The 72,089-nt window shown below is 44.5% G+C and overlaps 3 protein-coding genes across 4 annotated transcripts in view; 2 read left to right on the top strand and 1 right to left on the bottom strand.

Annotated features, from left to right (window-relative positions):
• KLHL23 (kelch like family member 23) overlaps positions 1-9,450 on the top strand; it is a 15,049-nt gene extending 5,599 nt beyond the window's left edge. Inside the window, exons 3-4 of the mRNA XM_066575891.1 lie at positions 1,193-1,345; positions 5,770-9,450. Of these exons, the coding sequence (XP_066431988.1) occupies positions 1,193-1,345; positions 5,770-6,080 (464 nt within the window). The 3' untranslated portion in view covers positions 6,081-9,450. The remainder of the gene's footprint in view (positions 1-1,192; positions 1,346-5,769) is intronic.
• A 21,115-nt stretch (positions 9,451-30,565) lies between these two features.
• On the top strand, positions 30,566-49,304 carry SSB (small RNA binding exonuclease protection factor La). The gene is made up of 12 exons (XM_066575888.1): positions 30,566-30,675; positions 36,131-36,204; positions 36,964-37,067; positions 37,157-37,331; positions 42,756-42,863; positions 42,952-43,052; positions 45,269-45,340; positions 45,678-45,720; positions 46,594-46,734; positions 46,866-47,052; positions 47,662-47,781; positions 48,845-49,304. The coding sequence occupies exons 2-12, from the start codon at positions 36,139-36,141 to the stop codon at positions 48,982-48,984; spliced, it is 1,257 nt and encodes a 418-aa protein (XP_066431985.1). The 5' UTR covers positions 30,566-30,675; positions 36,131-36,138; the 3' UTR covers positions 48,985-49,304.
• Positions 47,801-60,839, bottom strand: METTL5 (methyltransferase 5, N6-adenosine). Of its 2 annotated transcripts, none has more exons than XM_066575890.1 (7): positions 60,599-60,839; positions 57,627-57,741; positions 52,946-53,130; positions 51,301-51,383; positions 51,165-51,216; positions 50,915-51,018; positions 47,801-49,149 (listed from the first exon to the last, which is right to left on the bottom strand). In XM_066575890.1, exons 1-6 carry the CDS (start codon positions 60,696-60,698, stop codon positions 50,942-50,944), a joined length of 612 nt encoding a protein of 203 aa, XP_066431987.1. In that variant the 5' UTR covers positions 60,699-60,839; the 3' UTR covers positions 47,801-49,149; positions 50,915-50,941. The 2 variants fall into 2 exon arrangements, with proteins under 2 accessions (XP_066431987.1, XP_066431986.1); XM_066575889.1 differs by having other exon boundaries at positions 50,969-51,018.
• Positions 60,840-72,089: the final 11,250 nt, after the last annotated feature.

Below are 72,089 nucleotides of genomic sequence, written 5' to 3'. Positions count from 1 at the left end.
TACTGCAGGCAGTGCATGCTTGGTGTGTCAGGAAGTGTTCCCAGCATATGCTTATACTTATATGGACCTCGCATATGCAAAAAATGTGTCTGCTTGGCATTCATTCACCTGGTATGTGTCAGCTTCCTATTTTGGCATACATTTGCCTATATCGGATGTATATGTTGGGCAATTTTCCAAGTGTGCATACCTGAAGTAGAGCACAAACCTAATGTTAACGCATACCTGATATTCCTCAATGTAGCAGATTGCAGAAAGCACAAAAAAGTGAAATATACAAAAAAGCAAATCAAAAGTGTGTGTTAAATTACTACTTCCTTTTTTTTATAGCGTTCGCACTTCAGGTGTGACCCAACAACCCCTCTCACTCAATTTTTGCCGCTTTGACCCTGCACAGCTGCTAGTGTGTGAGAAAGGAAAACAAAAATCACATGTCACCATTAGAGATGAGCGAGCACGCTCAGTAAAGGCAGTTACTCGAGTCAGCACCGCTCTTCTCGAGCAACTGCATACTTGTCCGAGCAAATGCGGGAGGGCAGCGGGGGGGGGGGGGGGGGGGGGGTGGGGGGGGAGGTATAGATCTCTCTCTACTCCTTCCCCGCCCCCCCCACCCGCATTTGCTTAGACGAGTATCGAGTATGCAGTTACTCGAGAAGAGTGATGCTCGCTCGAGTAACTGCCTTTACCAAGCGTGCTCGCTCATCTCTAGTCACCATCTTTCTAAACCAAAATACCAAAATAGCGGAGTGGAATACTGGGTATGTTTGATATTACCTTTGAATTTTGTATGTTTTTAGCAGTTTTCTACTTTACCTGCTGTTGAGCATGTTGGTGTTTGCAGTTCAACAAAAGCTGGAGTTGTTCCCCCCCCCCCCCCCCCCACTCTAGTGGCGGAGGCCTCTGATTGCAACAGTGGGTTGTGCCAAAAAGTGTTCCCCCATCCTTAAGTGTTCTCCAAAGTTTCCTGCTTGTATCTCCTTCTGGGTGGCTCTGACTTTTGAGTCACCTTATATAATTTGTTATCTACTTGCAATTGTGTAAGTTGCAGATTTCTACATTTTGACAATCTATCACTGTATAATTTTGTTATCCTCACTTTTCACTTTAAGCACATTTTCATAATTCTCTCATAATGTGTATTTGTCAGCAGGATTTACATATTTGTTTATGTTTCATGTAATTCTTATGATAGGTGTTGGAAACGCAACGGCCTGCGTGCTGCGCGATGTCATCTATATCAGCGGAGGTCACTACGGGTACAGAGGGAGTTGCACGTACGATAAAATTCAGAGCTTTCACTCTGATTTAAATGAATGGAGCATCTTATCAGTGTGTCCACATCCAGGTATGGGGCTGCTAGGGTTATATCAGTTACACTAAGAAGCTATGGATACAATCCTCTTTCAAAATACGAATAAGAAATATATATAGGTGTGATTTACAAGGTAGAAAAAGTGGTAAATGTGCAAATTTCACAGTCCTGAAATATTTTCCATTCATTTCCACTGAAAAGAACCACAATGGGTTCTTCTGGACTGCAGCAGCTTCCCTTGTGGTATCCTTACAAGGACACCATCCTTGTCCAGTGATTTTCTAATAGTGGACACATGAACTGAGGTTTTGGCAGTTTGTAGACTCTTCAGTGGGTCTGCTGCTCTTACTCTTTAGTTCCTTCCCACCTCCTTCGAGATTGTCCATTGTGATCTTGACGTGATCTTAATAGAACACCCACTCCTAGGGAGAGAAGCAGCAGTTTTCTTCATTTGTAGATAATTTGTCTAACAGTGGACTGATGTACACACAGGTCTTAAGCAATTTTTTCCAGCTTCATATGTTTCAATAATTCTTCTGCTGATGGCCTTGAGGCATGGTTCCTACTAAGAAAATTTTCTTAAGAAGGACAAATTTATCAGTAACCAGTTTGTATGTGCCTTTATTTGATGGGCAAAGCACCTGTAAAACACACGCTTCCAATCTCAGCTCCTTAAATGGGTTTTCCAGAATTAAACTATTGATGACCTATTCTCAGGATAGGTCATCAATAGTTGATTGGTAGTGGTCCACCGCTTGAGATCCCAGCCAATCAGCTGACTAAAGTGAAAGCAGGCTCCAGTGAGCGCTGATGTCACTTCAGTCTATATCAGGCAAAGTACCGTACAAACCAAGCACTGCGGCCACTTCAATCAGCTGATAGGCAGAAATCCTGAGTGGTGGCTCCCCCACCAATCAACTGTTGATGACCTATCCTAAGGATATATCATCAATAGTTTAGTACCGGAAAACCCTTTTAATTGAAACATCGTTTGCCAATAAGGTTTAGGAAAAATCAATAATACTGAGGTTTACTTACTTCTTAGAGAGGAAAAAGTTCTTCCAGCACACAAAAAAAAAATAAAAACTTGACTTTTATCCTATGCTATTTAAAAAAACATGCTGTAGCAGAAAATAAAGGAAAAAAGAAAGAACGCTTTTACATGTTTCAAGCCAATTAGAACTGGCTCTTAGGGCTCATTCACACAAATGTAATTTCACCCCATATTACACAGTGAATGGAGTCAGTCAAAGTACATTGATTTTCATTGATCTATTCACATTAGCGCATATTCGTTGTGCATAATACGCTCATAGAAAAGAACACAGCATGTCCTTTTTTACTACATATTACACACGGAAGGCCCTATTGCACTGAGTATTAAATGATGTACATACACTATACACTGCATACACGCAGAATTTTTTAAAAAAAAGAAACTAATCACACTGCGGATGACAGCGTGCGTGACATCTGCTGTCATATGCAGTGTACAATCGCAGCCACACGCAGTGATAACCGGCTCACACGGCAGTAGAACGCAGCGTTTTACGCATACGGCCGTGTGAATGAGAATTATTACTCATAATGCAGTTCCCAAGTTGCTGCTCCAAAGCTAAAAGCAACAACTGGCCCTTTGGGCTCTTTCACACGAGCGTATATCGGCCGCCGTTTTCATGGCTGGCCGATATACACTACGATCTGATGCATTGGATTCCAATGCATCAGATCACATGGCCGTATTCCCACAGCATAAAAGCGCCTGGCCGAGCCAATATAGCGCCAGGCCGCAAAGATAGTCCTGGAACTGGCAGCCACTGCATAGACTCCTATGGAAGCCAATGACAGCGGCCAGAGAAGGGAGGTGGGAGGGAGTTCAGCAGTGTGACTGCTAAACTCCCTCCCTCTTCTCTCCTCCCCTCCGGCTGTTTACAATGGGAGGGGCGGGATGGGGTGGAGCTAGCCCCATCCTCACTCCCATTGCAAACAGCCGTATGGAAGGAGAGAGGAGGTGAGCCCGTGAGGAGGAAGAAAGGGGAGGCAATGGTATTGCGGCCTCAGCGTATATGCGCCGGGCCCGTGGCATCTGAATGGGCGCACAAACCATAGATTTGTGCGCCCGTTCAAGGGTTTTTACAGCGCCGGCGGGCCACCTTAAAGCACCTATGGCCATGTGAAAGTGGCCTTACACACATGTTCCATAATTAATTCATTATTAGCTAATTATTTTGCTTCACATATCAAAGTACATCAATTCCTGCAAAAAAAAAATCAATAAATATACATAAAATCTGTATCATAATTTAGTCATTGAGCGGCGAGTATCAAACATAATCCAAAAAGCTTCCCTATTACATAGCACAACTTCCCAATCCATGTACACAAAACGTCTAAACTGCCCGAATGCACTAAAGCAAAGTGTTGAGACACTGCTGAGTCCTAAAATGGTATGAATCTTGTACATGTTCGATAATGCATTTCCACAAAGGTCTAATTGTGAAGCCAACATACTGTAACCTGCAAGAAGATCAAGTAATAATATATACCACATAAGTGGTTGAACAAGTCATAAAAGAAGCTATAAGATGTATTTTATGTGTAGCACAAAGAAGGACAAAGCTTGGAGTTGGACATATATTTACAGCAGCCACATAATAACGTTACATGTATATGACCAACAGTAGAAAGTCACATGTTGGAAGAATTAGCTTTTTTTAAGAATAATGGAAGGGGAAAGAACATTGCCTATTGTATGAACCCTTCTGGCAGAGAAATTGTATCCTCTTTCCAAAAAGTGAGTCTGAATTGGCTGTCTGTTTACAGAAAGGATAAATAAAAATAATCTTGTTATTTGTATAGCGCCAACTTATTCCACAGCGCTTTCAAGTAATTTATTAATTACCCCTCAGCAAGCTGGGAATTCATTTTACTGACCTCGGAATGATGGAAGGTCGAGTTGACCTTGAGTCGGCTACCTGGACCACGCGGGGATTGAACTCGCAACCATCAGGATAAATATTTTTTCACAATAGACATGACTTTTTTATAGTCACTAGATAATTATGCAGTGAAAAAGGTACATCTTGTTTTATATCTATTCCCTATTCTTGAAGATCGCAGAATGTCCACTCAACTTATATTTGATGCAATTCGATATCCTTCTTGGATTAGAGATTGATAATTACTCCTGTTCTGTAACTATCCAGAAATATATGGACATTCCTTAACCTAATCCGTATCTTCACTACATAAACGAAGTGCCGGCAAAAATTCTCCACTGTCAGATTCCTGACACCATGTGCTGGATGACAACTACTATCATGAAGAAGGGAATTGCAAGTCCTAGAGTTGCGATACAACATAGTGAATATCTTTCCACACTGTTCATTACCTATTAATAAAAGGTCCACTTGAGACATATTAAATGAGAACGGCAAATTCATCTTATTGTTTCAATCGGAAACAAAATCCGGCACAGCAGACGGACGACCTCTCCAAACACAGAGGAGGTCGTCTATATATCTGCCATAAGAGTAGATGTCTCCTACAAACACCATCCTCAGAATTAAAGACTCTTCCCATACCGCCACATATAAATTGGCAAAAGACGGTGAAAAGGAGGAGCCCATAAGACATCCACGTTTGTATAAAAAATTTGTCATGAAGCTTTAGATATTTTTTTGCTACAAAATAATTTTTTTAATTGACACATTAGAGAAACTAATATACAGGGGGTGGAAAAAAATATGGAAACACCATAGGAAATGTGTGGGATTTTAATCATTAGCACTGAGCTGCCCTTTTGACCCCTGCTTGGCTGAGAACTTTCCCAACAAATTTGTGTTTACTTCACCTCTTGCCCTGCTCTGGGTGGTTTTGGTGAGCCAGGTGGTCACAGCAGCTGATTGGCTCAAACCTCACACCCGAAACTATGTGTCTTAATGGATGGGGGTATTGAGATTTGTGTTAATTAAGTAATGCATGAAAAATTGATGGTGAAGGATATTGTACCAACAAAAAGTTATTTAGTGTCTTAGGACAAGTTCCATCTATATTTGCTATGGTATCAATCAAGACGTCTTTCTGGCATGAAATTCAACCCTTTTTTCTGTACTGCCACTTGATGTTCTGATAAAATACATGCAGATCAGTTGACAAATTACTGACTTCTTCTCCCCACACTGCGGAGGATTACTCAGTGTGCGCAATAAAAGACACAAGCGGTATAACAGTTTTTGTGTTATTACTTTAGTTAGATTTTGGCCATCTATAATTGAGACTTGGATAACAATCAGAGCGAATGTTATTACTAATCAATGCAGAAAGCTGGGTCATTTTAAAGGGTTCATTCACTTTTTATAGCAACTATATAGCCAAATGAGCACGTTGTTACTTTGTGGTTGATATGTCATCTATGAAAATATCTCAGTTTAATGATTGTCTTTCGCTTTCCTCAGAGTATGGGCTGTGCTCTGTTGCACTACAGAATAAACTTTACTTGGTCGGAGGACAGACTACAATTACTGACTGCTACGATCTTGACAGCAATCAGTGGATCGAGCTGGCGCCAACTATGGAGCGGAGGATGGAATGTGGCGCAATTGTCATGAATGGCTTTATATACATCACTGGAGGCTACTCCTGGTCTAAAGGCACCTACCTGCAGAGCATAGAGAAGTACAATCCTGAATCTGACAAATGGGAGCTGGTGGGAAATCTTCCCAGCCCTATGCGTTCCCATGGATGTGTCTGTGTATATAATGTATAGGTCTGGGGGGACAGTAATGTACAGGAACGTGCAATGTTTTAGCTGTAGTTAAATTATTCAATGTGAAGTCTATGGAACTATTCACATCTTATTGGGTAATGTCTAGAGGTATATCTCGAGAGTATTCGGCAATGTATACCTACAACAGAAGTTTTTGATGTAGGCCGGAATATAGTGGCATATGTTGGTCATGGACTTCCATTGTCAAAAAATGTATACCACATGGTACACTTTTTTTTTAAACTGTGTTCCACTGTATAGAAAAGCGCAGTATACCATGCCTTCCAATGCAGTGGAAAAAAAGGTATGCCGATGCATACTGGCCCACTGTATGCCAAAAGAACACTCATAGCCTGGGTAGGGAGTGGGGGGAGCTATGGACATGTCAGGGAATGCTCCCAACATATACCTCTGATGTGGCCTAAAATGAGATGCAAACGGAGTCCGATATGTCAGCTCAGGTACATGGGATTAAACTGGTCCCAAGTTATTAGTCAACTGGCACTGGTCGAATGCACTAACTGGCCTTATGTGATCTAGCTGCCGCTCATCCAACCTGACAGGCTGCTAAGCTGAACCCATATCCACTTACTGAATATTTTGATCTCTATTGTGTATGACCTTGCTTAAAGAGGTTGTGCCAAGTTATAAAGTTATCTCCTATCCACAAGATAGGAGATATATTTATGAGTTATGGGGTTTGACCACTGGGACCCCCACTGATCTCGAGGACGGGGGTCTGCTCAGTCCCCAAGTAAATAGCGTGGAGGTCATAAAGGTGCGCCACTGCTCCGTTTACTTTAATGATAGGGCTGGAGATTACCAAGTGCAATCTCTGACTTGGAAACTAACCGGACCTCCATTCTCTGGATCGATGAGAGTCCCAGCAGTTGGACCCCACCTGTGGATAGAGGATAACTTTATAACTTGGTACAACCACTTTAAAAGAGTTCTGCATCTTCGTGTAGTCTGTTTCAGTTCCTTATCATTTTCAAGATATCTGCCTTCCATTACTTAATGGATTTGTTTGTATCCAGAGGCTATAATTCCTTGACAGACACTCATGTGCGTCTAATTACAAAAAACACTCTGATACAGCCATGCCCTTGTGTGTGCAGGACTAATTTTCAAACAGCAAGCAGAGATCTTAAAAATGGCAAAGAAATGAAACACCACCTGCATTACAAATCTTTAAAGGGGTTGTCCCACTTCTATCTGTTTTGCTCAAGAAAGCAAACAACTCCATACATTGTGCAGTGGCCCGTGTTGGTACTACAGGCTGAATGTCATTCACGTCAATAGAACCCCGCCTGCAGTACCAACCTGGACCACTGTGCAATATACAGAGCTATCTGCTTCCTGCAGCAAAAAATCTAGAAATGGGACAACATTTTTAATCATATAAAGGATTAGCCATATTCACATAAGACACGCAATTTTTGTGCAAACCAGTGATTGACTAAAGCAGTCCGATGACTTGCGTTGTTTCATTAGCCTGCATAGAGGATAGAAACACACAGAAGTTGGATTCATAGCAGCCCTCTCCCAATGTCATTTGTCAGCATGGACAATAATAAGCTGCTGCCACCATGCACCAAATCTTTAGACTACTCAGGCAACAAATGCCTGGATATGGGCGTTCAGGAAGATAAGGCAACAGGTAATATCAGGTTGATTCATTACTGCTTTTATACACACCTATGCTAGAACTTTGGGAAATGTTTGTTTTAACAGGATATGGACTAATAAAGATGAGCCGCCCCAAACAGCTCTGCGATTTATGCATATGGCGCTATCACTGGACTTTTCGAGTATCTGCCTGCTCGTCTGCAAAGATGCGGGGGGCAGCCGGGAAGAGCGGGGGTAACGGGGGAAGATCTCTCTCCCCACCCCCCAGCTCCCCCCTACTCACTCCCGCAACCCACCGCTCACCCCCGCTGGAAGCCGAATCTTTGCAGACGAGCAGGCAGATACTCGAAAAGGACGATACTCGCTCGAGTATTTGCCCTTAACGAGTATGCTCGCTAATCTCTAGTCTTCTTAATATTTTTATGCTTTTATCAAAAAATACAGATACCAACTGTTATTATTCTCCTATGATATCCCAATGACTCCCAGATGTCTTCTTTAAAAGTCCTATGATCCCTGAAAAAAAAGCTGCCCATGGACCAGTGCCCATTGGTTTTGCCAGTTGCTGCAATCATCTGACTACCTAATGCACACTGGTTATTGGTAGCGTATTAAACTGCCAGTGCGCTACATCTGCTGTGTGATTAGCCAGCGCTGCTCATGTGATCAGTGCTGATTAATCCTTCAGCTGCTTGAAGTATCTCGGACTACCAAAAATAGTGTGCATGAGGCCGGTTTCACATCTGCGTTGGAACCGTAGGCTTCGCCACACTGCATGCAGCGCTCTTTCTTCTGTCCGAAAGCCGGCGGAAAGCGAAGTGACCCATTATAGTCAATTGGCTCGTGGCCGATACTGTTTGGTTCCGTCTAGTTATAACCGTTCGACCGCGGTGATTCCCCTTTCCTGCTCTCTGAACAGAGCAAGAAGCGGAATCCCTGCCATAGATGTGAAACCACCTTTAGGTAGTTAGAAGATTGTGATGGCCTCATTCTCAGGATCAGTGGGAGTACCAGCAGTCAAACCCCCAGCAATCAGCAAGTTATCCCCTAGCATACCCACTGGCATACCGACTTAAAAAAAAACTTTTGACATGTCAGAGTAACATGTTAAAAGTTTTGATCAAGGGGGGTTCGGGTGCTGAGACCCCTCACTGATTGCTGAAACAAAAGGTGCTGCCCTGTTGACCCAGGCTCTGTGCCCCTCCAGCTGTCCTCATTAATGTCACTAGTTCTGCTGGTCCAGCGGTAAAAGAAGGGTTCCATATTTTATCATTTAACTGTTTTTAGGTAAAAGAGCACATTTTTCCCAACAAAAAAAAACCTGCTACAGCCAGTTATTCTCTCATGGTGTATAGGGCGTTATGAAATGCACTGTAAACAATACGTTTTTTGTGGCATCTATCTTCTTTATATGTGAAATTTTTAATATTTGGTGATTTTTGTATTTCCATTCCGGTTTGTTTTTGAATCTTCAATGGCCCCAGAATACAATGCCATAAAATGTAAGAATTTCCTCTCAAGCTAACCTGATCAGCTTAGGAAATGAGCGCTTGTTAAAAATGGGATTTTATAATGTTTAATAGTAAAAGAAATAATTGCTGTAACTGAAAGCACAAATGTTTTGGCCATAAAGTGACCATTTTTCTCTGTACAGACCGGATTTCTATGTATATACGGTACACATTTTTTATGTTGATCTTTGTCGCTATAAATGAGGATGGAATAAAGAACAAATGAGTATGTGGCCAATATGGCGGAACTAAAGTACTGTATTATTTGTGAGTGCACACTACTAAGAGTGTTTTAGGGTACGGTTCCACAGTGCATTACTCCTAGTGTGGCCAATGCCCGGCCCACCGGAGCCACTGAAGGCCACAGATTTTGCCAGCAATGCTGCCCTTTTATGCTGCCCAGTGCATCGGCCGCAGCGGGTGGACCGAGCTTCAGCCACATTGTGATTCCCGCACTGTAGGAGCCTGATATACCCGAAGTGGGTTCTACACATGGCTTAGAGGCTGAAAATCACATCACTTAGATCGGTTTCATATGAGCTTAAGCCTAGTTGCGTGCGCCTGAGCACTGCGTTTTTGAAGAATTAACTAAGCTTTTTTGCGTGCGCATTGGCATATTTTACTACTCCTTTTCTGCCCGCAAGGCATGTTAGTTTGCACACGGCAAACAAAGATGCACCGATTGAAATGGCTAATTACTGTATATACTCAACTATTAGCCGACCCGAGTATAAGCCGAGTCAATAAGTTTTACCACAAAAAAATGGTAAAACTTATTGACTCGAGTGTAAGCCTAGCTATACTCGAGTATATACTAGGTAAAGAAAAAACCCCCGCAATGCTCACCTTCCAGCCGGCGTCTGTGTTCCCGGCGTGATGCTCTCCCCAGCGGTACGGCAAGCTGCTTCAGAATTCTCCCCGCTGTCATCTCCCTGGCTCGTTTTTGAATACCCCCGCCGTCAGCGCTGTGTGAGGAAGCACTGTGATTGGATTGAGCGCCAGCCAACCACAGCCGGCGCTTGATAAAACAATCACAGCCATTCAGTGCTGTAATTCACTGAATGGCTGTGAATGATCGAGCGCCGGTTGTGATTGGCTGGCGCTCAATCCAATCACAACACTTTCTCAACACAGCGCTGACAGCAGAGAAATTCAAAACCGAGCCAGGGAGATGACAGCGGGAAGAAGGCTGAAGCAGCTTGCCGCACCACATGCTGGGAAGAGCACCGCGCCGGGGACACAGGTGCCTGTTGGGAGGTGAGAATTGCGGGTTTTTTTTAATCTCACTTGAGTATAAGCCAAGAGGGTCTTTTTCAGTACAAAAAAATGTGCTAAAAACTCGGCTTATACTCGAGTTTATACAGTAGCTTCAAATGTGTTCTTTTTTCAGTGTAAGTATTGCGCGCCAATTTGTGCACCCCCACTGACTTCTCTAGGGGCATTTGGTGCGCAAATATGCAGAAAACACAGCATGTGCGTGTGCAAAATACACAAATATGAATAAACACGTTGAAATCAATGGGTTCCATCCTCTGCGTATTGCGTGCACAAATACGCCCGTGTGAAGCCGGCCTTAGTGAGGGAGAGTTACAAACCAATGCTGAGTCAGGGAGCGTTTACACAGCGCTATTATACACGCTGTACGACTACGCCCAGGGACTCCGCGACGGCAGCTGAAAGCAGCCCTGTGACAGAATCCGCAAATGGAAACAAGAACCATTCACTTCTATAGTGAATCGGACGCTTATTCGGTCTCCGTATTACAAGGTTTCCGCTTTATTTGGAGTATAGAAACCTTGTAAAACGGAAACCACAGAGCCGTCCAATTCACAATAGAAGGAAACGTTTCCTTTTGTTTCCGTTCGGGGATTCCGTCACAGCGCTGCTTTCACGGGACCGTTGAGCGGCGTCACACGTGTATAAGATTTCTTAGGCTCTGTTCACACGCTGTTATCTGGACGCTCTTTGGGCATCCTCCAGGTTCACAGAAGTCTATGGATACATTTGGCATTTTCTGTTGAATACAGTGTATATAGCTCTACACGCTCCATTAAAGGGGATGTCCCACACAATTAACTTATTACATATCCACAGAATAGGAGATAAGGATCTGATTGGCGCGGGTCCATTTGAGTAATGGAAGCCAATGATTTCATCCAGGGTTTAGTCTAGATATACTTTTCAGTGATCCAGACAGCAACTTTGGATGGAAGCCAGAGACGAAGACCTGAGCGTGATATGAGCGGGCCTTTATGTTCACTGGAGCTTTAGGCCTCCTGCACACAGGTGGATATTTGCTGCGGAATCCGTGGCGGGTGATCACACCGTAGATCCGCAGCTAATACGGCCCATGGCATGCTATGGGAAATCGATTCTTCCTGCACAGTTGCAGAAACCAATTGTGGTTTCCACAAGCAGAGGAAAAATTCCCCCGCTTCAGAGTGGGAGTGCGTACTATACGCAGAGAAATAGAGCATGCTGCAATTTATTTCTCTTCCGTATGGATACACAGCGCCCACACGCCGGTGTGCATGGAAGAATGAAAGTCCATTGGCTTTCATTGCCTGTATTCACCACATATCAGGCGTTCGTGCAACATACGCAGAATACGCGGTGAAAAAACACCCGTAGACATGAATCCTAAGTCTGGTGACAGAAGTGTGAATTTTGGTCACATTTATATGTCCGTAATACGGACGAGTGTCTCGGCCTGACTCCGAGTATGGTGATGTGAATTAAGGGCATCATCTATGATACTTGTAGTTCGGGTCAGGTTACCCGTTGTTATTATGGATACATAGATGTGGCCAGAATACGTACCTCCGCCCTTACCTGAAGATTCAGACGTACAGGACCGTAACGCTGGAGCCACCTGCTGGTGAAAGTATCTGACAGCTAACTCCAAATACAACAATTTGCATAATCTCTAAGGCCTCATGTCCACGGGGAAAATCGGGCCCGCTATGGATTCTACATGTAGAATCTGCAGCGGGTCCCTCCTGCCCCGCGGACATGAGCGCTGAAAATAACAATAAATAAGAATAAACTCACCTCCCATCCGCTCCGTTTCTTCTCTTCGCTGCGGCGTCATCTTCTCTCGTCGCGGCCGGATCTTCTTTCTTCGGCTCGGCGGATGTGCATGATGACGTCGGTGACGTGCCCCGCGCATGCACCGGGCCGAAGCAAAATGATCCGGCCGCGACTGAGAGAAGATGGCGCGGCGCCGAAGAGAAGAACCGGAGCGTGTAAGTAAAATATGATTTTTGTGTCCCGCGGATCCGGACGGCTTCCATAGGCTTCAATAGAAGCCCGCGGGAGCCGTCCCCGCGGGAGACCCGCATAAAAATGGAGCATGGTCCAGATTTTTTCATGCTCCATTTTTTTTTAAATCACTTTTATTGACGATCCGCGGGTATTTATCTACCCGCGGGTGGTCAATGCATCCCTATGGGATGCGGATCCGCGGGCAGGAGAAGAGTTAAAATCCGCTGCAGATTTTAATTCTTCTTTTGCCCGTGGACATGAGCCCTAAGTGTCTGCACCCAAAGCAGAAACATTTCTGGGGCCTTCATGGTGGGATGCTACACTCCAAAATTGGTTCATAATCCTTGTTGACATCTTACCAAAATAAGACGAAATCTATGGGGGAGCGCATGCCGGACTCTCAAAAGAGTCAGATTTTCATGCTGCGCGCCTACTTCACGGGTGGCAGCGCTGGATGGCGGGAGTATAAAACATACATCCCCGGCTCCCTGTCACTGTAATGTATCAGTCATTGATCTGTACTTGCATTCATTGGTATTATTTTTTATTGGGCAAATAGAATACTGATGAGATAATAATACAATGCGGATGTAGTGTCATCGTTAAACACCTATACTAGGCTTCCGACACACAGCCGAGTGCGATTCCAGGCTGTGAAGATCACCCCAATATCGTGCATCTAAGAGGTTGACAAAGGGGGGAGGGGAACCAGGAGGCTTATAAATGGCCTCCTGATCTGCCATCGACAGTGGCCTATGAAGCCCTGCCAGAGGCTGCGTCTCATAGGCCAATATAATATGCACTGTAATACTGAAGTATTGCGGTGTATTATAGAAACGATCAGTGCTAATAAAATTCAAGTCCCCTACTAAGACAAAAGTTTTAAAAAAAAGGTGGAATAATGGAATAAAAAGTGATCGAATGTTATAGGTTTCCAAAAATTGGACCAATCAAGACTAGAGGTCATCCTGCAAAAAACAAGTCCTGGAAAAAAAATGCATTTGTTATGACTCTTGGTTTTTAAAATTAATCACTGAGACAGTAGGTCCCAACTATCACTGAAAAATTCACTGTCTGGAACCCAATAGATTTGTAAATATTTTTTGCTTAAAACATAGCTTTTAATAAGATTACATTAAATCTAAAATTTGTACAAATAGCACTATTCCAAAATAATTAACATACACACACTTAAGTATAACCAAATTCCCTTGACCTCTCTGTACTCCTATAGGGCTGTAGATATAGATTAGTCTGGATTCACTACCAGATACCTGGTTCTTTTTAACCATACATGGTATCCATGGTTTATGACTTTTAATAATGGTCTACTAGCCCCAGTAGTTCTCTTTAAAATAATCGGTCAAGGGATAATTTTTCGGACTAGATTAGTCAGATAGATCACCTTTTATCTTTAGAATTGCAAGTGACTAATACAAAGGTCCCCATATGTTCGCTACTAGAGGACAGAAGATCATTTTTGGGTTTTTATTTTATTAACCCTATTATCCTGGATCTTGAAAAACAATAGGATCTGGATCTTGAAAAACAATAGGATCGACGCGTTTCTTTAGTCTGATGTTATTGTTGGACTAATTCATCAGGATCCACCAATTTTTTTCAATTTTTTATATTATGTACAATTGATCAAAGAGATGAGATGTTTTTCAACACTTGCCAATATTTCAATACAAGGATTCTATAGGTCTATTGACCTCAATGGTAAATGAACCCTGTGTCTATAGGATTGAGGTAATGGTTAATGATAATTACCCCAATTAGATATGCTATCACATATAGCTGCTTTTAAACAGACTATCATGTGTAGCAACTAATTCGTGTGATATATACGATCATTAGTATCCCCTCTATGTATACTGACCACGCATACACTTTTTATATAAAGTAGCAGCGCCAGAGCATCTAACTCCTGGTGGGGTTATGCTTAACAACATATAACAGCATACCCCTATTTAGTACCTCAGTCTTACGGCGTGACTGGTAGTTTTTACTGCCCCTGTACTGATAACACAGCAAGCCTACAGCTATATAGCCCAGTCTCATCCAGCCACCCCACTGTGTATTTTTGTTAGTGCTCAATAGCGCTGCATAATACGTCTGTATGCGCGCTCCGACAGTCCTGGTATGACACCTCAGGACTGCCGTTTAAGAGGCGAAGACCCCGCCCCTCCCTGTCAGTATCGGCCAATCGGCTGTCTCCCAGCCTGACGAGCCCTCTGCACTCCGGTCTCGTGATACTTCGATTCAGCGCTACGTCATTGCGCATGCGCAGTGTTCCGGTTTCGGAACTCAGTTCCCAAGACTGAGTTTCCATTGCCATGTCATTGCATAGCTTCCCAAATCTTCACGCTTGCTCAGTATTACAACTATGGCACTTAGTCTCTATTTTGTCCCTATTCAGCTCCAAGAATCTTTACCATAATCCGCGCCTGCGCATCACCCCGTTGGGGGGACTTAGACGCCGTAATTCATGAATTTGCAGGTATTTATATCTCGCAATGTGCTGCTCAGGGAGCACGATTGTGTCAATATGGCAGCTGATCTTCGCATGATATTATCCTGGATTGTATTGTATATAGAAAACATCATTTTATTCATTATGCTGTTTTTTAATAAAAGTCATATCTTGCCACCTTCCAATTTACATGTCAAAGGAGTACTGGAGCTAATACGTTACCTATATATTCATATAGTAAGGAGACCATCAATTTCTTGTTTTTAATTCTTTTTTATTATTATCCATAGTGTTGTTGATGTAATTAGTACATTATAGTATCTGGACTTGGGATTGGTGACCGTTTCACCTGTACTACAACCAGAGTGCATTCTTAACGGAATTTTAGAGGGGATACATTTTTTGATGAATCAGACCAATCTGTGAATGTATCTCACTATAAATAAAGTATGTATGTCCAATTCTATTCCTCTCAAGGCAGGATAATGATGTTTGACTCAACTATTCTATAGAAATATGAATAGTGATATTATTAATATTGATACATATGTAAGCAGACCTAGGTTCATATATCTTTCTCAATTTGGATCAAATAAATGGTGCGAAGGATAAGGATTCATTTAACCCCTCAGGGGCACACGTTCTTAACCGGTCTATCCAGGCCGTCTCTTTTTGCATTAATTTTTTATCCAAATTGCCTCTTCTTCCTGTTGGTCTTATAATCTCAATCCCTTTAAATTTAAGGACATTTGAGTTTCCTTGATGAAATTCATGGATGTGGTTCGCAACGCTGGTCTTCTCATTCCTGTTAACATTTCCTACGTGGGCAAGAACTCTTCTACGCAATTGTTGCTTCGTTTTGCCCACGTAGTTGAGTGGGCAAGGACATGTTGCCAAATACACCACCCCGGAAGAACGACAGTTTATAAAATCTCTAATGTCATATTCTTTTCCTGTGGTGGTACTTCGGAATTTCTTAGTTTTTTCCATGTAAGGACACGCTTTACAACCTGGACAAGGGTAAGACCCTTTTGGTGGGTCAGTTCTTAACCATGTGGTGTCCTCTGGTATTTGCGTGAAATGGCTGTGGACTAATCTGTCACGTAGATTTCGGCCTCTACGATAGGTGATGTTTGGTCCATCATGAAGGCTGCCCACTAAGTCCGTGTCCCTCTTCAGAAGGTCCCAATATTTCGAAATTATCCTTCTTGTTTCACAATGTTGCTCATCATAGGTACTAATAAGTCTTATTTTATTATCCTCCATCCTGCTGGAATCGGGTTTTTTCACCAGGAGTTCTTCTCTTGATTTTTCAGATACCGCTCGTCGTGCTTCAGATATAATCTGTGTAGGGTATCCCCTCTGTTCAAATCTTCTGGCCATATCCTCAGATCTTCTTTCAAATTCCGATGTGTTGGAACAGTTCCTCTTAGTTCTTAGGAACTGTCCTTTCGGAATTCCTTTTTTCAGTGACCATGGATGGTAACTTTCAAAATGCAACAGTGTGTTAGTTGCCGTCGGTTTTGTGAACAGAGTGCTTTCCAGGAGTCCTGTTGAGGTCCTGGAGATTCTGATGTCTAGAAATGTGATGTTGTCTTGGTGAATCTCACTGGTGAAGTAAAGACCTAGATCATTGTGATTTAGCCTTTGGACAAAGTCCCCAAATTCGGTTCTATTACCCGACCATAGAATTAAAATGTCGTCTATAAATCGGAGCCAGAGCTCAATCTTAGATGTCCATTCCCGATTCTCTTCAGAAAAGACGGTCCTTTCCTCCCACCAGCCCAGGTAGAGATTCGCATAACTGGGGGCACAAGGGCTCCCCATAGCGGTCCCCCTGAGCTGGTGGGAGTACTTGCCGTCAAAAAGGAAGTAATTGTGTGTAAGGATGAAGTCCATTAATTTCAGGATCAAAGAGTTGTGTTGATGGTAATTAGCCCCCCTCTGTTGTAGAAAATGGTTGATCGCTCTTAAGCCACCATCATGTGGAATCGATGTGTAGAGTGCTTCTACATCTAAACTTGCCAATAATATGTGATCAGAAACATGGATGCCATCCAGCTGTCTAAGGACATCTGTAGTGTCTTGAACATGGGAGGGCAAAGCTTCAACAAATGGACGCAATATTTTATCCAAATATTGGCTAATGTTTTGGGTGATGCTCTCGATCCCCGAGACTATAGGACGTCCCTTTAGGGGCGAAATCCCCTTATGGATTTTCGGTATTGCATAAAATGTGGCTATCTGTGGAAATTTAGGGAGGAGATAACCATATTCCTGAGTACTAATCAGGCGATCTTTTAGCGCTTGTTCCAAGATGTTATTTAGTTCTTGTAGATATTTATCCGTCGGGTCCTTCTCTAAACGTCCGTAGCTTTTCTCATCATTTAGGAGTGTTAGACACATTTTCTTGTAGTCCCCGGTATCCATCACCACAATATTACCCCCTTTATCGGCAGGTTTTATTGTTATGCCCTTATCATTTTCCATGATTTTTAGAGCTCTCTTTTCTCCTCTAGAAAGGTTTTGATGGTGATATTCTTTTTTGCGAGATAGAGTTGTTAGTTCTTCAATTACAAGGGATTCAAAGATGTCAATGTACGGGCTATCGCAACTAGGTGGAGTACTTGTACTTTTTGCTTTCAATAGTGTAAAGGGTCCCTCTCCCAGGGGGCGCTGTGCCTCATTTTCTAGCTCCTCTAAGTTGTTCAGAGCCTCCATATCCTCCACATTTAGGCCGCATTCATCCGCTTTTTTGCGTTTCTGTATTTCATAAAACTTCCTCCATCTCAATTTCCTCAGAAATAGTGCTAAATCCTTTTTCCACGTAAATAAGTCAAAACGATTTGTGGGGACAAATGATAATCCTTTACTCAACAGACTTGTTTCTTCCTCCGATAATTTCCTATTGGAGAGATTAATTACTTGTGGTCTCTTATCCATGCTTTCATCTCCATTTCTCATTTTATTTCTGGTCATGTCTTGTGGTGCTGGGTTCTCACAGTTTTTCTCCATATTTTCTGTTATTTCATTCCCTAGAATGGGGGGCCCCTGCGATCCCTTAGCAGGTAATGTGAGATAGGGGGTCCTAAAAAATGTTCTCCCCCTGTTGGGTGCCCCCTGCCTCTTCCCCGTGGCTTGTTTTTATTTTTATTTTTAGATGGAAATTTTGTCCTTCCTCTTCCAATTCGCAAACTGCTTTCCGATAGTTCTGAAGCAGAATGTTCGCTCTCCGAAGTACTTGTTTCAGACTCAATATAATTTGTATTGTCATAAGCCCGATTTTCCGTAAAATCTCGTAAATCACGAGTAAATTGGTAATGTTTACGGTCCTTTAAATAGTTTGTATATTTGTCTATTGAGAGCTTCAATGTTGTCTCTCGTTTTTCATAGTCGGCTTCTGTAGAGAATTTTTGTGTCTCTTTGATAGCTAGCTCTAAGAGTTTGCTATTTTTTTCCAAAAGAGTCTTTTCCTCTTCTAAGAGGAGGCGCATTAGTCTTAACGAACTGTCAGTGGCCTCTTGATGCCATTTTTGAAGAAAGCCTGATGTTTGTAATTTTGGTGAGGGGAGGATTTTAATGCGGAGGCCACGCGGAATGATTCGATTTTCCACGTAACGTGTGAGGCCCTGTACCTCCCACCATGACCTGGTGAAGTCTTTATAGGTGGTTGTGAGATGTTTAAATGCATTATTTATAGAATTGGTCTGCTTACTTGTTTCCAAATTTTCATTGGAAAAAACATTATTGGCATCTGCTAACCATGGGGCCGTGTCAATGCCCGCTGCCAAAAAGCCTGTCATATTGAATCCAAAATTAATCACTGAGACAGTAGGTCCCAACTATCACTGAAAAATTCACTGTCTGGAACCCAATAGATTTGTAAATATTTTTTGCTTAAAACATAGCTTTTAATAAGATTACATTAAATCTAAAATTTGTACAAATAGCACTATTCCAAAATAATTAACATACACACACTTAAGTATAACCAAATTCCCTTGACCTCTCTGTACTCCTATAGGGCTGTAGATATAGATTAGTCTGGATTCACTACCAGATACCTGGTTCTTTTTAACCATACATGGTATCCATGGTTTATGACTTTTAATAATGGTCTACTAGCCCCAGTAGTTCTCTTTAAAATAATCGGTCAAGGGATAATTTTTCGGACTAGATTAGTCAGATAGATCACCTTTTATCTTTAGAATTGCAAGTGACTAATACAAAGGTCCCCATATGTTCGCTACTAGAGGACAGAAGATCATTTTTGGGTTTTTATTTTATTAACCCTATTATCCTGGATCTTGAAAAACAATAGGATCTGGATCTTGAAAAACAATAGGATCGACGCGTTTCTTTAGTCTGATGTTATTGTTGGACTAATTCATCAGGATCCACCAATTTTTTTCAATTTTTTATATTATGTACAATTGATCAAAGAGATGAGATGTTTTTCAACACTTGCCAATATTTCAATACAAGGATTCTATAGGTCTATTGACCTCAATGGTAAATGAACCCTGTGTCTATAGGATTGAGGTAATGGTTAATGATAATTACCCCAATTAGATATGCTATCACATATAGCTGCTTTTAAACAGACTATCATGTGTAGCAACTAATTCGTGTGATATATACGATCATTAGTATCCCCTCTATGTATACTGACCACGCATACACTTTTTATATAAAGTAGCAGCGCCAGAGCATCTAACTCCTGGTGGGGTTATGCTTAACAACATATAACAGCATACCCCTATTTAGTACCTCAGTCTTACGGCGTGACTGGTAGTTTTTACTGCCCCTGTACTGATAACACAGCAAGCCTACAGCTATATAGCCCAGTCTCATCCAGCCACCCCACTGTGTATTTTTGTTAGTGCTCAATAGCGCTGCATAATACGTCTGTATGCGCGCTCCGACAGTCCTGGTATGACACCTCAGGACTGCCGTTTAAGAGGCGAAGACCCCGCCCCTCCCTGTCAGTATCGGCCAATCGGCTGTCTCCCAGCCTGACGAGCCCTCTGCACTCCGGTCTCGTGATACTTCGATTCAGCGCTACGTCATTGCGCATGCGCAGTGTTCCGGTTTCGGAACTCAGTTCCCAAGACTGAGTTTCCATTGCCATGTCATTGCATAGCTTCCCAAATCTTCACGCTTGCTCAGTATTACAACTATGGCACTTAGTCTCTATTTTGTCCCTATTCAGCTCCAAGAATCTTTACCATAATCCGCGCCTGCGCATCACCCCGTTGGGGGGACTTAGACGCCGTAATTCATGAATTTGCAGGTATTTATATCTCGCAATGTGCTGCTCAGGGAGCACGATTGTGTCAATATGGCAGCTGATCTTCGCATGATATTATCCTGGATTGTATTGTATATAGAAAACATCATTTTATTCATTATGCTGTTTTTTAATAAAAGTCATATCTTGCCACCTTCCAATTTACATGTCAAAGGAGTACTGGAGCTAATACGTTACCTATATATTCATATAGTAAGGAGACCATCAATTTCTTGTTTTTAGAATGCACTCTGGTTGTAGTACAGGTGAAACGGTCACCAATCCCAAGTCCAGATACTATAATGTACTAATTACATCAACAACACTATGGATAATAATAAAAAAGAATTAAAAACAAGAAATTGATGGTCTCCTTACTATATGAATATATAGGTAACGTATTAGCTCCAGTACTCCTTTGACATGTAAATTGGAAGGTGGCAAGATATGACTTTTATTAAAAAACAGCATAATGAATAAAATGATGTTTTCTATATACAATACAATCCAGGATAATATCATGCGAAGATCAGCTGCCATATTGACACAATCGTGCTCCCTGAGCAGCACATTGCGAGATATAAATACCTGCAAATTCATGAATTACGGCGTCTAAGTCCCCCCAACGGGGTGATGCGCAGGCGCGGATTATGGTAAAGATTCTTGGAGCTGAATAGGGACAAAATAGAGACTAAGTGCCATAGTTGTAATACTGAGCAAGCGTGAAGATTTGGGAAGCTATGCAATGACATGGCAATGGAAACTCAGTCTTGGGAACTGAGTTCCGAAACCGGAACACTGCGCATGCGCAATGACGTAGCGCTGAATCGAAGTATCACGAGACCGGAGTGCAGAGGGCTCGTCAGGCTGGGAGACAGCCGATTGGCCGATACTGACAGGGAGGGGCGGGGTCTTCGCCTCTTAAACGGCAGTCCTGAGGTGTCATACCAGGACTGTCGGAGCGCGCATACAGACGTATTATGCAGCGCTATTGAGCACTAACAAAAATACACAGTGGGGTGGCTGGATGAGACTGGGCTATATAGCTGTAGGCTTGCTGTGTTATCAGTACAGGGGCAGTAAAAACTACCAGTCACGCCGTAAGACTGAGGTACTAAATAGGGGTATGCTGTTATATGTTGTTAAGCATAACCCCACCAGGAGTTAGATGCTCTGGCGCTGCTACTTTATATAAAAAGTGTATGCGTGGTCAGTATACATAGAGGGGATACTAATGATCGTATATATCACACGAATTAGTTGCTACACATGATAGTCTGTTTAAAAGCAGCTATATGTGATAGCATATCTAATTGGGGTAATTATCATTAACCATTACCTCAATCCTATAGACACAGGGTTCATTTACCATTGAGGTCAATAGACCTATAGAATCCTTGTATTGAAATATTGGCAAGTGTTGAAAAACATCTCATCTCTTTGATCAATTGTACATAATATAAAAAATTGAAAAAAATTGGTGGATCCTGATGAATTAGTCCAACAATAACATCAGACTAAAGAAACGCGTCGATCCTATTGTTTTTCAAGATCCAGATCCTATTGTTTTTCAAGATCCAGGATAATAGGGTTAATAAAATAAAAACCCAAAAATGATCTTCTGTCCTCTAGTAGCGAACATATGGGGACCTTTGTATTAGTCACTTGCAATTCTAAAGATAAAAGGTGATCTATCTGACTAATCTAGTCCGAAAAATTATCCCTTGACCGATTATTTTAAAGAGAACTACTGGGGCTAGTAGACCATTATTAAAAGTCATAAACCATGGATACCATGTATGGTTAAAAAGAACCAGGTATCTGGTAGTGAATCCAGACTAATCTATATCTACAGCCCTATAGGAGTACAGAGAGGTCAAGGGAATTTGGTTATACTTAAGTGTGTGTATGTTAATTATTTTGGAATAGTGCTATTTGTACAAATTTTAGATTTAATGTAATCTTATTAAAAGCTATGTTTTAAGCAAAAAATATTTACAAATCTATTGGGTTCCAGACAGTGAATTTTTCAGTGATAGTTGGGACCTACTGTCTCAGTGATTAATTTTGGATTCAATATGACAGGCTTTTTGGCAGCGGGCATTGACACGGCCCCATGGTTAGCAGATGCCAATAATGTTTTTTCCAATGAAAATTTGGAAACAAGTAAGCAGACCAATTCTATAAATAATGCATTTAAACATCTCACAACCACCTATAAAGACTTCACCAGGTCATGGTGGGAGGTACAGGGCCTCACACGTTACGTGGAAAATCGAATCATTCCGCGTGGCCTCCGCATTAAAATCCTCCCCTCACCAAAATTACAAACATCAGGCTTTCTTCAAAAATGGCATCAAGAGGCCACTGACAGTTCGTTAAGACTAATGCGCCTCCTCTTAGAAGAGGAAAAGACTCTTTTGGAAAAAAATAGCAAACTCTTAGAGCTAGCTATCAAAGAGACACAAAAATTCTCTACAGAAGCCGACTATGAAAAACGAGAGACAACATTGAAGCTCTCAATAGACAAATATACAAACTATTTAAAGGACCGTAAACATTACCAATTTACTCGTGATTTACGAGATTTTACGGAAAATCGGGCTTATGACAATACAAATTATATTGAGTCTGAAACAAGTACTTCGGAGAGCGAACATTCTGCTTCAGAACTATCGGAAAGCAGTTTGCGAATTGGAAGAGGAAGGACAAAATTTCCATCTAAAAATAAAAATAAAAACAAGCCACGGGGAAGAGGCAGGGGGCACCCAACAGGGGGAGAACATTTTTTAGGACCCCCTATCTCACATTACCTGCTAAGGGATCGCAGGGGCCCCCCATTCTAGGGAATGAAATAACAGAAAATATGGAGAAAAACTGTGAGAACCCAGCACCACAAGACATGACCAGAAATAAAATGAGAAATGGAGATGAAAGCATGGATAAGAGACCACAAGTAATTAATCTCTCCAATAGGAAATTATCGGAGGAAGAAACAAGTCTGTTGAGTAAAGGATTATCATTTGTCCCCACAAATCGTTTTGACTTATTTACGTGGAAAAAGGATTTAGCACTATTTCTGAGGAAATTGAGATGGAGGAAGTTTTATGAAATACAGAAACGCAAAAAAGCGGATGAATGCGGCCTAAATGTGGAGGATATGGAGGCTCTGAACAACTTAGAGGAGCTAGAAAATGAGGCACAGCGCCCCCTGGGAGAGGGACCCTTTACACTATTGAAAGCAAAAAGTACAAGTACTCCACCTAGTTGCGATAGCCCGTACATTGACATCTTTGAATCCCTTGTAATTGAAGAACTAACAACTCTATCTCGCAAAAAAGAATATCACCATCAAAACCTTTCTAGAGGAGAAAAGAGAGCTCTAAAAATCATGGAAAATGATAAGGGCATAACAATAAAACCTGCCGATAAAGGGGGTAATATTGTGGTGATGGATACCGGGGACTACAAGAAAATGTGTCTAACACTCCTAAATGATGAGAAAAGCTACGGACGTTTAGAGAAGGACCCGACGGATAAATATCTACAAGAACTAAATAACATCTTGGAACAAGCGCTAAAAGATCGCCTGATTAGTACTCAGGAATATGGTTATCTCCTCCCTAAATTTCCACAGATAGCCACATTTTATGCAATACCGAAAATCCATAAGGGGATTTCGCCCCTAAAGGGACGTCCTATAGTCTCGGGGATCGAGAGCATCACCCAAAACATTAGCCAATATTTGGATAAAATATTGCGTCCATTTGTTGAAGCTTTGCCCTCCCATGTTCAAGACACTACAGATGTCCTTAGACAGCTGGATGGCATCCATGTTTCTGATCACATATTATTGGCAAGTTTAGATGTAGAAGCACTCTACACATCGATTCCACATGATGGTGGCTTAAGAGCGATCAACCATTTTCTACAACAGAGGGGGGCTAATTACCATCAACACAACTCTTTGATCCTGAAATTAATGGACTTCATCCTTACACACAATTACTTCCTTTTTGACGGCAAGTACTCCCACCAGCTCAGGGGGACCGCTATGGGGAGCCCTTGTGCCCCCAGTTATGCGAATCTCTACCTGGGCTGGTGGGAGGAAAGGACCGTCTTTTCTGAAGAGAATCGGGAATGGACATCTAAGATTGAGCTCTGGCTCCGATTTATAGACGACATTTTAATTCTATGGTCGGGTAATAGAACCGAATTTGGGGACTTTGTCCAAAGGCTAAATCACAATGATCTAGGTCTTTACTTCACCAGTGAGATTCACCAAGACAACATCACATTTCTAGACATCAGAATCTCCAGGACCTCAACAGGACTCCTGGAAAGCACTCTGTTCACAAAACCGACGGCAACTAACACACTGTTGCATTTTGAAAGTTACCATCCATGGTCACTGAAAAAAGGAATTCCGAAAGGACAGTTCCTAAGAACTAAGAGGAACTGTTCCAACACATCGGAATTTGAAAGAAGATCTGAGGATATGGCCAGAAGATTTGAACAGAGGGGATACCCTACACAGATTATATCTGAAGCACGACGAGCGGTATCTGAAAAATCAAGAGAAGAACTCCTGGTGAAAAAACCCGATTCCAGCAGGATGGAGGATAATAAAATAAGACTTATTAGTACCTATGATGAGCAACATTGTGAAACAAGAAGGATAATTTCGAAATATTGGGACCTTCTGAAGAGGGACACGGACTTAGTGGGCAGCCTTCATGATAGACCAAACATCACCTATCGTAGAGGCCGAAATCTACGTGACAGATTAGTCCACAGCCATTTCACGCAAATACCAGAGGACACCACATGGTTAAGAACTGACCCACCAAAAGGGTCTTACCCTTGTCCAGGTTGTAAAGCGTGTCCTTACATGGAAAAAACTAAGAAATTCCGAAGTACCACCACAGGAAAAGAATATGACATTAGAGATTTTATAAACTGTCGTTCTTCCGGGGTGGTGTATTTGGCAACATGTCCTTGCCCACTCAACTACGTGGGCAAAACGAAGCAACAATTGCGTAGAAGAGTTCTTGCCCACGTAGGAAATGTTAACAGGAATGAGAAGACCAGCGTTGCGAACCACATCCATGAATTTCATCAAGGAAACTCAAATGTCCTTAAATTTAAAGGGATTGAGATTATAAGACCAACAGGAAGAAGAGGCAATTTGGATAAAAAATTAATGCAAAAAGAGACGGCCTGGATAGACCGGTTAAGAACGTGTGCCCCTGAGGGGTTAAATGAATCCTTATCCTTCGCACCATTTATTTGATCCAAATTGAGAAAGATATATGAACCTAGGTCTGCTTACATATGTATCAATATTAATAATATCACTATTCATATTTCTATAGAATAGTTGAGTCAAACATCATTATCCTGCCTTGAGAGGAATAGAATTGGACATACATACTTTATTTATAGTGAGATACATTCACAGATTGGTCTGATTCATCAAAAAATGTATCCCCTCTAAAATTCCGTTAAGAATGCACTCTGGTTGTAGTACAGGTGAAACGGTCACCAATCCCAAGTCCAGATACTATAATGTACTAATTACATCAACAACACTATGGATAATAATAAAAAAGAATTAAAAACAAGAAATTGATGGTCTCCTTACTATATGAATATATAGGTAACGTATTAGCTCCAGTACTCCTTTGACATGTAAATTGGAAGGTGGCAAGATATGACTTTTATTAAAAAACAGCATAATGAATAAAATGATGTTTTCTATATACAATACAATCCAGGATAATATCATGCGAAGATCAGCTGCCATATTGACACAATCGTGCTCCCTGAGCAGCACATTGCGAGATATAAATACCTGCAAATTCATGAATTACGGCGTCTAAGTCCCCCCAACGGGGTGATGCGCAGGCGCGGATTATGGTAAAGATTCTTGGAGCTGAATAGGGACAAAATAGAGACTAAGTGCCATAGTTGTAATACTGAGCAAGCGTGAAGATTTGGGAAGCTATGCAATGACATGGCAATGGAAACTCAGTCTTGGGAACTGAGTTCCGAAACCGGAACACTGCGCATGCGCAATGACGTAGCGCTGAATCGAAGTATCACGAGACCGGAGTGCAGAGGGCTCGTCAGGCTGGGAGACAGCCGATTGGCCGATACTGACAGGGAGGGGCGGGGTCTTCGCCTCTTAAACGGCAGTCCTGAGGTGTCATACCAGGACTGTCGGAGCGCGCATACAGACGTATTATGCAGCGCTATTGAGCACTAACAAAAATACACAGTGGGGTGGCTGGATGAGACTGGGCTATATAGCTGTAGGCTTGCTGTGTTATCAGTACAGGGGCAGTAAAAACTACCAGTCACGCCGTAAGACTGAGGTACTAAATAGGGGTATGCTGTTATATGTTGTTAAGCATAACCCCACCAGGAGTTAGATGCTCTGGCGCTGCTACTTTATATAAAAAGTGTATGCGTGGTCAGTATACATAGAGGGGATACTAATGATCGTATATATCACACGAATTAGTTGCTACACATTATAGTCTGTTTAAAAGCAGCTATATGTGATAGCATATCTAATTGGGGTAATTATCATTAACCATTACCTCAATCCTATAGACACAGGGTTCATTTACCATTGAGGTCAATAGACCTATAGAATCCTTGTATTGAAATATTGGCAAGTGTTGAAAAACATCTCATCTCTTTGATCAATTGTACATAATATAAAAAATTGAAAAAAATTGGTGGATCCTGATGAATTAGTCCAACAATAACATCAGACTAAAGAAACGCGTCGATCCTATTGTTTTTCAAGATCCAGATCCTATTGTTTTTCAAGATCCAGGATAATAGGGTTAATAAAATAAAAACCCAAAAATGATCTTCTGTCCTCTAGTAGCGAACATATGGGGACCTTTGTATTAGTCACTTGCAATTCTAAAGATAAAAGGTGATCTATCTGACTAATCTAGTCCGAAAAATTATCCCTTGACCGATTATTTTAAAGAGAACTACTGGGGCTAGTAGACCATTATTAAAAGTCATAAACCATGGATACCATGTATGGTTAAAAAGAACCAGGTATCTGGTAGTGAATCCAGACTAATCTATATCTACAGCCCTATAGGAGTACAGAGAGGTCAAGGGAATTTGGTTATACTTAAGTGTGTGTATGTTAATTATTTTGGAATAGTGCTATTTGTACAAATTTTAGATTTAATGTAATCTTATTAAAAGCTATGTTTTAAGCAAAAAATATTTACAAATCTATTGGGTTCCAGACAGTGAATTTTTTTTTGTTATGACTCTTGGGATGCAGCAACACAAGAGCAAGTCTTTTTTTTTTGTGTTTTTAGTATATAAAAATAGCAAAAAACTGTATACACTTGAGATGGCCAGAATCGTGCTGCCCCACATTATTTATTCTGCACGCTAAACGCCGTTAAAATGAAATCCAGATGACAATGGTAACATTTTTTCCCCGATCCCCGCGCCAAAAACGGTTTAAATTATACAACACATTATATGTACCCCACAATGATGTCATTAAAAATACAAGCTGTTCCGTAAAAAACAAGCCTCATGTGGCTGCGTCAATGGATGGATTCAAAAGCTGTGGCTCTAGGAATGCGACGATGAAAAAAACGGAGAAACCGGTTGGTCATTAGAGCCTAAACTGTCCGGTTATTAAGGTGTGCCTACGCAGTTCGGAATGTCAGCTGCTATTTGTGCATAAATGCCGCAACAAAAGCAACACAATGTAAGGCGGGGCGCACATGAGCGTATGGGTAAGACACTGATTAGGGGCCTAGAGGGAACAATGGGCTCCTTGCATGTAATACATGGCAAAATAGAACATGCCTTGTCCTTTTTTGTGCTTGTGTATTCTGCAATTCTTAAACGCAAACGAGCGAACCAATGTAAGACAATGTATTAGATTGCCTGGGGATTACGCTTGTGTGAGCCCGGCCTAAGGCCTCATGTCCATGGGCTTTAAATCCGCAGTGGTTCTCCCGCACGCGGATCCGTGCCCCATAGGGATACATTGGACGCGGATGTCATTTTTCCCGTCAGGCGCGGATCCGCGTGCGGGAAAAAAAATGGACATGCTCCATTTTCGTGCGGGTCTCCCATGGGGACGGCTCCCGCAGGCTTCTTTTGAAGCCTATGGAAGCTGTCCGGATCCGCGGGAGACCCGCGCCTGAATTAAACTCACCTGCTCCAGCCGATGCGGTTCTTCCCTTCTTCGCAGTCGGACCTTCTTTCTTCAGCCCGGCGGATGTGCCCGGCACATGCGCGCAGCACGCCCTCGGGCCGAAGAAAGAAGATCCGGCCGTGAAGGAAGGAAGATCCGCATCGTCTGGAGCAGGTGAGTTTATTCTGGTTTTCAGCCCTCATGTCCGCGGGGCAGGAGGGACTCGCTACGGATTCTACATGAAGAATCCGTAGCGGGCCTGATTTTTCCCGTGGACATGAGGCTTAAAGGCTAACTGCACAAGAGGCGAGCGCGATGTGGGTCTAGAATCCTACCCCCATTCGGCGCTCCCCACCATGTGGAATCCCCGAGGATATGAGGCATTTTCATGTTAAAACAGCCTTGCATCACTGCAGGGATGAGGGGAATCCCCCGCCGCGGCAGAGGATCGCGGTGTTCCTTCCATTGCTTTCATTAGGCCTATTAGTCTAATGAGTTCTTCTTCCTGCACAATTGCGCCGTGTTTCACACATCCTGATTGACTTCTATGGCAACTTTTGATGTGCGAATGTGCATGAAAATAGAGAATGCGGCAGTTTTTTTGGCGCAACCAAAAAGTGCATGTGAACGAACCTGTTGAAATCAATGGGTTCTATTCACTGCGTATTGCGTGCACAAATTTTGCACGCAAATGCGTTCGTGTGAATAGGCCCCAAGGCTACATGCACGCGAGTGCGGATCTCACACGAGTTTTACTCATTGTGAGACGCACAAAGCTCGCGTGAATATTGCGTTATGATGTCTCTTGTTGGAATCAATTGGGAACACTTACGATCCTCTGATGGCGTTAAACACGCGCCTGAGGAACGCCGTTTCACAGTAGGGATGCGAGGCGTTTGAATGTTTTACTTTCATTTTCAGCAGTGCTGTGGATTTTCCTGTGTGGCTAGCCGTCGGACGTGCGCGGTACAGATTTTTTTTTTTAAACTCCTTTTGTTCCCCGCGTCATCGGCTGCACACGGGCGGATTTGCATTGCGGCACCCAGAGCGGGCGTCCGTCTCCGGATTCCACAGCAAATGCTGTCCATAACATACTATTGAAAATCGCTTTTTCCTCTACACGAACAGAAATCAATCGCGATTTTCCGCAAGCGGAAGATGGCAGCATGTTCTATTTTTGCGTAGATTCCGCGCAGGCGGCTTCTATTGAAGTCAATGGAAGCCGTTCGATCTGCGGCTCTTCCGCAATAGCATTGCGGAAAGGTCGTGGATTTCGCCTCATTGCTAGGTGATGACACAGAAAAAACAGGTTTACAAAAAAAAAACCTGCGCTGCAGAAGTCTGGCGGCTCGCTGTGCGGACCGTCCGCAGTACGGAAGAGAAGAAACGTGCAGACGCCAGCTGGGCACAGGGTCGGATTCCGCATGCGGCCTTACATGTGTGTATGGTCTCCTCCCCTCTGGCGTGCTAGTCAATAGTAAACGGCAAACTGCGCAGAAAGAAGCCATCCGACATTTACCGCCGATACGCCCAAATGTCTCAGAGGCTACGTTTTTTTAGAGGTGCAAAAAATAAGAATTGGTCCTTTTTCAGTTTTTTTGCAGCTGTGAAAAATGAATGAGCGCTGTGTGAGCCGGCTGTCGCTGCGTATATGCGTTTATTACATGCCCATGGAGAACAATAGGGCTCTACGGCGCACAATACGCAGCACACTAGCAGGCGCTACGGCCTTTTTTTTTTTTTTTAATGGACGGAGTATATGCAATGAAAATCCATATACGTTGATTGACTCCATTCACCGTGTAATACGCGCCAATGTTACATTCGTGTGAATGAGCCCTAATGTGGGCGGGGTCACATGTTGGGGGGGTGTTGCCTCTGTTTTTACAAAACCAACATTATTTTACAAAATTATCTACAGGGGGTCAGAAAACACTGATTTTATTTTTTTTTTGCAATTTTGATCATTTGCATTAGATTCCCGCTCCTCTTGGGCAGTTGTTGCGCTTTCTCCGGTTTGCACATCTCCGCTGAAGAGCGGGCTGAGTGCCGCAGGGAGCAGCTGGGGAAGTCCAGCGGCAGAGGCGTAGAGCGCGAGCAGGCATGGCTGCTGCATGCCGGGAGGGGGCGGTGCTGAGCCGACTCTGCCTTTAAAGCCGCGCGTCATTCAGCAGCTGCGGCGGAGCTGCGTGTGACCTGTGCAAGCGGAGGACCGGCGAAGTACTCAGGTAAGGCGCGGAGCGGCCATGTGCTACACCGAAGCGACACTGTACGGGCCGCTGACACCGGCGGAGGAGGCAGGCGGGGGGACTGCAGTGCATAGGCCCAGGCGGCACGAGTCCGCCCGCGGGGCCTGCACCGCACCGCATCGTACTCGGCGCTCTGCCCCAATAGAGGGGGCGGGTGCCTCACCGAGCACGGGGGTCACTCCTCCGCTCATTATGTCCGGGTAGTCGGGATACGCGGACGTCCGCGTCTTCCACCGCTCACACGTGGTTGCTGCAACCTGTAACCCTCCAGCGGCTGAGGGACTACATCTCCCAGAGTGCACCGCTATAGCATATGCATTGTAGGGCACGCTGGGAATTGTAGTCTCAATGTAACTGGAGAGTTGGAAGACTGGCTGTGAGCAGGCTGGTGGGAAACGTGGGCTGTAGAGGAAGTGCACGACATGTGGGCGCAGAGATTGTGTTATGGATGGATTACACACAGAATGGGGAACTCTGACATGGAGAGGGATTTGGGGTTTTTAGTTAACTGTAAGCTTAACTGGAGCAACCAGTGTCAGGCAGCTGCTGCCAAGGCAAACCGGATCATGGGGTGCATCAAAAGAGGTCTAGGGGTGCATGATGGGAACATTGTTCCTCCTCTTTACAAGTCACTGGTCTGACCACACATGGAATATTGTGGACTGTTTTGGGCATCGGTACGCAATAAGGACACACAGCTTGAGTGGGTACAAAGGCAGGCAACGAAAGTAATTAATAAAAGGGATGGGTGGACTACAATACCCAGAGAGGTGATCAAAATTGGGGTTATTCACTTTAGAAAAGTCAGCTGAGGGGCGACTAAAAACTATATAAACATATCAGGGGACAATAGAGATCTCATCTGTTTATACCCAGGACTCTAACAAGGGGGCGCCCTCTATGTCTAGAGGAAAGAAGGTTTCCACACCGAGACAGAAGGTGGTTCTTTACTGTAAGAGCAGTGACACTGTGGGACTCTGCCTCTTCAGAGGGGCCTGGATGTCTGTTTTGAGCGATACAATACTATGTTAGTCACTCATTACCTCCGATGGGTCGGTGATCCGGGGATTATTCCAACTGCCAGATTGGAGTCGGGAAGACTTTGTTCCCCTAAAATTAGGAAAACTGGCTCCTACCTCATTTGTTTTTTTTCTGCCTTCCTCCAGATTAACGTTAGGGGGTTAATGGGCTGAACTAGATTGGGGTATGTCTTTTTTTCGGCATTACACACTGTAAGGCCTCATGTCCACGGGCGGGCCAGGTTTTGCACGCAGGAGCCCGCAGTGGAATCCGACCCTAACGCAGCCGAGGACCCTGCTTACCTGTCTGGGTCGTCTTTTTTTTTTCTGTACTGCTGGTGTGTGCAGAAGTGTCGGCCAGTGTACATGTGCAATAATTTTTTTTTCAAAACTCCTGCTGTCCCGCAGAATTCGTGGCCCTTCCACAATGTCAGCTGCGGACAGCCGTGGATCAGATGGCTTCTATTGACTCCACAGCAAAATGGAGTGTGCTGCAATTTCATATCCGCGAGCAAAAAAATGCATTTGGTTTCTGCTCGTGGTCATGAAGGACCGGTTTACCATGGCATACTATGGAGGCTGATTGCTCTGGAATCCGGAGTGGAACGCCCGTTCCAGAGTCCGCAGCAAAAATCCGCGCGTGGACACTGAGCCTAAGGCTGCCTGCAGACGATCGGATCTGGCGGCAAGGATTCTCGCCGCGGAACCCGACCCGAGCGCCTGCAGGGATGAGCGGGTACTCACCCGCGCCTGGCGGCCCCGGCTCTTTCATGTGCCGGCAGCCGGCGCATGCGCAGACCGGAGCCGCCAGCCGGGTGAGTGACGTTTCTGTACGGGGCTCAGAAATAGGACATGCTGCAGTTTGTTTGCTGCACGAGATTTTGCGTGGCCAAACTGCGGCCGTCTGCATAGGATTGTGTTTGTTAACGCAATCCTATGCAGGCTTTCAGTGGCAGAAATTCTGCTGTGGGATTTCCGCATGTGTGCAGGGGGCCTTACTGTGATGGCCACAATAGAAGGATATTCTATTCCATTTTTTGTAAGGTGAGATGGCTAAAATGAAATCTCTTCCATTCCATGCACTGTGCAGGTTGAATGCACTAAATTTTTACCCCTCTAAGTCATTACAAACGCAGCGATGCCACATGTACGATTTTTACATAGTAAAGAGTAATACATGGGGTTTTGACTTTTTTTTTCCCTTCAGTATAATACGGTAGTATATTAAAAAGCCTATGAAGCCCAGCCAGAGGCTGGGCCTCACAGGCCGCCGTATCAGGCAGATCCAGTGGCTATATCCATGCCTCCAAGTGCCATAGCAACCCATTGGGACTCTGATCACATCGTGGGGGTCTGAGGGGGGACAGAGGGAGCCCACTCTATCTGCCAGCCTCTTTTGTACCGTGGTCACACTGATTGTGGCATGTAAATGGGTTAAACATCGGGGATCTGAGGTTTAGTGAATTTAAATTGTACTTACAGAATAAAAGTATCAATTATTTATACCACACAGTGAATAGCTGACATTGTGGAAGGAATCTGTCCGCTTGGACATGCTGTGCAAATTGTAGCTGTCGTGTTATAGAGCGGAGGAGCTGAGCAGATGGTATATAGCTTTATGGAGAGGGATTCAGGAGAACTTGTAGTTTAATTATTTAAACCTCTGCATATTCTGAGCTGGACAGTCCGATGGGTGGAGCTGTCGGTGATGGACTGCTGGGCAGTCGGATGGGCGGAGCTGTCGGTGATGGACTGCTGGGCAGTCGGATGGGCGGAGCTGACGGTGATGGACTGCTGGGCAGTCGGATGGGTGGAGCTGTCGGTGATTGATGGGTGGACAGTCCGATGGGCGGAGCTGTCTGTGATGGGCGGAGCTGTCTGTGATGGGCGGAGCTGTCTGTGATGGGCGGAGCTGTCTGTGATTGACAGCTACTCCTGTATGTACAGTAATACAGATAGCTGTCACTCACTGATGGCTCTGCCCATTGGACAGTTCAGAATATGCAGAGATATAAGAGGATAAAACACAAGAACAATCTTTCCCTTAAACATATGTATATATCTATCTGCTCTATAGCATGTTGTCTGCAATCTGGACAAGCTCAAGCTGACAGATTCCCTTTAAAAACCAAACACAAATCTGCCTTTTTAAGTTTTAATTTCCCCCTCAGTTATTAAGTTTATGTACTTACCCTCAAATGCCATTGAAAAAAGCAACTAACCCAATAAAGATAGGCCCTCCTACTGCTACATCCGTAGAGAAAAAAGTTCGGAATGCGGAGAAAGGAAAACAAAGACTTATGGGGTTAAGGCTTAGTGAGGCCCGGAGCATTCATTCTGCATGATGAGAGCTGGTTGAGAATAGTCTGTCATCACACTGAATCATCGTCCATAAAACAACTTCCAGCAACATGATGGCCGGGATATCCAAAGACTTTGGATTAGAGGTTCCGGCGCTTCTCTTCTGTGATGCGAGGTTTATTCACAACTAAGGCCACCTGCAGACGGCCGGGACGGATTCCGCTGCGAGAATTCTTGCAGCGGGACCCAACCCGAGCCCCTGCAGGGACCAGTGTGGCACTCGCCTCTCCTCCGTCTCTTTGATCAACCAGCGCATGGAGTAACACTTCTGTGTGGGGCTGTGTGAGGCTGTGTGAGCCTCTCACAGAAATAGAGCATGCCGCGATTTGCTTTCCACGCGTGATTTCACGCGGGCGTCTGCCTAGGATTGCGTTTTCTGCCCATATGGCAGCTTCCACGGGCGGAAATTCTGCGGGAAATGCCGCCGCAGAATTTTCGCCCTTGTGTAGCGGGCCTAATAAATGGGGTTTTACTTTCTTCTCACACTTTGAACTGCTGGGGTACAGTAGAGGCTGGGCCTGCAGGACCTGCTGGGGTACAGTAGAGGCTGGGCCTGCAGGACCTGCTGGGGTACAGTAGAGGCTGGGCCTGCAGGACCTGCTGGGGTACAGTAGAGGCTGGGCCTGCGGGGGTACAGTAGAGGCTGGGCCTGCGGGGGTTCAGTAGAGGCTGGGCCTGCGGGGGTTCAGTAGAGGCTGGGCCTGCGGGGGTTCAGTAGAGGCTGGGCCTGCGGGGGTTCAGTAGAGGCTGGGCCTGCGGGGGTTCAGTAGAGGCTGGGCCTGCGGGGGTTCAGTAGAGGCTGGGCCTGCGGGGGTTCAGTAGAGGCTGGGCCTGCGGGGGTACAGTAGAGGCTGGGCCTGCGGGGGTACAGTAGAGGCTGGGCCTGCGGGGGTACAGTAGAGGCTGGGCCTGCGGGGGTACAGTAGAGGCTGGGCCTGCGGGGGTACAGTAGAGGCTGGGCCTGCGGGGGTACAGTAGAGGCTGGGCCTGCGGGGGTACAGTAGAGGCTGGGCCTGCGGGACCACAGTAGAGGCTGGGCCTGCGGGACCACAGTAGAGGCTGGGCCTGCGGGACCACAGTAGAGGCTGGGCCTGCGGGACCACAGTAGAGGCTGGGCCTGCGGGACCACAGTAGAGGCTGGGCCTGCGGGACCACAGTAGAGGCTGGGCCTGCGGGACCACAGTAGAGGCTGGGCCTGCGGGACCACAGTAGAGGCTGGGCCTGCGGGACCACAGTAGAGGCTGGGCCTGCGGGACCACAGTAGAGGCTGGGCCTGCGGGACCACAGTAGAGGCTGGGCCTGCGGGACCACAGTAGAGGCTGGGCCTGCGGGACCACAGTAGAGGCTGGGCCTGCGGGACCACAGTAGAGGCTGGGCCTGCGGGACCACAGTAGAGGCTGGGCCTGCAGGAGCTGCTGGGGTACAGTAGAGGCTGGGCCTGCAGGAGCTGCTGGGGTACAGTAGAGGCTGGGCCTGCAGGAGCTGCTGGGGTACAGTAGAGGCTGGGCCTGCTGGGGTACAGTAGAGGCTGGGCCTGCTGGGGTACAGTAGAGGCTGGGCCTGCAGGACCACAGTAGAGGCTGGGCCTGCAGGAGCTGCTGGGGTACAGTAGAGGCTGGGCCTGCAGGAGCTGCTGGGGTACAGTAGAGGCTGGGCCTGCAGGAGCTGCTGGGGTACAGTAGAGGCTGGGCCTGCAGGAGCTGCTGGGGTACAGTAGAGGCTGGGCCTGCAGGAGCTGCTGGGGTACAGTAGAGGCTGGGCCTGCAGGAGCTGCTGGGGTACAGTAGAGGCTGGGCCTGCAGGAGCTGCTGGGGTACAGTAGAGGCTGGGCCTGCAGGAGCTGCTGGGGTACAGTAGAGGCTGGGCCTGCAGGAGCTGCTGGTTATTTCTCCATGTCACATCCGTAGGGGTTTTGTAGACCCCCTGCTTCCATGTTCTGTCTACAGCGCCTGTAGATGATATAATACGAGTCCCTTAAAACATTTCATCTACAGATCCTACAAGTTTACCTTTTACTCCTCTAAAAAAAAAAAATGTTTTTACTCTTGTTTTAGACTTTAAAATGGCTGAAAATGGAAACGGCGAACAAGTGCAAGAATTGGACACAAAGATCTGTCAGCAAATCGAGGTAAGTTCTTGCCCATTCACACAGGAATATTTTATGTTGGTGTTTTTTTTTTCTATATACAGATTGACATTGCCCTAGAAATAAAAAAACTGCAGCATGTCCTGTTTTGGTCAGTATTCACAGACTAAAATCATTGAAAGTCTATGGGAGCGAAAAAATGCAGTGAACATGGATGTTGCGTGTGTTTGTTGCGTTTTTTGTGCTTGTTACTAGGCGAAAGTGGGGGGGAGGGGAAGTAACATCAGTTGGGCCTTTTTGCGCATAAGTGAATGGCATATGGATGTAATCAATGTACATGCACAACTAAAAATCAGTCAAAGCACACTTAGTGAAATTGGTTCGTTTAACAGACTGAAATTGGCTACACACGTGAATGAGCCCTTAAGTTCTTTCTACATATCCAGAAACTTGATTTTTGCAACTTGATTGGGTCTCGTTCAGCTCTATTTACATAGTGCGAATATAGTAGCGCCAATTTCTCTAACAATCCATGGTAGAGGTGTTCAGGAGCATGTGGTTCCCCTGACGGCATCTCACAGTTAACACAGGACGATATGTTGACTATTTTTGGTGCTACATAAAACCCGTGATTACCCAACAAACAGGTATTCGCTGGTTTGTCCGCTGATCAGCTTCCCATTCAGACAAGTTTTTTTTTGTTTTTGATCTGCTTCATATAAAGGCCCATGAATGATGTATGTGAAAGACTGACCATAGACTGACATCCACTAATCAGGATCCTCTGATCTTTCTTCACAGTACTATTTTGGAGACCATAATCTTCCAAGAGATAAGTTCTTAAAGGAACAAATCTCCCTCGATGATGGCTGGGTGCCTCTACAGACCATGATCAAATTTAACAGGTACTTTCCTAAGGCTGACTGTATTGTGCCGTAATGGATCTGGTTAGCGGTGGATGACTTGTGGATGATATCATTATTATTTTTAACAGGTTGAATAAATTGACAACAGATTTTGCCAAGATTATTGAAGCACTTAAAAAATCCAAGAGCGGCCTGCTGCAGATTGATGAGGAAAAAACTAAAATCAGACGGTCGCCTGACAGACCCTTACCGGAAGTCACGGAGGAGTACAGAAATGCACTGAAATCCAAGTCTGTCTATATTGTAAGTGTATTGCATGTCACTGTAACTATGCAAACAACTTCTGTTTAACAATTCAAACACTTCGTACAATGCAATAGTCAAAAGGGTGAATCACAAAAACCTGGGGTAGCATGCGGCTGCAATGACATACAATTTTTTTTATTTAAACTGATTGTCAATGGCTGTGCAGCATTACAAATAGCCATTTTACTCGCCATTAACAATAATTTGCGGCTGAAAATAACAAACCAAAAACCTCATCGTGGCCACCTGGTTGATACAATGCTAAAATACCGGAAAAAAGATATGCTTTGAGTTGGTATTGCTTATGGTGGTGGTGTGTAGAGTGTCAGCTGGGTGCCGATAAACTGTATATTGACGGGCCTGATATTGAAAACGCCCTTAACTTTTGCTGTTGGTATCAAGGTGAGCTTTGATCCTGGACACTTAACATTCAAGCAGTGGTGATCATAGTATCTATGCATCTGGATGGGCGGGACAACTGTCACCCTATGAATTGCACCCCACGCTGCAATTGCAGGTTCACATTGGGTTTTCATGCTAGCGTGGGTTGTGGAATTCAAAACAAAACTACATAAACTTGGTATTGCCATAATCATACTGATCCCTCAGAATAAGGAACATTCTTTTTATTTTATTTTTTCCCTCTGCTGTGTCATTGGGGACACAAAAAGACCTTGGGTATATCTCCTGCTATTAGGAGGCGGAGACTAAGTAAAAGAAGAGTTGACTCTTACCAGCTCTACAACTCCTGCAGCCATCCGGCTAAACCAGTTTTAGCTTGGTGTCCATAGGAGGCAGACCTTCCTGGAGCTCCTTGGACTTTCTAGGTTCACAAGGTGACAAAATTCCCCAAACTGAAAGGTGCTGGAATGCCTGCTTCCAGTGCCGAAGCTCCTTTGGTTGACTCCCCTTCCGGCCTGCCTGCGCTTTTTGGATTGCTTTCCCATCTGGCCTGCCCTCATTGCATCACAAGGAAAGTGAAGGGTGGGATTTCTGCTACTGGCAACTGGTCCTGGCTCCATTTTACTGCACCTCTCGTCCCTCACACCATTCTTTCTGTGGCTCCTCTTCCACAAGCCGAGGGTACCTCTTGAACCTGGGTAGAACGTGCTTCTAGGCAGCTCTTTGCCACCCTAGCCCACCTGTAGTTTCTCCGCCTGTCGCTACCACATTGTGCACACGGCGCGCGGTGCGACCTCCCTTCATACAGCATAGGCATCAGCTGTTTATTACAGCTGATACCCGCGGGCAATAGCTGCAATTGGCCGCACAGCTGATCGCGGCTTAAAAACCCTTTATATGCCACTGTAAATTCTGACAACAGCATTTAAGTCCCTCGAATGATCGGGGGTCCCGTACAGCCTGTCCCCCCACTTAAGTTCGCAGGGAGCTGTACAGGTGTCATGGCAGCCGGGGTCCTTCTGAAAGACCCCAGGGATGCCTTAGCAGACTGCCTATCAAGCCGTCCCCATCAAATCACAGTATATAACGGTAAGGCATTACATCATACTGCAGGAGCAATCAAAGCATCGCATGTTGTGGTCCCCTAGGGTGGAATTGGTGGGGGGGCTAAGAAAAAAAAAAGAAAGATAAGCTCAAAAAAATTTAAATCGCCCTCCTTTTGCCATATCTATAATAAGAAATCCTAAAACAAAAATACATATTTGGTATCGCCGTGTCCGTAAAAGTCCGATCTATCAAAATAGCCCATTATTTAGCCTGCACAGTGAACGTTGTCCGAAAAAAAACAAAAAACGCCAGAAATGCCCTTTTTTCAGTCACCCTGTCTCCCAGTAAAAATGCAATAAAAAGCTATCAAATAGTTGTATGTATTCCGAAATGGTACCAAAGTAAACTACAGTACATCTCGCAAAATAGAGCCTTTGCGCAACTATGTTGACGGAAAAATAAGTTATTGTATACAGAAGATGGAGACAGAAAATAATTGTAAAAAATTAAATGTCTTGGGAAAAAAAATAGTACAGCAAAAAAAAAAAATATAGAAGTTTGGTATCGTAATCATACTGACCCATAGAATAAAGTTATGTCATTTTGTTGCAGTTTGTGCATCGTAGAAACAAGACTTACTCAAAAATGGCGGAATGTTTGTTTGTTTTTTTTCAATTTCACTCCACTTAGAATTTTGTTAAGTTTTTCAGAACATTATATGGTACTTTAAATAGCACTATTGAAAAATACAACTCGTCCCACAAAAAAACAAGCCTTCATACAGCGACGTCGATAGATAAATAAAGGAGTTACGATATTTTTTCGTTTTAAAGGGGAGGGGGGGGGGGGCCGCATCATTAAAGGGTTAAGAAAGCCTCTCGGTCCATCGTGGAGAGACTGGGCAGGACATCCAGCCAAAACCTGACTGAAAAGTCTGATGCTGAGTAATCATTCCTACCGAAACGCATGTGTTGCAGGACCAAGAAACACCAAAGGTGCTCAAGGTCGCGTGGTCATAGTATCGCCTCCTTCCTCTGCCTCTCCTCCACCCACAGTGTCCCACTCCGCAATCCCCTTTAGGGACAGCTCCTGAAAGATCTGATTCTGAGTTTTCCTTAGACTGCCAGAGTCTTCGCCATGGTTGACACTCTCTGAGGTGTTTAAAGAGACTCTTCACATGAAGACCAAGATTTCTCTGCCACAGACTTAATCTCCTCCTGATGTCCAAGACACTGGCATAAGACATTCTCCTCATGCAGGATTGGAGGAGGTCCTGACCAAAGAGTGGTCAGCTCAGGATAATTATTTCCTCAGGCCTTAGCGCCTAGATGTAATGTATCTGTTCCATGAGGAGTCAAAGTGGGTATCCCCACTCTTTCTGGATGCTCCTGTTCCCTTTTTAAACACACTACCCTGCCCCTGGAAGATGCATCCTCTTTTAAGGGCCAGCACGATAGACAGCAGTAATCCTTTCCCAAGTCATCTTTGAGGCGTCTGGGTTAGTCCTCTCTTCAATTCATCTTGGGTTAGTAGGTCCATATCCAAATGGGCGGAACCACTACGCCGAGGTAACCTATGCCCCACAGGAGTTGGCGGAGTTTTGTCTTTAGTTATAAGGCAGGCAGGTTCCTGTGTGAGGCCTCTTTGGATGCTGCTAGGCTGCTAGCTTGTTCATCTGTGCTTTCTGTGGCAGTTTGCCACAATATATGTCCATTCCGTCTGTACAGTGGCAAGGAGAGCCTGGTTTTCATTCCTTTTGATGTTCCAGCCGAAGGTCTTTGAAGTCTGCTCATCCTTCAAACTGTGCCGTTCCTGGGGTCCCCGCCCTCAAACAGCCAAACACCCTCCCCCTACCCACCCCTTGGCAAAGTCCTCAGCACGAAGGAGAGATCCTCCACTCCGGATATATGGGGGGAGAAACCGGCTTCTGCTCTTCACTGCAGGGACAGTGGACTAACTTGGAATCGTCCCTCTACATCAATGTACTGGAGCTTTCAGCCATCCGCCTGTCTAACCCTTTTAGTCCCAGATAGTAATCAGATCCGTGTTTAATCTGACATGACGGAAGTTGTGTGAATAAACCATCGGGGTGGCACAAGAGGCGCAACAGTGATGGAGGCTGCCAAAATCCTCCATTCGGTGTAGATGCACGACCCAGCCTTTCGGCCACCCACAGTCTTTGGACATATTCTCCAAATGGGAGGTACTGGATGTGGATCTAATGGTGTCTAGATTTAACATCAGCTCCTGCTCTGTGTCACGAATCCGCGATCCTCAATCCTCAAGGCTTTGCAGTGGATGCCTTGGCAATACCATGGAACTTCCTTCCTGTATGCCTTTCAACTAACTCCTTTAATATCACGGCTTCTCAAGAAATCCGAAATGGAAGACTTCCCTCCTCCCCCCCCCCCCCCCCCTTCCCCAATGAGCCTCATAGCACCAGACTGACCATGTCATCCTTGATTTGCTAATATTGTGTCCCTACTGGTCCTCACACCCTGGCCCCTTCCACTCGGGCAGAATCTACTGCGGCAAGACCCAGCTCTTCACCTGTATTTACAAACTCTAAATTTGCTGGTGTGGCAGTTGAATCTACAGTATTGACAGCTCAAGGGTTTGCGGACCTAGTTGTCTGAACTATGCTCGAGGTCAAAACGTTCCTTCTCTTGCATCTACCGTAGGGTGTGGAAGTCCTCCTTCAGATAATGTGACCGGCATCCTCTCAGACTGTGCATTTCTCTGTGCCCAGAATCCTTTCCTTCCACTAGTCAGGCATATGAGCTTGAGCCGCGGCTCCCTAAAGGGTCAAGCCTCCGTGCTATCAGTGCTTTTCCAACACTGCCTGGCTTTCAAACTTGAAGTGCATGCATTTCTTCATGGAGTGGCCAAACACTATCCCTTACATCTCCTGTCAGCGCCGTGGGACCTCACTTTGGTCTTGGATGCATTACAAATGTCTTCCTTCAAGCTAATACGTGACATTTTCCTCTTATCTTGGATGTCTGCCTTCCTGATGGCCATCACTTCCATCAGCCGCATCTCTGAACTCTATTATCATATGATATAATAGATAATATATCACCTCAAAACAGCACATTAGAAATAATTGGTACTACAGAAAACAAGCTGCCATGTTGCTTTGCTAACAGAAAAATAAGTTTTATGGTCTTTGAACTGCAACAAAGGAACAAATTGCATGTCCTATTCTGCCGCTTATCACGAGTACGATCTGCAGTGTTCACTGCTCTGCCACTCATACAGCGCACATGTGGATCCATGTGCTGTTCTGTGCTAGGCGCAACTAGCATACAGCCATCGCTGTGCAGTCCGATCTGCAAGGGCAATGCATGCTGTGTGCCCTATTTTTGTCCAAGAGAACAAATAAGGCCGGCGGCACACGAGCAGATCTGCAGTCTGCGCCCGCACCGTGAATCCGCAGCAAATACTGTTTGTTACAGCCTATGGAGAACAGATGCTTCCCGCACACAAGCAGAAATCAACTAATTTCTACTCGCAGAGGGAAAAATCGATGCATGCTCTATTTTCATGCAGGCTCCACACGGACGGCTTCCATTGAAGTCAATAGAAGCGATCCAACCCGCCAAGGCATGGGAAAATATCTACCTTGCATGTCCGACGGCGAGTATTTAAATGCTATCAGAATTGACAGCATCATTTAAAAGGTTAACAGCTCTAAGTTGCGCAGCTTTATCAGAGCTGGGGCCGCCGGTTGGAAGAAACAGCCATCAGCTGCAATGTATGGAGGGAGATCACCCCGCGATCTCCCTTCATACATATCCTGCAGCTGCAGGACGTTAAAATACAATAGGCTGGTCACCAAGTGGTTAAAATGCAAAATGAGACTCTGGAGAAGCCATTCTGCAGTTCTTAATGTTGTAAGCGGAAACATAGGCCAGATATCTTGCAAAATCTCATAGCTAATTAACTTTTTTTTTTTTTTCTTGCTTGCAGAAGGGATTTCAGCCTGATACATCCCTGGATGAGATCAAAGCGTGGCTAGATGGCAAAGGTGCGATTGAGAACATTCAGATGAGGCGGACGCTTCAGAAGGCATTTAAGGTCCGTATTCTAATATTGCACGGTTTTCATTTTGTAATAGATAGTTCCGTGAATATGTTGGTAACCTGGTTTTTGTATATCTTCATAGGGCTCTGTATTTGTTGTATTTGAGACTGAAGAGGCTGCAAAAAAGTTCTTGGAAAATAAAGATCTCAAATTCAAAGATTCTGACATGATTATATTGTCAAAGTAAGTCTCGTGATAGACCAGGGGAAAATGTAAGGAACAGTAACTGCTCACCTGTCGGCGACTGCAAAGAGAAAATGGTCAACCTACAGGAAATGTATCCACCGCAGGATAAACTGTTGAGTACTCTTGCAGAGAAACCCACAGTGTGTTCATGTGGCTTTTAAATGCTTTCTGTTCTGGGTGGTATTAAATGTGGACCGCTCGTTCTTTATATACCCATTCTCTTAAAGAGCACTGCATATGGAAATACATTAGAAGCTGGATGGCCCCACACAGCGGTTATCGGGAAGGGAGGGGGGACAATGACTATTTAACATCCTATCCATTCTTAAGCCCCATTTACATGCAAAGATGATCACTTTAAAAAATAGGATGATTGACAGTTTGAGCAATCGTTTTGCATAAGCTGTTAATGGGCACTAATGCCCGTTTGCAGAGTATTGGCGTCATTTGCATGTAAATGTGCCTCCCTTTGCTGTATGCAGATAACAGCAGGTCTGTTATCTGCATATAGACCCTTTGTTCTGCTTCGGGACTGCAGCTGAATACAGTGTTATCAGCACTCCCGTGGAGAATCACAGCGTGTGGTCCCAGCTGGCAGCTGCCCGGGCCGAATGATTTTAAATTCAACCAAAAAAAATCAACATTTGGACAAAAAGCAAATTATGGTAGCATGTATACGCAACAATTATCACTCAAAAGCTATCACTTGAGCGATAATCGTTGCGTGTAAATGGGGCTTAACTGATTGTCTATTCTTTGTGACTCAACTGTACACTGAATGATCCCTACTTTAGAAACGGCTGGTGTGCGTCATCTTGTGAACAGTAACGCGGTGCCACGTGAGTCAGCTCTGATAATGTGCTGGCATCTCCTCCACACAACAGAAAGGAACACTTGGCAGTCATCGGTAAATGTGGCAACTTAAGTGACTTTGCAGGCAAACTGGTGCTGTTATTTCTGAAACCGTTGTACTTCTGGCTGTGGAGGAACTATGGTATCAAGTGTACCAAGAATGGTTGAACAGACATCCAACAGATCACACAGTGGCAGGTCATGTGTGGTTGATTCTAAAGCCGAATTTTGGATGGCATGTCTGCTATGTCAGCAATGACTTGCCACAGTGGACAAACTGACCCAGCAGCACGGCAGCGGGGAAGTTAAACAAATTTCCATAATTATGTGGCATACCTTGTGTCTACTAGGGTTTAACAGCTGAAGACTGACTAGGGTGCCCCTGATGGTGACCCCGTGTCATCACTAACAATGGCCCAGCAAAGATGATCTTGGACACATGGCCGAAGGTAGTCTGGAGTGACTAACCCAGTTTTCTACTAAATAACATGGATGGCCGGGTCTGCATCTTGTGTAAACAGCATGAAGCTAGATCTCATTGGTGCACCGTTGGGGTTTAACAAGTCTGTCGTCGTGGTGTCATGCTCTGGGGGGCATTTTTCTGGCATGGCCTAGGACTGTTGGTCATCATGCTTCAAGCCTCAACTGGTGAACTCTACAGGGACCTGTTAGCTGACCATCTGCACCCATATCTTCAGGAAGTCTTCCCCAACCACAGTGACCTCTTTCAACAAGACAACGCTCCATGTTACTGAGCTCAAATCACTAGGGAGTGGTTGGAAGAACCAATGAATTTTTCACACTGCCTTTTCCCCCAAACTCGCCGGATTGTAACCCCATTGAAGGTATTTAAGATATACTCGAAAGGACTGAGAGATCTGCTTCCATTTACCCCAAAATGGGCACCAACTGCAGAGCTGCTGCAGTGGCAATGGGGCGAGTTCAGTATTAGAGGCTCTTCGCCACCTTATGTAATCTGTTCACCCGACATCTAAAAGTCGTGATCCCCCAAAAAAGGTGAACCAACCTGTTATTGATGGGGAGTTTCTAATGCAGTGATCGTTCAGTGTATACATGTATGTTCAGCTGAGCAGGCAGGGGAATCACTAAAGACTCCTCTGGTTGTGGCTTATCTCCCGCAGCACCAAAGGGTGGATAAGTTGGAATCTAACATGCCTGATCCTTTTTTTTTTTTTTTACCAGACAGTCGGGACATTCCATTCAATTTTAGGTTGTTGTGTTTTGTTTTTTTTTGGTTTTTTGCTTGCCACAAGCTCTTTTTGCAATACTTGGTAGTACTTCTGTAGTGTGACAAATGCGTTTTAATTTCTGGGTTTATTATTTTTAATTTTTTTTTACAGGGATGAGTATTTTGTCAAGAAGAACGATGAAAGAAAGCACCGACAATCTGAAGCCAAAGCAAAGGGTAAACAGTAAGTAAATGTCAGATTTTTCTACAGTACTCTGTAAATGTACTGGTGGTTAATAGCCTGCGCTACTGGGAAAGGACCCAATCCTAAACTGGGAGCCAGGGTACAGAATGTAAAACAACATGAAAGAAGCTTCATATTTGCAGAGCGGGGGAGTGGAGGAATATTACTGTGTAGCAGTCATAGTAGCCAGCTAGATGGGGAAAATATCACCTTTTTATATCAATGTAGTCTTGATACTTTCTTGTGCGCTTGTATGGCTTCTAGAGCGGTATTAAAAGTGCAGACTGACTGTAGATCGGATAGGATCTCTTATTCTAAACTGGTTTCATTCCACCAGGGACAAGGCTGATGCACAGAAGCAAGCGGAGGAAGCTGAAATGGTAAGTATAGCTGGAGCGTTACTTTTTTTTTTTTTTACTCTGAAAAGGAAGAAATACAGCCTGCTGTGTTTGTCTTTACCTAGAAGAAAAGCAAAAAAAAACAAAGCACACTGACTTAAAAAAAACCTGGCAAGTGAGGACGATGCGCCACAGAAAAAATGCGCTGTTTGTAGTATGTTTAATGTTTCCCAGTTGGCTTGGCAGCTGACCTATGTCTCTGCAATGGGGCAGATATACTAATGCTTAGACAGAGCAAAGCTAGACTAGACAGGCTAAAGTCCCGTCTTCAATTGTATCCCATTGAAGAACCTTCCACACAGTATGGACTGTTCTGCAACTAACGTGCAGATTTTGCTAGGACTTGAAAATGGCAGAATTCTGCTGGCAATTTTGCATCAAATTCCAGTTAGCAGTGCAGAATTCCAGAACTGCGTATTTCCACTTATCGGTCACGGCCTTTACTGCATTTTAATTTACCGTTAATTCAATAGCAACCTGTAGGAATGAATGAAATAAGTTTGATTTTGTTGGAAAAATACCCTTGTCTGTAGCTGATTTGACACTTGTGAGAAATGTAGAGATCACATCCCCTATTCTTTGCAAGAAAACCAAGGAAATATTCCAGCCCATTAGGAGTATTGAAAAGCAAAACCACTTCTGTCTACACACCCTGCAGAATCCTTCTAGCACATTGGCCAGCAGCGCAGGTCTAATAGTGGAAGTGCTTCTAATTACGGCTTGTCATGTATATCTGCGCTAAATTGGCTGCTGAGGACAGTTTTTTGTCAATCTGCAATAAGTAAGCCGATGGCTGACAGGATGGACTTCAGATTCACTTTAATGTACATAATTAGCTGTTATCTTTGCTTCCAGAAATCACTAGAAGAACAGACTGGCTTGCTTCTAAAATTCTCAGGTGAACTGGACAACATGACTTCCAGAGAAGACATTCATGAGCTATTTCAGAGTCACGGGGAAATAAAGTGGATTGATTTTAGCAGGGGATCGAAGGAGGTAACTATGTCCCTTCTAGTCCTTCTATTAACCAGCTGTGATACAAAGGCCTGTGCGTCTGCTCCAGTGTTTGATGGCTAACGACTTGTACATACTAATTATTCTTAATCCAAAACTTTGTCTGTTCCAAGGGGATTATTTTATTCAAAAGCAATGCAAAAGAAGCATTAGACAAGGCCAAAGCTGCAAATAACGACAGCCTACAACTGAAGGAGAAGGACGTGAACTGGGAACTTCTTGAAGGTGATGTGGAGAAAGCTGCATTAAAGAAAATCGTGGAAGATCAACAAGAATCTTACAATAAATGGAAAGGAAAAGGTGAGTAAGAACCCTGTAGCTGGTCCGTACACACAACATACCGAGACACAAGTAATGGTGGGGTTGCTTTAGAATCCAGGCTTAACTTCTGGCACAAATCATTTTAGACAAGTAGTACAGCTGTGGAGCCTCACTAGATGCTTCTCAAAAGTATCTAAAGGGGACAAGGTTTGAGTGAGGTTTTGAATAGATTTATGGCTTCACATCTGCGCCAGAACCTCAAGCTGGTGGTTCCATCCCATATCTGACTGCAAATTATTCCATACCAAAACCAGGCAGCTGTGCAGAAAACCAATAGAGTCCACCCAGCACTGTTTTGGTTCCGTCCAGAGATTGAACAGTATCCCTTGCTGCCCGAAGGAAAGTGGAATGCTGAGTGCGAGTGTGAAATGACCCTTAAAACACTTTCAAACGTCTGAAAAAAAAAAAAAAAATTGTCCAGGACTCTTATCTTCCCCCTCAAATGATCCAAGGAAAAACTAGTCATGTGCATACACCTATTAAAATGAATAGGTACTACGTCCATCCAGAAACTTGGATGGAAATATCTGCCGTGTGCCAGTAACCTGACTAAATAGATATTTGAATGGTCTCTTTAAAATCTTACAGGTGGGAAGAAGGTTAAAGGAAAAGGCAGGGGTGGAAGAAGTAACGACTCATCCAGAAAGAGGATACAGTTCCAAGGAAAAAAGAAGAAATTTGACAGCAGTGATGAAGAAGACATGGAAGGTAATTTAAAATCAAGATGTAGAACAAAGAAGCATAATTTATTAGACAAATATAAATTCAATCTCAGATTGAAGCAATATATATTACATGGACAGGTCTAGGCTTTCTGCATGCTATCCCTGATGTACCATGCAGTCTTCCATCCTTTTCCTGTTATGCCCTCCGGGCCTGGACAAAGATGGCCATACTGCTGCTGACTACATGATGCATTAGTATAAGACTCCATATGCTGCCCATGTAAGTAGCACCAGACCAGTGAGAACATGTGTCTGAGGCTGATGTATGCTAAGGCCTCATGTCCACGGGCGGGAGAATTAAAATCCGCAGCGGATTTTAACTCTTCTCCCGCCCGCGGATCCGCACCCCATAGGGATGCATTGACCACCTGCGGGTAGATAAATACCCGCGGATGGTCAATAAAAGTGATTTTTTAAAAAAAAAAAATGGAGCATGAAAAAAATCTGGACTATGCTCCATTTTCGTGCGGGTCTCCCGCGGGGACGGCTCCTGCAGTATCTCCCTTCGCCGCGGCTTCATCTTCTCTCCGTCGCGGCCGGATCTTTTTTCTTCGGGCCGGCGCATGCGCGCGGCACGCAACTGACGTGCCTTGCACATCCGCCAGGCCGAAGAAAGAAGATCCGGAGCGTGCGAGAGGTAAGTTTATTATTTTAAGCGCTCATGTCCGGGGCAGGAGGGACCAGAATCCATAGCGGGCCTGATTTTCCCCATGGACATGAAGCCTTATGCACAGTGTACATGAGGTAGTGAAAAACAGTGTGGCCACCTTGTTTGTCCAAGACTGGATGGTTGTTTTAACAAGCTGCAAAAGCCAATCGGTCAAGAGTATTTCATCAGAACTATTAAGTGTCTGGTGCCACTGAATGCTATCCATGTTAAAGCATGGATGCATTTGTATTCTCTATATAGACCATTTTTTATTCGCAATTTCGGTAGTGTTTATGAACCATGTCCTCTTGAATGGAGTCTCCTCGATGTTCCTGGAGGCTTTGTAAAGGCAGTTATCACTTCCCACTTAACTGTTACAACACTTGACACATTTCAGAATCTGAAAAGACAGATGTATCTTCATCTGCCGCTGGTAAAAATGGGACAGACGCTCCAGGAAGTCCAAAGAAAAGGCAGCTGGAGGACAAGACCATAGATGAACCAGAGCCAAAGCATCAGAAAACTGAAGACCAGTAGGCTGGTGCTGAGAGTTTTAGATACTCCAAAACTTCCTTTTTTTTCCCCTTTACTTTTTTTTTTAGAAAAATGATAAAATATAAAAATATCGAATGCCTATTTTAAGTCATCAGATGCTGAATATCAGTCAAAAGAGAATCTAATAAAGTCCACTTCAATGTCAACCTGCAAAGAGAATTTTTTTTTTTTAGATTCAACTAAACGATACTTAAATGTTTTATATTTATGTTTTTGCTAATACTAATGGAATTCTTCCAAATCATGTGTAATGAGGACTTATTACAAATGTACTTTATTCAATAAAAAAAATTACTAAATGACTTGTCCTGATTTCAATCAATCTATTTACTCCCAACAGTAATACTTTCAAGGTGTTGTCCAGTATATTAGTTTTTGGGCCCTGTATGTACCCCCCCCCCCCCCCCCCCCCCCCCCCCACGCGATGCATTAAAATTAGAAGCTCCTATTGACTTCTGCAATAAATTTTCCCCCCTCACGGTGGCAGCGATGCATTGCTATGCTATAGAAAGCGCACCCCCCCCATCCATACGCAGAGAATAATAGCAAATTTACGCTCGCGGCTGTCAAATTGCAGCATACTGCAAACTGCCACGATTCTCTGCGGTGAACCGATCTGTCAGATAGGCTCACCAAATAGATTATCAGCTGGCTCCTGCTCCCCAGTGGAGATCTGCAGCAGGATATTGCACCGCCCATGGACACTTGCGATTTTCTTATGCTGCTTTTTTTTTCCTGCGATATCACTGCGTTTTGTTTTTTTTTTTCACAGGATTGTCAATGGGACTTTTTAATGTTAAAAACGCATCACACAAATTGCAAAGCACAAACTTGCAATGCGTTTTTAACATTAGAAAGTCCCAGTGACAATCGTGTGGAAAAAAACAAGTGTGCAGGAGCCCTTAGAGGGAAATTCTGCAGAATTTTTCAGAGCGTTTCTGCCCTGTGTGAACATACCCTTAGACTACCCCTATATACTATTGCAGTGTGTTGTGGCCGCCTTGCTTTGTCCCAGGACCGGATGGTTGCTTTAGGAATGTATCTTTAGTTGATAATTATAGTTGAGTGAACATACTGTCAAGCTTAATGCTCGTTCGAGTATTAGCGTACTCGATGGTGCTCATTACTCGAACGACCATCACGCCGTGTTCGACCCCGCCCCAGTTTTTGGCTCCTCCCCGCTGTGATGTGCCTGTTTTGGCCCCTCCCTGCCGCAGCGCACGTCAATGGCAAATTTTTTTGTCTGGCAGGCGAGAGAGAATGCACACATGAACCAAGGAAAAAAAAAACATCTCAGGACCCGGCGTCCCACATACAAAAATGCTCAAGTCTCCCATTTTAGCCAATGGGGTTCGTTACTCGAGTAGAGCTCTCAAATTTTACGAAAAGCTCAACTCTAATAACGCAGACCCGAGCATTTGGTTCCTCGCTCATCTCTAATGATAATCCCCCACTTGCTACCTGCAAAATGTTGCTGCCATTCAACTAACAACGGATTTTACACTTAACTCAAAGTGCACATTTAGGCTAGTTTCACATGGGGGATCGCGATTTTGCTGCAGCAAAATTGCATCTTCGTTCCCGCACTTTTTTTTTTTTTGGCACAAGCAATGTTTTTTATTTAGAATAATCTCGCATCGCATTACTGCCACTCGTGACAAAAGTCAATAAGCCTTTCTAATGTTTATCGCATCACACCACAATCTTATTAAGTTGCGTTAAAAAGGAGGCGTCACAGGGAGAGATTTTAAAAAAACCGCACATTGCAGAAAGATAGGGCTTGCCCTGATTTTTTTTGTTCTCTCAACATCGTAGATGAAAAGGAAACCATTGGTTTCATTATCTTTTTTTTTTTTACTGACTCTCCCATCAGGCAAACATGAGTTTCTTGTCCGTATAGAACCACCCTTACTTGGTTTTTGGCTACCATGATGCACAGCTAGTCCATCACCTGAAGACAACTTACTGATTTCTTCTTGTGAAATTTGTACGAGGCCGGCAGATCATACCGAAGCTCTGCAAGACAAGTTGATATTGAATGAGAGAAAAGTACTAAACCTTCAGATGATCAATTCCTCTACCTGGTTAGGACCTTGTCCTGCTCACTGCGAAATACATTCTAGAATAAGAGCTTGTACAGTTCTATAGTGAGAACAGCTCACCAGCTACTACTTCCATCTTCACCTTCCAATCCGCAGCTTTCTTTTGAACATGCTAGAGAAAGAATGAAGAGTACCACGTCTGAGGACTTGTTGTAGTTTAGTACAGAAATATTTGGCTTATAAAAATAAAACCTACGTTTCTTGTCGATGTTTTATGTAGTGAATATACGGCCGTTCTCGCCATCTGGAGAGCGCTCTTCAGAAAGGTCATGTCCATGCCTAAGGGAAGCAACTTTGGGTTAACAATTAGTTTCCTACAACAGGGGTGAGGAGAGACTGGCAGGAAATTATACAGGGGTTTGTGGAATATTAGTGGGCTTTCATCGCATTCCAATGCAACATACCCCTTTAACACCTTCACGGCAGCCATATGCCGCCCCATGCAGTAGACGCCTACGGCGTATTAAGTGCTGCGGAAGAAGTTGGCGCTATACAAATAAAGATTATTATTGTTTTTGTGGTAGCTGTAATTTTGGTTTATTGCATCCTGGTGGCCAATCTAGTGAACTACACGAACTGCAATATGTCGTATGTTGAGAGACCATAAAATTCCCTCTCTTTCTATAGTACCAATCAAGGTGATGGGGGCAAAATGGGAATGTTTTTTTGTCTCACCTGTAAAGTGTTATAGATTTGGCATACAACCAGTTGCAGTTACCACAGTGATATGCTGTGTATGGGGGCAGACTTGGGAGCAGAGGTCGCTCCATGCAGGGGGGTAGTGGTTGTCTTTGACAGCCCACCGCTGTAATTAAGGGCCAGCCAATCACAGTCAGCACTCGATCATTCACAGCAATTCAGTGGATGACATCACTGAATGGCTGTGATTGGTTTATCGAGCACCTGCTGTGATTGGCTGGCGCTCGATCCAATCACAGCACTTACACAGCGCTGATGGCGGGAGATTTCAAAGCTGAGCAGGGAAATGTCAGTGGGGAGAATTTTCAATCAGCTTGCCGCACCGTCGGGAAGACCATCGCGCCGGGGGACACAGACGCCGGCTGGGAGGTGAGTATTATATTCTTTCTTTACTTAATATACTCGAGTATAGCCAGGCTTATACTCGAGTCAATAAGTTTTACCAGTTTTTTGTGGTAAAACTAATTGACTCGGTTTATACTCGAGTATATACGGTAAGTTAAAAAAAAAACCTGCCAGTCAACACATAAAAAAAAAATTGTAAGTTGGTATTGCGGCATCCATAAACATCCAAGTTATTAAAATATTACATTATTGCTCTACACTAGAGTAAAAAAAATGCAATACCAGAATTATTTTTTTAGGTCACCCTGTCTCTAAGAAAAAAAAATGGAATAAAAAGCAATACAACCCAATGAACCCCAAAACAGTACTAATAAATACATCCAGCTGTTTGGTATCGCTGTAATTGTACTGACCCACAGAATGAAGCCATTTAATTTTTACTGTTAAGTAAATGCTGTAAAACATTCTCCCTTCACATGCCCAAAAACTGGGGCAATTGCGTTATTTTTCGCCATTTTCCCCACTTTGAAATTTTTTATTCTTCCGATACATTATGTGGTATGTTAAATGGCACCATAACTCATCCAGCAAAAAAAAACAAAAACATGCCCTCACGTAGATGTGTCACTGGAAAAATAAAAGTTCTGAATTTTTGAAAGAATGTGACTTGGACGCAGGCGCATCCATAACCCTCGGCCATTAAAGGGTTAACACTAACCTCCTCCGTGGAGACGTATTTACCAAGTATATCTCTGTACACTACTTGGTCCTATAGAAGGACGTACAAGGAATGTTACCTTTATTATGCTTTGTGCCAAAGGGAGGATTCATGATGATGGTATCCACCGATTTCTCCAAGATGGTAGACGGCAGCGCGCAGATGTCACACTGGACCAAATCCACATTTTGAAGTTCAAATTCTTCAGCATTCGTTCGAAATATGTCCAGAGCGTCCTCGTCGATATCGAATCCTACGCATAACCTGCGGGACGCGAGTGAGAACAAGACGGGAGGAATTTAACATACAAACTGTGTTAAAAAACCCAGCAAAATCTCATGAAACAAATATGCGAGAAAAGCGCAAGTGTGCAGGAGCCTTTAGGCTGAGGTCACACAGGGCGGATTTGCTGCGGTTTTTCTGTTGCGGTTTTGACGCAGAAGAACTGCTTCTGCGGCAAAACCGCTTCAAAGGTTAATTTGGGCTTGCGGATTTTCATGCGGAAAAATCCGCAAGCGTTTTTTTCCGCAGCGCTTTTTTACTTTTGTCGCGTATTTGGTGCGGTTTTGGCTGCGTCCATAGAGGTCTATGGACAAAAAAGCGCTGCGGAAACGAACAAAGAATGAACATGCTGCATCTTTTAAAACCGCGACGCAGTTGCATTTCCGCACTGCGGCTGTGCGGAAAAAATCCGTCCTGTGAGAACAGCTTTTTGGCAAATCTCATTTGTGCTGCATTGCACTGCAAACGCAGCGGTTTTGCCGCAGTGCGGATATGCAACGGCAAAACCGCAGCAAATCCGCCCTGTGTGACCCCAGCCTTAGGGTGATTGGATAGCTGCGTCGGGAGGGGGGGATCCGCTTTCCTACTTCGTTCAAGGAGCAGTAAAGGGGAACCCCCACGGCTGAAGGGTTCTGGATGGAACCAAAGAGCACTGGACGGACTCCATTGACTGTAACGAAGTCTGGTTTTCGCCCGGCTTTCAGACGAAAAAAAAAAAAGTACTGTTTATAGCGTTTTTTCTTCCAGTAGGATCTATGATGGAACCACCAGCCAGAAGTTCCAGCGTTGAAGTGTTCCTCCAGTCACATTATATACCACAGGGTTATGGTTTAAAGCAACCTTCCAAGCCTGGATAAACAAAGATGGCCACACCATCTTCTCCGACTACCTGATGTGCACTGTGCATTAACTAGCATCATTAGTCCAAGACACTACACCTGCTCTGATTACCAGCGCTGGCCAGTCACAGCAGCATGTAGTGTCTCAGGGCTCCAAGATGGGCATCTTTCCACGTGCAATATGCATAGAGTAGAACCCACTGATGTCAATGGGTACTTTCACATGAACCATTGTTTATGTTCACCTCAGTTGCACGCAAGAAAAATAGGACCTGCTCTACTTTCCTGCGTATTTACACAACAAGAGCCCCATAGAAGTCTACGGGGGAGGGCGCACAAATGCACATGCTATACACAAGAAGAAGACAAGAAGACCTTAGACTACTATTGCATACTAAGGCTAGCTACACGCGTGCTTGCCGATGTACGCTTTTCTGGCGAAGATGCCTCCCATCACTTCTGTGAAGTAATGATCCTCCGGCGCGCACATTAGAGGATCAGCAATGGTTTCCCACTTCCTTGCAGTGAATGACATCGCCGCGAGGTGTGTTCTACTGTCCCATTGAAAGCAGGACATGCCATCGCTCATGTACAGAATGCCATTCAAGAGAATGGGGATCATATTTGCACGCAATGCACAAATCGGACGCGAGATTCTTGGCCGTGTGAAATGGTCCTAATGTACAGTGTGCATCAAGTAGTCAGAGAAGCAGTCCAGCCATCTTTGTTTGTCCAGGCCCGGAGGGTCACTTTAAAGGAATACTCCAACCAAAAGTGCAGCGCTGTGTTACACCTAGTGCCGGACCGGAAGCGATGGAGAATAGTACAGGGGTTTAGAGGGGTTATCCTAAATGTTAAGTTATGCCTAGAGATGAGCGAGCGTACTCGGATAAGCACTACTCGCTCGAGTAATTTGCTTTATCCGAGTATCGCTGTGCTCGGGGCTAAAGATTCGGGTGCCGCTGCGGCTGACAGGTGAGTCGCAGCGGGGAGCAGGGGAGAGCGGGCGGGAGAGAGGGAGAGAAAGATCTTACCTCTGTTCCTCCCCACTCTCCCCTGCAGCTCCCCGCTCCGTGCCGGCACCCGAATCTTTAGCCCCGAGCACAGCGATACTCGGATAAGGCCAATTACTCGAGCGAGTAGTGCTTATCCGAGTACGCTCGCTCATCTCTAGTTATGCCCTATCCCAAGAACAGGGGTCCCAGTGTCCTCCTCTCCTGTGACTACAGGGTTGCTTCTCCCACCTAGAGTGATGTCAGACTGAATGGAGCGCTGCCAAGTGCTTGTACTCCGCTATCTCCGGCAGTCCTGGTAAATGAAGCGGCACCACGCATGCATGACCGCCGTTCCATTTAATCTCCTCCTCACCGCAGGAGGTGCAGTAAGCTCATAGTTAGAAGGGCTTGTGAGGGTTGCAGAGGTAGGACCCCCGCCAATCATCCCCTTTCCCGTGGATTGGGCTTAACTTTGTATTTACATGGTCAATATTCTCACACGAGTTTTCTGCATTGCAAGACGCACGAAAATAGACCTCATTGTTTGCAATAGGTCTGTTTACATGGATGTAGCTCGTTCTATTTTCGTGCGCATCTTATGCAAGACTAGTACATGCGAATGTGTGGGGTCCTGCACATCGCCCAGAACACAGATGCAGTTTCCGTGTTCCATGCGATGCGAGTCGTGTCCTGGAATCTCGGACTCTACTCTCTATCAGCCATATAAATACGACCTTCAATAGTAATATCCCACTTCCTCAGGTCAGCACTAAGCATAATGGTGGTTCAGCTTTGCTGCCAGTGTCTATCTAACATATGTACCGTGTTTCCCCGAAAATAGGAGACTGTCATATTAATTTTTGCCCCAAAAGAGGCACAGTGTCTTATACTCATCTGGTCCACGGCATCCTGATGCCTTGTGATGGTCTTCGGCAGCGCTGCAGTGTCCTCTGTGCTGACATATCAGTTTCTTTCTGGTAAATGAGGGTTTTGAATACCCCGCCTCCAGCAAAACCAGTACTGTGATTGGATCAAGCGCCAGCCAATTAGAGCCGGCGCTTGATGAGCCAATCACAGCAATTCAGTGATGTCATTCACTGAATAATCAAGCGCCGGCTGTGATTGGCTGGTGCTCGAACCACTCACAGCACTCGCTTTGCTGGAGGCGGTGTATTTAAAGTCCCATTTACCAGAAAGAAACTGATATGTCAGAGCGGAGGTCACTGCAGCTTGCCACAGCGACACCGGAGACTATCGCGAGGCACCGGAACGCCACGGACTATGTGAGTATTGTTTTTTTTTTCCCATGTAGGTTAGCTAGGGCTTATTTTCAGGGGGGCTTATATTTCAAGCCTCTTGTGAAAACCGGGTTGGGCTTATTATCGGGGAAAAACAGTATGTACAATGGGGAAGACTAGATAAAACACCAGCTAAAAAAAAATGTCAGAGGCTTTAGCTATAGTTTCTGGAATAGACTAGAGTAGGTCTAACAAGCTACATGTGGCCCCGTCCCCTGATGCTAGGTACTGACCATTTGTTTTTAAACAGTAGCAGGGCCTAGTGTAAATCTTCAAAAAGTCACAATTTTGGCACATGTGCCAAAGTTGCAGCTTTTATACACCAGAATTTTGGCGTAAGAAGGTTGATACATACCCAACCTAATGTTCTTTCGAATGGCTGCAAGGTAAAACTATTCTTGAATTACCTAAAATATATCAGAAATTGGAACTTCTTGCTTCACGAGTGAGAATGTGTTATTAACTGAGCAAGGCAGAAGTGGAGATTTTATTGTTGGCGTTTCTGCAGTCTACGGGCTAACGATCTCTGTTCTCCACTTTTAAATTAATATGTCTCTATAATCAGACTATGGTGCATTATGTAGGAGCAATATAATGTGAAGGCCGCTCTGTTCTCTCAGGAGACAAAATGGCATAAAAGACCCCCATTGTGCTGTTTGGCTAATAGGAGCGATCAAAGGATACCCCAGGCACATAGTCGCACCTGTCAGTCACTGCGGGGGAAGCGCTCCTCACGAAAACCTATACACCAAATTCATAGATTAAGAATTGGGCGTATGTTTTCATCACTGCCATTAGGCCGATTCCACACAGCTGAGAAACTCGTGCGAGATTTGTGCGTTGCGAGATGTGCAAATGCCACATGAATATGAATCCCCTTCTTTTCAATGGAGTCATGTACCTGAACGATGTCTTCCCTCACCGCATCATAATGGTGGAAAAAATTGCGTCATGTTCTATTTCTTCGCATTCCTCTGAACACATCGCCCATTGATTTTTATCACACCTTTAATGCATCGCTTTGCTCTCACATTTGAGTACGATGCGAAGTTTCCCATTGAAATCAATGGGAAACACTTCCGATTCTCTATCATGGGTGACACTCACACAAGAGATAGAAATCACAGTAGTGATTCATTTTTGCCTGAAGGACGCCTCGCATCCGCGGGTACATCGCACATTCAGGAAGGAGATATCTGGCTGCGCTTCATTGCCCGCATAGATAACCTTAGTCAAGGGACAATATTTTTTTGTGCCGTTTTGCTGAATAGGAAAGCAGACCCGTCCCCGCACTATACATAGGGCAGCGTAGTCTGGCAACAGATCAGCTGTAATCTACTACTTACCCAGCGCCTAGCATTGCTGCGCCAATGCTGAGGACTCCACACCCGCAGCCGAGATCTGCGATTACTTTATCCTCAATGTCACCAAATGTGTTGTGGATAGTATACAGCATACAAGCTAAAACACAAAGTAATGTCAGACAGTTGTCAGGGCTTTGGAAATGCACTTAACTTGTAGCAAGAATTACTATTAAAGCATGCTAGGAACAAATGGCAGTGTTAGTGGAGGAGATGTGTGACGGGTGTATAAGGGGCGACTTGCGGAGCACTGCAGTCACACTATAGGATAGAAGTGGTATCAACCCCAGTTTATATGCTCTATATGGCATATGGATGTTACAGAAGGAGGGTACTTGGCCCAGATCCTCTCTGTATTAGCCAAAGCCATTAAGAAAGACTGACTCCCCTTCTGGTGCCTCGGCAGGACAGCATGTTACATGGATGCCTATTCAGCTTAATGGTCACCATTAATTATAGTGGCCTCTGCAGGGAAAATGTTGTGGGAGCTGCAGATGTCCCAGATCACTGGAGACCAAGGAATCTGACTATTGCTGAGAGAACCCCTAAAATGTCAGAATCAGGAAAGAAAAAAAAAAATTACGATTCATTTTTTTTTGTGGAAAACAAAAAAAAAAAACTACCAAAATTTCTAGAGGGAAACCTTTTGAGCAAAAAAAAAAAAGTCTTTTGCACGATTCTGGTTTAACCCTTTTAAGAGACAAGGCCTAATTGGCATCCATGCATGGCAGCAATGGGGGGCTTCAGTAAGCCCTGGTCTGCCATCCTAACCCATCAGAAACCTGTAATTGCGTTGCAGGGGTCCAATAAGGCGCTGGAGTGGGACACCAAACTCTTCGGCTGGCTGCTTAAATGTCACTACATACAACCGTCACAATTGCACAACGTATATATTCGTATGGCGGTTAGAAAGATGTTAAGGGATTTTATCACCAAAGCACCATCACAGTATGGGGGGCATTCAGCGACTGGGACCGCTTATCCCCAGAACGAGGGGACCCCTTTTCTTGTTCTAAATGGAGAAAGAGGAGTCAGCAGTGTACAGCCCCCTCCATAGAAAGCTCACGAAGGGCAGCCGCACACAGACAGAAGCGCATATATGCTCATGATACCGTAACATACATCCGCCACGCAGGGCACACAGGCTATCACATCTACAGTGGCGCTTTTTACTGTACTTTCTTGCACTGATGGGACCGTTCACATTGGCGTGGTCCCAGCAGCGCCATGTTTGAGTAGGTGGGCCAGCCGACTAGATAGGACGACCAGCTTACTTGGTCCCAGAAGTTTTCACTTTTCTGCGCATTTCAGCACACGATTCTTTGCAGACGGGAGCTTTAAAGTGTGCAGTTGCGCACCAAAATAGAGCATGACGCGTTTTTTTCCCTGCGCTTGATATGCGCATGGAAATAAAAAAAGGTGAAGGAATCCATTTAAATTAATGGGTTGTGTTCGCTGCACATGCCGTGAGCAGGTTTTGCGAGCGCAAATACACACACAAATGCGCAAGTTTGTGGACACCCTCAGGCTCCCTTCACATGGGCATATTTGCGCATACAATACGCAGTGAATAAAACACATTGATTTAAATTGAGTATTTTTCCTGCACATTTCAGTCACGCTGAAAAAAAAAAAGACAACCTGTTCAATTTTCCTTTGCACACCTTAAGTCCCTATAGAAGTCAATGTGGATGCACAGATGTGCGCAATATGCTAGGAGATGCGTGAATAAAACTGCGTAATTGTGCAGGAAAAAGAACACATCTGGAACTAATAAGGTTGGGTTCACACGGCGCAGATTTGCCGACTGCAGCATGTTCATTTTTTTTTTCACGCTGCGGCCGCGCTCTCCTCTATGGGAGTGCCGGCCGCAGCGGAAAAGTGAGCGGCCGGGCCGCTTCAAAGCCGCCGCGGGCTTTGAAGCAGCGGTTCTCCCAGCGGAAATCTCGCGTTTTTTCGCTGCGGCCAAACCGCAGGATTTCCGTCGGGAATCCGTCACGTGTGAACCCAGCCTTAGACTACATTGGTGCATCTTTGTTTGCCGTGTGCAGATGAACATGCCTTGCGAGCGCAAGAAGTATCGTAAAACGCACCGATGGTCGCACAAAAAAAACCCCCATTGCTCAGTCCGTAAATACACTTTACTCAGACGTGTGCAAATTCGATCGTGTGAAGGGAGCCTCAGGGTATGTTCACAAGTGGCGGAGCTGCTGTGCGTTTTCTGCAGCAGGAAGGAATGTGGCGCAGGTGGATGAGATTTAAGGAAATGTTGCAAAGGCAAAAAAGAAAAGATTAGCAGCATAATTTCACAGCAGATCTGCGCAAACTGCAGCAAAATCCGCACCTTCATATGTGGGTGCTGCCACTGCGGCTTTACGGCATATTGTCTGTGAGATGTCCGCAAGAAATACACCAAATGTGAAGGCGGCCTAAAGACGTGTTCACACGGCGACATTGGGGCAGATTGTCCGCAATGGAAAATCAATACCAAAATTTGCAGCATCGGTGGCAGATTTGGACACGGATTCTGGTGTGGATGCGCAGCGGACTTCACCCCTTCAAGTGAAAGCGTGAAATGTGCTGCAGATTCACATCAAAATCCGCACTGTACCAAATTCCGGCCCGTGGGCACATTCCATGCAGTATCCACCAGTAAAGCCATGGCAGAAATCTGTGGCTATTCTGCCCCGTCAACGAGAACAATCCACTTGTGGAAGTAGGCCGGCTTCCCACCGCCGCATGTATTTTTGCGCACGCCTCAGTCCCACATATCTGTGCTACGACTGTCTTCTTTGCTTGCGTATCGGCACATTTTATACTTTTTGCGCATCGGCACATTTTATACTTTTTGCGCATGCAGGGCCTGATCATTTGCACGCGGCAGACCTACGCACCCCAATTTAAGTGGCTATTTAACCTGAGTTCCAGATACGTTTTTTTCACGCAGCGGCGCTCACCTGCAATGTGCGGCCGGGTGGGGTACTGCTCCAGCAGCAGCTTGGGGCTCTCAAAGACATCCACTTGTTGCAGCCGGCCCTCCAGCTCCTTCAGCTTCATGGTGCAAGTGGCCTGTCACTGTGCCCTCCCCTGTGTGAGCAGTCACCCCCCTACATGTGCTGCAGCCATGCCACAGACTATACACAACACATGTGCAGGGCCGGTCCGTCACTCCACAGCGTCCCTGGCTGCCTGCGACCTGACAAATCGTTCCGGGGAAGAACGATGCACCGCAGATCTGTGCTCTGCTGCCCCCTGCTGGTGAATGGGATGTAATACATGTGACAGGCAATGTGTGAAACTAGGCCGGATTTACAGGAGCGTAATGTAATAACGTATTACGTACGCGGTGAATGGAGTCGGTGAAAGTACATTGATTTTAATTGCTCCATTCGCAGTCGCGTCTATAAATTGTGTATTATACACTCATAAAAAAAGAGCGCAGTCTGTTCCATTTTACCGCGTGTTACGCACGATAGAGCCCTATTGTTCGCTATGGGGCAGCCTCACACGGTCGCATTTGCAGCTGCAAAATCTGCACCCTCAATGCGCAGCAAATAGAACCCACTGACTTTCTTCACACGTAGTCTCATTCCGCTCCCGCCACCCGTTCTCCTGCCTTCAGCGCTCACCTCCTGGATGCCAGAGTTTTTCGGTCCTAATGGATCAGACACTATTTGGCGATTTTACGCATGTGGCAGCTTAAAGGGGTTGTCCCGCGCCGAAACGGGTTTTTTTTTTCCCCAACAGCCCCCCCGTTCGGCGCGAGACAAACCCGATGCAGGGACTTAAAAAAAAAAAACGCACAGCGCTTACCTTAATCCCCGCGCTCCGGAGACTTCTTACTTACCGGTTGAAGATGGCCGCCGGGATCTTCTCCCTCGGTGGACCGCACGGCTTCTGTGCGGTCCATTGCCGATTCCAGCCTCCTGATTGGCTGGAATCGGCACGTGACGGGGCGGAGCTACACGGAGCCGCTCTCCGGCACGAGCGGCCCCATTGAGAAAAGAAGAAGGCCAGACTGCGCAAGCGCGTCTAATCCGGCGATTAGACGCCGAAAATTAGACGGCACCATGGAGACGAGGACGCCAGCAACGGAACAGGTAAGTGAATAATTTCTGATAACTTCTGTATGGCTCATAATTAATGCACAATGTACATTACAAAGTGCATTAATATGGCCATACAGAAGTGTATAGACCCACTTGCTGCCGCGGGACAACCCCTTTAATAATTTGTCCAGTAACAAAATACAAACACTTCTGTTTTGAAAGCGTCCTTAACACAATTCCAAAGGTGTTTTGGCTGTGTTGGAGGTCCTGTGTGCAGGAGGACAGGGGAGAAAGAAGTGCACACAGGACCTCCGACACATCCAAAACACCTTTGGAATTGTGTCACCCCCAGGCATCCTGTTGTCCTATCCAGCCGAACTGACGAAGGGGTTCTTCCCCGAAACGCGTATTCTATGGCTGGTTTTTAATTTGTGAAAAAATAAAAAAAGAAGTGCTTTCACCATCACACATTGGACCTTGATCTTAATCTTCTAGTAGCTTAGAGGGTTGCGCCTCCATACCAGTTTTTTTTAACATCCTTTCCGCTACACTCACGCCCACACTGGTGGAGCCTCATCTGGTTGGCAGCACCTCCACCATTCAAAATACTCCATCATTGGAAACACTTTGTACACCAGAAATATTCCACCACCCTCACTGGGTCTTGCTTCACCCTCCTTTTTCATTTCTTTTACTCACAATAGAGGAAACTGATATCTGCTTCGGCTATTCTTTACATAGCACTAATAGACCGCTGGCAGCCGAGCACCCAACCTGCTCCTGCTAGATCTTTAATCCAGCGCCATATTTTTACTGTCAGCTGGGATTAAAGCCCAGGATCAAGCACCGTATTTTTAGGGTGCTTGGTCTTTAAAGGGTTAAGACACTTCTCTGACTGGCCAGGGCTGCTCATGTGGGCAGTGCTGGCAAATCAAAGCAGCTTGTAGTGTCCTAGACTAATGATGCACACTGATTGGTCGTTATAGTTGTTCACACTGGTCATGCATGTTCAGTGACTCCGGGTGATGGATGAACGATCTTTCTGGGAATGTTCTTTTGCTTGACTACTAAACAATAGTTCCAAACATGGCCGAATTCTTTCCAGACGATGGCAGTACGTCCTCTGTCAACTAAAATGATCATTTGTTGTTGCATTTTACTGGATGAACTTTTGTCATGATTGAAATGGTCCATGGGGCTGGATGGCTCAGCAGGGAGAGCTGCCAACTGGAGTACAGGAGGTTCTGCGTTCGATCCCTGATGTCCTATTTTCAGGATGACATTACTTCTGGCATGGCTAGTTACTACCATGTTTGGCTAGTTAATACCTAGAAGTAAGAAACAGAGGTTGTGGGTTCACCCTGTGATGTCACAGTGAGGCTATAAAGGCTATTTTGCAAGCTTCTACTGCAATTTGCGACAGCACCCTAAGAAGTTCATTGCCTTTAGTCGTATGTCGGTGTCCACATTCAACAAGGCGGTGCACTCTGGACTGACCTACACCAACACGCACATGCACCAGTGTGTATCTGCTGAGGAACATCTTCTGGTCAACCTGAGGTACATTTTTGTTTTGGGGGGGGGGGATTTGGAATGTAAAATGTTCAGTATAAAGTCCCCCTTTTTACCTTCACATGTTCCCTAGGTAGTGCACTTTTGGTGTGGTGCATATAGCTTTGTAACTCCTTTTTTCCCCTTTTCTTACCAGATTCTTCACTACCAGGACCCAGTAGCATCATTGCATTTTCAATTCCTGTTGGAAAGCTCCATCCTGTCTGGAATCATCAGGCAGACCAGTGATGTACTTTGAACACAACTGAAGCCATTGGTGATGCCTTCACCCTCCCTGCAAGAATGGATGTACATGGATGGCAGGCACATCCATATGAAGAAGCCGGCAAACTCAGGGTCCTGATATTACAATTACAAATAAAACTTTTCGGTATTTTTGTTGACTGCTGCCGATAGCAACCATCGTTTATAATTGCTGATATCGGGTCCTATGGAAGCACTGCAGATGCTCGCATCCTCAGGACTTCTAGAATGCGTAAGTGGCTTCTTTCCAAGCAGCGGTTCCTGCCAGTGCCACGTGTGATTCATCAGTCTAGGAGTCCACCAGCACCATTTGTTACTGTGGTGGATGAAGCCTTCGGCCAGGGTTTTTTTTTTAGTTAGGGACTCGCAGGAGAATGAGGACCCTTGACATGGGTTGCGAGCTTACATATTCTGGCCAAAATATCCAGTTGTTTAGACTTAAAAAAATGATATTTTGCATAGTTTAGCTAAAATCTTTTCCTCTTTTGCTTTTCTAAATAAATGTGTTAAAAAAAATGTATCTTGGTTTTTCCTTGTAGTGCATTATACGATACCGTGTAACGACATCCCCACAGTAATAACCTATTCCTGTTTACACACGACGACCCTGAATGAAATAAAGGGGCATGGTCAGATATCAACCTAAATTTTCTACTCAGGAGATAGTATTTTAATGCCTCCCGTGCTCACTTAACTACTAAACACCCCCATTCCACGATGGCATATTTTTTCTTGGCAGGGAACAGCTTTTGACTTATATATATTATTAGATGTTCTTCATGATTTATCGATTGGGATAATAGTGCACCCAAACCCATGTCAGAAGCATCTGTGTGCACTATAAACCCTTTGGTGAAGTCAGGGGTGATTAGTACTGGCTGTTGGCGTAAATCAGACTTCAGAATCTAAAAACCCTTCTCTGCCTCTGAAGTCCCCATCACCATCACTGACTTCTTGCCTTTAGTCATGTTAGTCAGTGGTGCAGCTATGGAGGCAAAATTTGCACAAACCTACGATAATACCCCGTGATGCCCTGAAAAGCTCTGACCTGTTTCTTAGTCAAAGGTCTAGGCTCGATATCCCCTCACATTGCAGACAAGTCTGTACATTATTCCAGCGGTTAAGGGAGAACCGAATCTATGCCAAATTCAAGAAATGTATCTTTGAAAGAAACTATCTTCTTTTTCTAGGGTACACAGTCTCTCATCTGGGCCTGTAGATGGACCCCGACAAAGTATCCGCCATGCTGAACTGGCCTCATCTTTTTAGTCTCCGTGCTATTCAGCGATTTTGGGGCGTCACAAACTATTACCGGCAGTTTATCTCTTTCTTTTTCACCCTGACGTCGCGCATCTCTGCCCTCACCTGAAAAGGGGCACATGTCAAGCAGTAGTCTCCAGAGGACAAAGCTACCTTCCAAGCCTTGAAAAAAGCCTTTTCGTTGGCACCCGTTTTGCACCAACCGGAGTTTTCCAAGTAGTTCTTCTTGGAGGTTGATGCATCTTCCACCGGAATGGGAGTGGTGCTGACACAGAGAAGTGCCTCTGGGAGCATGGTGACATGCGGATTCTTCTCTAAGTCTTTCTCTACTACTGAACGGAATTACTCTAGGAGACTGTGAACTATTGGCCATCAAAATGGCTCTGGTGTTTTGGCGATTTCTCCTGGAAAGAGGCCTCTCAGCCTACTGTGATCTACACTGATCATAGTAATTTGACCTATCTACAGACTGCACAGCAACTCAATCCTCGATCCTGCAATCCCAGCAATCTCGAGGAGAGGCTGTAAAACATCATAGACCCTGCTAGGATAATAACCGTGGCCCCCATTAGAATAAAAAAACATTCCCCCTGGGAGAACATTCGTACCCGAACCTAAAAGAAGACCAGTTTTATTCTAGGGACGCTGTTCAGAGGTAGCTGGCACTCAGCTCAAAATAAAACTGCAGAGTTAATTTGTTGCCATTACTGGTGGCCATCTATGGTGGAAGATATCCAGAAATTTGTCTATGCGTGTACCACTTGCGCTCAAAATAAGTCATTGAAACAAAAACTTGCTGGTCTCGCCTGCAAAAGGAGTTGAGAGCTATCTTGAAGGATCCCCCCTGGGCTTCTATCTTTTGAAATAAATAATCTCTAAACCAACCACCTGCATCATGGGCGCCTAACTAAGGATTGCCAAGGGCAAACTGGGACACAGAGGAGTTCTGCCTTAAATAAGCAGTCTCCTCACAGAAGTAAGTACTCCAGATTTCCTCCTGTACCACTACATTAATCTCTTAACGTTTATCTAAAAGCGCAGCTTTTCCTTACACACTGTTATATTTATCACCCTTAGTATTTAAACCCAGAAATTGCTACACAGTGCACCCTTAGTACTTGTCCTAATATATAGGGGATCAGTCATGGCTACACAGTGCACCCTTAGTACTTGTCCTAATATATAGGGGATCAGTCATGGCTACACAGTGCACCCTTAGTACTTGTCCTAATATATAGGGGATCAGTCATGGCTACACAGGGCACCCTTAGTACTTGTCCTAATATATAGGGGATCAGTCATGGCTACACAGTGCACCCTTAGTACTTGTCCTAATATATAGGGGATCAGTCATGGCTACACAGGGCACCCTTAGTACTTGTCCTAATATATAGGGGATCAGTCATGGCTACACAGGGCACCCTTAGTACTTGTCCTAATATATAGGGGATCAGTCATGGCTACACAGTGCACCCTTAGTACTTGTCCTAATATATAGGGGATCAGTCATGGCTACACAGGGCACCCTTAGTAATTGTCCTAATATATAGGGGACCCAGACATGGCTACACAGTGCACCCTTAGTACTTGTCCTAATATATAGGGGATCAGTCATAACTACACAGTGCACCCTTAGTACTTGTTCTAATCTATAGGGGATCTAGATATGTCTACACAGTGCACCCTTAGTATTTGTCCTAGTATATAGGGGACCTAGACATGACTACACAGTGCACCCTTAGTAGTTATCCTAATATATAGGGAACCCAGACATGGCTACACAGTGTACCCTTAATACTTGTCCTGATATATAGGGGACCCAGACATGACTACGCAATGCACTCTAGTACTTGTCCTTATATAGGGGAGCCAGACATGACTACACAGGGAACACTTAGCACATGTCCTGATATATAGAGGGCCCAGATATGACTACACAATGCACCCTTAGTACTTGCCCGACTATATAGGGGGCCCAGACATGACTATACAGTGCACCCTTAGTACTTATCCTAATATATAGGAGACTCAGACATGGCTACATAGTGCATCCTTAGTACTTGTCCTAATATATAGGGGACCCAGACATGGCTACACAGTGCACCCTTAGTACTTGTCCTAATATATAGGGGGATCAGTCATAACTACACAGTGCACCCTTAGTATTGTTCTAATCTATAGGGGATCCAGATATGTCTTCACAGTGCACCCTTAGTATTTGTCCTAGTATATAGGGAACCCAGACATGGCTACACAGTGTACCCTTAGTAGTTATCCTAATATACACTACCGTTCAAAAGTTTGGGGTCACCCAAACAATTTTGTGTTTTCCATGAAAAGTCACACTTATTCACCACCATGCGTTGTGAAATGAATAGAAAATAGAGTCAAGACATTGACAAGGTTAGAAATAATGATTTGTATTTGAAATAACATTGTTTTTACATCAAACTTTGCTTTCGTCAAAGAATCCTCCTTTTGCAGCAATTACAGCATTGCACACCTTTGACATTCTAGCTGTTAATTTGTTGAGGTAAGCTTGTGAAATTGCACCCCACGCTTCTAGAAGCATCTCCCACAAGTTGGATTGGTTGGATGGGCACTTCTGGCGTACCATACGGTCAAGCTGCTCCCACAACAGCTCAATGGGGTTCAGATCTGGTGACTGCGCTGGCCACTCCATTACCGATAGAATACCAGCTGCCTGCTTCTGCTGTAAATAGTTCTTGCACAATTTGGAGGTGTGTTTAGGGTCATTGTCCTGTTGTAGGATGAAATTGGTTCCAATCAAGCGCTGTCCACTGGGTATGGCATGGCATTGCAAAATGGAGTGATAGCCTTCCTTATTCAGAATCCCTTTTACCCTGTACAAATCTCCCACATTACCAGCACCAAAGCAACCCCAGACCATCACATTACCTCCACCATGCTTAACAGATGGCGTCAGGCATTCTTCCAGCATCTTTTCATTTGTTCTGCGTCTCATAAACGTTCTTCTTTGTGATCCAAACACCTCAAACTTGGATTCATCCGTCCACAACACTTTTTTCCAGTCTTCCTCTGTCCAATGTCTGTGTTCTTTTGCCCATCTTAATCTTTTTCTTTTATTGGCCAGTCTCAGATATGGCTTTTTCTTTGCCACTCTGCCCTGAAGCCCAAAATCCCGCAGCCGCCTCTTCACTGTAGATGTTGACACTGGTGTTTTGCAGGTACTATTTAATGAAGATGCCAGTTGGGTACCTGTGAGGCGTCTGTTTCTCAAACTAGAGACTCTAATGTGCTTATCTTCTTGCTTAGTTGTGCAACGCGGCCTCCCACTTCTTTTTCTACTCTGGTTAGAGCCTGTTTGTGCTGTCCTCTGAAGGGAGTAGTACACACCGTTGTAGGAAATCTTCAATTTCTTAGCAATTTCTCGCATGGAATAGCCTTCATTTCTAAGAACAAGAATAGACTGTCGAGTTTCAGATGAAAGTTCTCTTTTTCTGGCCATTTTGAGCGTTTAATTGACCCCACAAATGTGATGCTCCAGAAACTCAATCTGCTCACAGGAAGGTCAGTTTTGTAGCTTCTGTAACGAGCTAGACTGTTTTCAGATGTGTGAACATGATTGCACAAGGGTTTTCTAATCATCAATTAGCCTTCTGAGCCAATGAGCAAACACATTGTACCATTAGAACACTGGAGTGATAGTTGCTGGAAATGGGCCTCTATTCACCTTTGTAGATTTTGCACAAAAAAACAGGCATTTGCAGCTAGAATAGTCATTTACCACATTAGCAATGTATAGAGTGCATTTGTTTAAAGTTAGGACTAGTTTAAAGTTATCTTCATTGAAAAGTACAGTGCTTTTCCTTCAAAATTAAGGACATTTCAATGTGACCCCAAACTTTTGAACGGTAGTGTATCGGGAACCCAGACATGGCTACACAGTGTACCCTTAATACTTGTCCTGATATATAGGGGACTCAGACATGACTACGCAATGCACTCTAGTACTTGTCCTAATATAGGGGACCCAGACATGACTACACAGGGAACACTTAGTACTTGTCCTAATATAGAGGGGGCCCATACATGACTACACAGTGCACTCTTAGTACTTGTTCTAATGTATAGGGTATCTAGATATGACTACACAGTGCACCCTTAGTACTTATCCTAATATATAGGAGACTCAGACATGGCTACTTAGTGCACCCTTAGAACTTGTCCTAATATAGGGGACCCAGACATGACTACGCAATGCACTCTAGTACTTGTCCTAATATAGGGGACCCAGACATGACTACACAGGGAACACTTAGTACTTGTCCAAATATATAGGGGTCCCAGAAATGACTACACCGTGCACCCTTAGTACTTGCCCTAGTTTATAGGGGACCCAGGCATGACTACACAGTATACCCTTACTACTTGTCCTAATATATAGGGGACCCAGACATGACTGCACAGTGCACACTTAGCACTAGCCCTAGTATACAGGGGACCCAGACATGACTACACAGTCACCCTTAGTACTTATCCTAATCTATAGGGGATCCAGATATGACTACACAGTGAACCCTTAGTACTTGTCTTAATATATAAAGGACCAAGACATGGCTACTCAGTGCAATCTTAGTACTTGTCCTCATATATAGGAGACCAGACATGACTACACAGGGCACCCTTAGTACTTGTCCTAATATATAGGGGACGCAGACATGACTGCACAGTGCACCCTAAGTACTTGTCCTAATATATAGGGGACCCAGACATGATTTCAAGGTGCACCCTCATTACTTGTCCTAATATACAGGGGACACAGACATGACTACACAGGGCGCACTTAGCACTTGTCCTAATATATAGGGGACCAGACATGACTGCACAGTAAACCCTTAGTAGTTGCCCTAATACATAGGTGACCCAGACATGGCTACATAGTGCACCTGTATTAATTGTTCTAATATATAGGGGACCCAGATATGACTACACAGTGCACCCTTAGTACTTGTCCTAATATACAGGAGACCCAGACATGACTACATAGTGCACCTGTACTACTTATTCTAATATATAGGGGACCCAGGCATGGCTACACAGTGCAACCTTAGACTTTGTCCTAATATATAGGAGACCCAGACATAACTACACAGTGCACCCTTAGTACTTGTCTTAATATATAGGGGACCCAGACATGGCTGCACAGGGTTCCCTCGTTACTTGTCCTAATATGTAGGGGATTGAGACATGGCTACACAGTGTACCTTTAGTACGTTTTCTAATATATAGGGGACCCAGACATGAGTACACAGAGCACTCGTAGTACTTGTCCTAATTTATAGAAGACCCAGACATGACTGCACAGTAAACCCCTAGTACTTGTCTTAATATATAGGGGACCCAGATATGACTGCATAGTGCACCCTTATTACTTGTCCAAATATATAGGGAACCCAGGCATGGCTACACAGGACACCCTTAGTACTTGTCCTAATACATAAGAGACCCAAGCATGACTACAATGTGCACTCTTAGTACTTGTCTTAATATATAGGGCACCAGACATGACTACACAGGGCAACCTTACTACTTGTCCTAATATATAAGAGACCCAGATATGACTGCACAGTACACCCTTAATATTTGTACTAATACACAGGGAACCAGACCTGACTACACAGTGTACCCTTAGTACTTGTGCTAATATATGGGGTAGCAAGAGATGACTACACAGTGTACCATTAGTACTTGTCCTAATATATAGGAGACCAGACATGACTACACCATGTAACCTTACTACTTGTAATACTCAGGGTGCACTGTGTAGTCATTTCTTTTTCCCCTATATATTAAGACAAGTAGTACGTTGGCATGGTGTAGTCAAGTATGGGTCCCCTATATATCAGGACAAGTTCTAAGGGTGCACTGTGTAGTTATGTCTGGGTCTTCTATATATTAGGACAAGTAATAAGGTTGCACTGTGTACTCATGTCTGGGTCCCCTATATATTAGGACAAGTACTAAGTGTGTACTGTGTAGTCTTGTCTGGGTCTCCTATATATTAGGACAAGTACTAAGGGTGCATTTTGCAGTCATGTCTGAGGCCCCTATATATTAGGACAAGTACTAAGTGTACACTGTGTAGCTATGTCTGGGTCCCCTATATATTCATTCAAATAGTAAGGGTGCACTGTGTAGTCATGTCTGGGTCCCCCATATATTAGGACATGCAGTAAAGGTGCATTGTTTAGCTATGTCTGGGCCTCCTAAATATTAGGATACGTATTAAGGTTGCACTGTGTAGTCATGTCTGAGTCCCCTATATATTAGGACAAGTACTAAGTGTGTATTGTGTAGCCATATCTGGGTTCCCTATATATTCATATAAGTAGTAAGGGTGCATTGTGTAGTCATGTCTGGGTCCCCTATATATTAGGACATGCAGTAAAGGTGCACTGTGTAGCCATGTCTGGGTCTCCTATATATTAGGACAAGTATTAAGATTGCACTGTGTAGTCATCTCTTGGTCCCCTATATATTAGGACAAGTAGTAATGGTGCACTCACCATATAGTCATGTCTGGGTCCACTATGTCTGGGTCCACTTAGGACAAGTAGTAAGGTTTTAGAGTGTAGTCATAGTCTCATAGACTGGTAGAGTTGGAAGGGACCTGGAGGGTCATTGGGTCCAACCCCCTGCTCAGTGCAGGATTCACTAAACGATACCAGAGAGATATTTGTCCAGCCCCTGTTTGAACACTTCCATTGAAGGAGAACTCACCACCTCCCGTGGTAACCTATAAATATGTTGTACAACACTGGGCCTAAGACAGAGCCTTGTGGTTCCCCACTTGATACATTCTTCCACTTGGATGTGCAGCCATTTATGACCACTCTTTAAGTACGATCACTTAGTCAGTTGTGAATCCACCTAAGTTGCCTTATCAATCTCATATTTGGTCATTTTTTCAATAAGTATGGTATGAGATACTTTATCAAGTGCTTGACTAAAGTCAAGTTATACTATATCCACCGCATTTCCCTGATCAACCCAATTGGTGTCCTAATATATAAGGAATACCCAGACATGACTACACAGTGCAACCTTACTACTTGTCCTAATATATATGAGACTCAGACATGACTACACAGTGCACCCTCAGTACTTGTACTAACATACAGGGAGCCAGACATGGCTACACAGTGCACCCTTAGTACATGTCCTAATATGTAGGGGACCCAGACACGGCTACACAGTGTATCCTTAGTACTTGTGCTAATATATAGGGTACCGACATGACTACACAGTGTACAATTAGTACTTGTCCTAATATATAGGG

The sequence above is a fragment of the Eleutherodactylus coqui genome, chromosome 8 (assembly GCF_035609145.1).
Source record: "Eleutherodactylus coqui strain aEleCoq1 chromosome 8, aEleCoq1.hap1, whole genome shotgun sequence".
NCBI lineage: Eukaryota > Metazoa > Chordata > Amphibia > Anura > Eleutherodactylidae > Eleutherodactylus > Eleutherodactylus coqui.
This window is presented reverse-complemented; position numbering and strand designations above follow the sequence as displayed.

Coding starts and splice junctions, on each gene's coding strand:
- SSB (XM_066575888.1), top strand. CDS start 36,139: ATGGCTGAAAATGGAAACGGCGAACAAGTGCAAGAATTGGACACAAAG. Junction 37,332..42,755: donor AATCCAAGTCTGTCTATATT/GTAAGTGTATTG, acceptor TCTTGCTTGCAG/AAGGGATTTCAGCCTGATAC. Junction 42,864..42,951: donor CGCTTCAGAAGGCATTTAAG/GTCCGTATTCTA, acceptor ATATCTTCATAG/GGCTCTGTATTTGTTGTATT.
- METTL5 (XM_066575889.1), bottom strand. CDS start 60,698: ATGAAGCTGAAGGAGCTGGAGGGCCGGCTGCAACAAGTGGATGTCTTT. Junction 53,131..57,626: donor GCAGCAATGCTAGGCGCTGG/GTAAGTAGTAGA, acceptor CGCGTCCCGCAG/GTTATGCGTAGGATTCGATA. Junction 51,217..51,300: donor ATAAAACATCGACAAGAAAC/GTAGGTTTTATT, acceptor TTCTTTCTCTAG/CATGTTCAAAAGAAAGCTGC.